Source organism: Accipiter gentilis, chromosome 30 (genome assembly GCF_929443795.1).
Source record: "Accipiter gentilis chromosome 30, bAccGen1.1, whole genome shotgun sequence".
In the NCBI taxonomy this organism is placed as follows: Eukaryota; Metazoa; Chordata; class Aves; order Accipitriformes; family Accipitridae; genus Astur; species Astur gentilis.
The window spans coordinates 15,449,889-15,511,180 of record NC_064909.1 but is presented as its reverse complement, the minus strand read 5'-3'; the positions used below and the strand labels follow the sequence as shown (position 1 = coordinate 15,511,180).

Sequence of the window (61,292 nt, the reverse complement as noted above, 5' to 3'; positions counted from 1 at the left end):
TAATAGTATCATAATATTATATATCAGTTTTCATCCCAAAGTGCTTCACATGCTGAGGGGTGAAGCCTAAATAGTAAGATGTGGTAAGTGAAATGGAGCTTTCTGCCTTGCCTACCAGATCCCTCAAAAACACGGGGTGTGAGAGGACCCTTTTTGCTGGTCTTGCACCGAGCCTGGGTTTGGTCCCCTGAATCCCATTGAAGCCCCCCAGGCTTGGACCCGCTGCCCGGTTTGCCCTGCTGGGTAGGGCTGTTCCATGCTGCTCTGTTCCTGAGGCTGGTCCTCGGTGGGCTCCCTGCCTCTGATGCTCTTGCTGCAGCTGATTGCCTTGCCGAGCTGCAAAAAGCAGTTTGCATCCTTCCCCTTTCCCTGTTCTCATTAAAGATGAGTTGCGTGGGGGTGGCTCTCCCTGCAGCCCAGCCGTGGGGTGTCAGCCGTGGGGTGTCCCTTGTTGAGGCTGGGTCAGGTGGTTACTAATGGTCTGTGCTGGGCACCACTTGTGAGGACGGATGAAGTGGGATCTGTGCTGTCGCCTTCCTGACAGCTATGTCCCCAACCTCGCTGGGTGGGTGCCCTCTCCCACTTCTCCAGGGCCACGTTCGACTTCGGTCTCTTGCTGCTCCTCCTGAATCAGCCCCTGCAAACAGGAGGAGTGTTTGTGCTATGCCGGCAATTTGGAGATGGGGATAAGCACAATTAAATCTCTCAAGCTCCATCTCCAAACATTGCATTTGGGGCTGTGCAGGGTGAATATCACAGGCACAGTTGCATCTCCTCCCAGATGCCTTCTGGCTCCATCTCCATCCCTGCCCTGCCTGTTGGAAAGGCTGGGAGCCTGGAAAGGGAGGCCAGCAACACCCTGTGCCATGATGCCACCTTCCCCCTTCCCAGCAGGGAGGGGGGAAAGTCAAAGCGTTGCAACGGGGAGGAAACCCCCCTGGGCAGCGGCAGATGATGGTCGGTCGCAGGCTGCAGGGCGTGCGAGGGACTGCACAGTCCCACCATAGCACAGAGAAACGTGTTTGAGGTTTATTCCCTGCAGCCTACTGTTACCTGTGGCAGCGTTGCAGCCCTCCAAGGATTTGGGGTTGTGATGGAGCAAGATGTTGTCCCTTTCCTGGCAGAAATCCGTCCTCTGTGAATGCCACCTGGGCTAGAAATGGGATGATGGCTGCAGCCCTCGCTTTCCCAAGGGGTCAGGATGGGGAGCGTGAGGTCTCTTGCACAGAGGACAGTTGGTGTTGGCCAAGCTGCTTGTGTAAACCTGTGTTTGTAAGGAGCCTCCTACAGAGGTGAGGCTTCCAAGCAGGGCTGGGTGAAGCTTGACAGCCTGGAAGCTATCCGTGTGCCAGTGTTTCGGGTCAAAACTACTAGGTTGTGGACATTCATGTGAATGAGCAATTGCTTAGAGACTTCAGACCCCTGCTTTTTCTCAAAAATGACCAAGGGAAGCCCTGACAAGTCCAGCTGGGATCTCCCATGTGTCTTCCCACCTGTGCTGGCTTTGGAGAGCGAGCAGAGCAGTGGCACTTCAGGGCACTGCATGCTGCAGGAGAGCAGGGAGCATGAAGTACCAATGGTCAAAATGTGCAGATGTGTTTTGACAGGCCGTCAGCCCTCACAGCAGAGCTGCCTTTCATGGGAAAGCTCCCCTGCGACACCTCTGCTACCTGCCAAGGTCTGCTCTGCTCGGGTGTGTGTGGCCGAGCCCCCAGCAGTGCAGGGGCTGCTTTTGCATGGGGAGCCAGGGTTAATGTGCCTGGACTCGTTTTAAAGTGTTAAAACTCCAAAGAAAACCCAGGTGAGAAGGATTACTGGTAGTTGTGTGCACAAGGGAATAGCAAGGTGGCTTTTCCCCCTCCCTTGTCTCTGTTTCAGAGGTGCAGGTAAGGCTTCTCACCAGCCCTCTGCTCTCCCGTAAGACTCTGGGTCATTAATTTCTTAAGAAAGCTGTGCCCTGGCCCCTGCCTCCTCTCCTCAGGTGATGCTGGTGGGGGCTGGTGTCTACTGGGTGCTCTTCACCACCCAGCTGGTGCGAGGAGGGAGGTTCATTTTGATCCATGGCTGATGGGATTTCTCCAAGCTATGTAAAGAGACTCTGCATTTCATTTCAGCTGTCCAGCAATAGAATATATTTAACTTTAAAAAAAAAAAAATCCACAGTATCAAAACACAGCAAGTCACAATCCAATACTCAGTGATATAAATAGGCATACAAATGGTCCTCTGTTACCCCTTAGTTTGGGCTCCGACATGAAAATGAAAGGTGGGTTCACCATCGGGGTGCAAATGGTACCCGTTGCCTCCTTCGTAGGGTGGAAAAACCCAATACACCCAAGCAGAGCCAAACCCAAGGAAAGCATGGACTCGACCCAGAGATGGACAACTTATCCCCCTCCCAGGCTATAAAGCAGCGCCTGTGTCTGTATGTGTGCAGTAGGTGGAAAGGGAGGTGTGCGGGGCCAGGGTGGGATTGCTTGCTGGGTATTTGGGGGAGAGCTGCCATCACCTCCAGGCAGTGCCAGTGGAGGCGAGCCCTTGTTTTGATCCCAAGCCCCAATGTGCCGCTCCGTTTGACCTGCCTGCTGGAAGATGGATTGAGCTACTCTTGCCTTGTCGGTCCTAGAGCCTACGTGAATTCTTCACATCCCACTGCACTGTTTCAGTGGAGGGGATGGGGGGGTGTCACTTCCCTCTGGTCAGTGGGTGGGTGCAAGAGAAGCAGGACTGAATTTTAGCCTGGCTCTAGTTATGCATATGGATGACAAGAGGAGGAAGGATGGATTGTGAGTGGTATGGGCTCCCGTGGGATTCACTGTAACTAACCCTGGTTCAGCTGGTGGCACTGTCACCTGAGGTTTTACAGCATGCTGGTCCCACGGGACGATGGAACTGCCGAGTGCCAGTTTGGAAAATAAATTGCAGTGCTGCCTGAAAGTGCATTATGTGTGTGAGCATGAAGAGAAGTCAGCTAGAAATTACAGGGAGGTGTTGTCATGCCATGGTTAACAAGCGCGTGGGAGAAGGCATTGCTTTTGACTGGGAGGAATATCAGATCTAGCCAAGCTTATAGCTCTTCTTGTATCTGGGCTTTAAATCTCAATGAACTCCTGGTGGCCTCTTGTAGAGGATGCGGTTTGGTTGAACAGTAATAAAATACACTCTGGCTGGGATGTATGCATGTATGTGAACTGCAGGGTCATCCCAAAACAAGTAGGAGGCAAGGCAAAGGTGGAATAAAACAGCCCTCTGAAGAAGAATGAGACCGTGACTCCGGTTTCTTGTCCATGGAGCTCAGCACAATACCCGCTGTGTCATGGCGAGATTACGACAAGGGGCGATTTCCAGCAGAACGGAAAGATCTTTAATAAAATGTGTGACAGTCAATGCACGTAGGGAGGAACATGCAGTTTTGTGTCTCGAAGCACAGGATGCGGCACAGATGGAGGCACCTCGCATGTCTAACGCTCCCTACAACATCGCTGAGTGCCGGAGCCATTTCGGGCACAAAGCCCCGCTGACCTTTCCGGCTGTGATCGCCGGACACGTGTGCCACGGCTGAGAGCAATGCCAACCCCCTTGGCAAGGGGGGTCAGGTGGGCAAAGGGCCGGGAGGGTGGGGGCCATCTGCTATAGCACCTTTTCCACAGTAAGTGTGGATTTGGCAACACCAATGAACTTTGGAAAAAAAAAAAAAAATGTTAACGTGCTCTGCATTGAAATGGTTGGGCTGACCCAGGATTAAATTGGCTTACGACTAGCCACAAATTTCAAAAAAGACATTTAGTTTGGTTCCTACCTGGAATTGCTCTCCACTGAGTAGTAAATCAGCTGTTCAGCCCGGCTGGGTCCACGTACCAAGGAACTATTTCATTAAAGCCCTTTTTTTGAGAAACCTGGTTTTTCACAATCAGGAAAAAGCAGCAGAAAATACCGTGTCGCCGGCAGATGGGGGTGAAGCAACTGCATTTATTCTTTGTTACCCACTACCACTCTTTAGCTGTAAAACTTGCATCTAAAACACCTATATTTATAAAGCAGATGATGATATCGGGATAGCCCGGTGTCATGCGCCTTCGACCAGGTCAAGCGTTCGCTGGCTGCGACCTCAAGCTGCGCCGGCAACGAGGCAGGGGTCGGTTTGCAGCGGCGGTGCGGTACGGCACGGCGGGCGCTAGCGGGATGGTGCGGCACGGCTCCCGCAAGCGGGGGGCAAGTTACCCAGCCCCAGTGTTGGCAGGCGTCCCGGAGGAGGTGGCCTCCCTCTGTGGCACTCCAGAAAGAGGTGTAAATGCGCTGGGTGATTTATTTGGCCCTAAAGAGAAAGACAAGCATTGCTGATGGGGGGGGGAAGCTCCAAATTAGCACTCATACCTGTGTCTTTGCTATGCAGGTCTTCTTACCAGTGGGTGAATTTTGGGCACTGTGCACATACCTCCAGCTTGCTGCCAGCTTCCCCACCGCCAGATCCCCAGGAGCCTCTCGAGGGGATGGGCTCTGCCTGGTCTGTCCCTGGCACAAAGCTCTGGTCTCTTACAAGAGGAGGAAAAACAAGTTGCGGGAGCAAGGTGTGGTATTAGAGGGGACTGAGCGGACCCCCCCCCTTGTGACCACTAAGGCTTGAAATCCCATCAGCTCAGCTTCTGAGCTCATTGCAGCATGTGTCTCCCCACTATTTGCCACAGGGAGACCCGAAACCAGGCTCAGGGACTTGCCACTGTCGGAGAGCATGCTGCTGTTCCCACCTGGGCTGGGGGGAGCTCGGAGGTGTTGGTTTTAATCGGGACTATTGGAAAAAGCAGTTTTTTATCATCGCTGTCACTGCAGTGGAGCAGCTTTGGGGAAAATGCAATTTGGCGTTTGGTCCCCAGTAGCAAGGTGAATCAATACAGTTGCTCCTGTCCTAAAGCAGAGAGTGGGAATTTGTCTGGTGCTAATTAAAATCAGTTAAGCAAATCCCCACAACAGGCAGAAATAAGGCCTTTTGTCCTGGCTGCCCATCTGACAGATTTCAGAGCCTCTGAAGTGGTGTGCTGGCTGCTTTCTTGGCTTCAGCAATTTGATAGAAAGGTCAAAAATAAAATTTTTTTATAGAGCAAAACCTGAAAGTAAACTATAAATCCCGTACTTCTCCTGCACAGTGCCAAGCTCCCTCATGCAATAAATGCCACCAGCACACAGACTTTACAGAAGCGATGCTGTCTGGAGACTTGCAGCAGCCCCAGGGAGGGCAGCATTTCCATTCAGGCCCTTCCCCAAGTCATTCAATTCTCCCGTCCTCACTAGAGCACAGGGACAGCCAGCACCAAACATGGCCTGAAAGGCCAGCAAAACCCTGGTGATGCTGGTGAGGAGCCAATCTTGCTATTTTTTGCTCCTGAGGGAGCTTTTGTACAGGTGCGGGATCTCTGGGATGGGGCATCTGCTGCTGGTCTGGCATCCAATGCCACAGGAGACAGGATTTCTGGCAGCTTAATGCCCAGTGAAAATGTCAGCTTGTTTAACCCTCCCCAGACTGAGACTTCCTGTGCTGCCTGTCCACTAAATGTTTAAATCCATCTTCTAAAAGTGAATCCATCTTCTCAGGCACCAGAACAAGTTGTTCTTGAGCCACGCTTGGCTGTTCCTGTTTCACAGCTTCTGCACCCAAAGGCTTTGCCTGGTTTCTTTTCAACACCTCTACCAGCTGACCTCGTGAAACCCGTTAGCCGTGTCTGCAGAGGCTCCCACACATCCATCCTGAGACCACGACACAACTAACTCAATGCTCAGGCAGCGTTGGGAGTTTGCACTTGAACCAGCCGTTCTGTTTTGGCAAATGTGAGGGCCAACTGTTGCTCTTGGTCGCGCTTGCTGCAGCTGAGCTAGCAAGTTGTTTGGGTGGCCTGATGACTAGTTATAAACCTCGAAAAAGAGTTCCCACCAATCATAGCAGCAGGTTGTGAAGCTGTTTTCCAGCTGTGCTGCTGATTCTGTCTTTGCTCAGGTTTAGGATCCTATTTACCCAGGTGGGAAATGAAGGAGCAGAGCTTCTCTGTCTCGCAGTAAATGCTGAAGCTCAATTCTGTAGCATCCGTACAGTCCTGCAAGCCACAGGGCTGCAGATGCTACAGTACGGGTCACTGCGGGGCCGCCCTCTTAACTGGTGCTTTTGGTAGGAATGGTCAAAGATTGTTGAAAATGTTGAACATCACGAGCAAAAATCCTTTTGGTGATTGCTGTGGCAACGGTTATCTTGAGGAGTTCATCCCTTGGCTTTAACACAGATGTCAGATGGCTCTTGGGTTTCATCTTTCTGCCACTGACCTACTAGGAGTTGATTTTTTTCAAAATGCTGCTGTCTTGCAAGCCTCTGCTTGGCAAAGCAAACGCCTCACTGTGGCGCAGCGCCGTGGCAGGATAACTGTGCTGCTTTTCTGCTTGAGCACTTCCAGCCCTGGGTTAACAAGAAGCACCAACTGGTGCTTGTCTTCCAAAGAAACCCACGTCACTGCTGTGTTGTGCGGCTTGTGTCTCTTTAAAAGTTGATGCTTTTTTCACCTATCTTCCTCTAAAATTACAAATGAGAAGCTTTCCTGTCTGCACCATGTTACAAGATCTTTGCTTTCTGTGGAGCAGCCCAAAAAGCTGAGCTCAGCACCCCCATTTGGATACAGAGTAGGTGCCAAATACCTGTTTCTGGCCAGCCAGCATAGCAGTATGAGCCACTGCTTAGGGTGCGAGGCAAGAGGAATGCAGCCTGAGATATTCCTATGGTTCTGCCATGGGTTTGCTTTGGAGTCTGGTAATTTAACCTTACTGCATACTGCTGTTTCTCAGCTGTACAGCAGGGATAGCGATGTCTATCATCTGCAGATGCAGGGTGTTACTGTTAATATTTGGCCAGGAGCTGTGAAATATTGCTTTAAACTTGACCTGAAGGGTCTTCCACAAATCCATTTCATGTTGATTTGTTTCCTCTCCTCTTGCTAACTGTGTGCCAAAGAGCCAGTTTAAACATGTCTCCTATAGGCACTGAAGGACATGTGCTCAGTGGGGCTTGTGCAGTTTTGCAGGCGTTTAGCTGAGCGTGCTGGCTCAGGCACACCATCCTCAAACACCAGGTAGTACTTGCACATGTACAAAGGGAATGGGTGCAAAATACACCGCCCCTGATGAAGTCTGGCTTGGTAAAATATACAATGAGTTGTTTGTGGTACAAATTTGCATCCTGATTATATGGGTTCCAATTGCTCTCTGATTAAGGCTGTTGAGATCAGACAAAGTGCTCGAGCCAGCAGTCTCCTGGCTCACTGTGAAGGCTGGTGGTCCCGAGGCTCCTGACTCTCTGCCCCTTTCTCCTGTTCTGGCAGCCCAAAGCTTCTTATAGCACGCACAGTTGTCAAAGGGTGGGGTGAAGAAAGTTTGTCGTCAGTTCTGATGCCTGCGCTGGATAAATGTGCGTGGTTTGGATGGGTCCTGTCCCACCATGAGTTAGCTGGGACTGTGGATTATGCTTTATTCTTAGCCCTGGAAAAGGATTTCCTGAGCTGGGAGAGCAGAGAGGTATTGGGGCCTGCTTTCCACAGGCTGTGGGCTTACAGCGAAGCGTGGGCATTGGGCAGGTAGGAAATTTTCAGGGAGAAAATGTCCTGCATTAAAGCCAGCGGGTCTCCAGCCATCAGGAGAGCACCTGGGGCTATGGGGAGGCTAAGCCATGTTTCCTGCTGGTGTAAACACTAAAGGAGTTTCCTACCCCACCAGCTCCCTGGGGGGATCACCAAGAAGTGTCCTGTCCAATGCAGGGCTCTCCTCCACCCCTGGTGGGCAGCTGTCCTGCTCAGTGCACCCCTGCGATGCCTCTGAGGGTTAAACATACAGCGCATGGACAACAGCCTGGTGGTCTGCACTTTCTGCCTGCAGGTGATCAGACGAGGAGACACACGTGCTCAGGGGCACTTGCTGCTGTTTGACATCTCAGCTCTCAAGTGTTTTAACTGACAGGATCTGCTCTGCGTGGAAAATGAAAGCTTGCCTTAAAAGCAAACCATTGTGCTAGGAGAGGCCAGGAGCTTGTAGGGCAGCAAGGTTTGCTGCTGTCCCCTTGTCCACCGCCTCCCTCTGCAGGAGCAATGGGCTGGAAGCAGATTTTGGCTCTCCCACACTCGGGTGGGTCCCAGTTTTGGCAGCGGGTTTGCGTGAAGCTCCTGTCCCTGGGAGGACCCTCCCTGGCCAAGAGCAGCAGCCTGGTTTTGTCCTCTATCGGCAGGGCTCCTCCTGTCACCTTTTTGGAGTGGAAAAGCAGCCAGGTGTTGCCACCAGGTCCCCCCGGCTGAGCTCCTCTCACTCTGCTGAAACACCAGTCAGGATCGGAGGGGTCACTCCGCCTGGATGCCCAGTTTAGCTCTGCACATCGTGTGTTCAAACCACGAAAACGCAACCCTACCCCATTTGGCTATGGGCCTTCCAACCACGACCGCTACCGAGCACCTGGTTAGCACCAGGTCGTGATACTTGAGCTTTGGACACTTACCCTGGGGAAGCGGAGCAGGGACACTGCTTCAGCCAGGAGCACACGCCGCGCTGTAAGGGGATCCATTTCCAAAGCACGGAGACACTGCCAGCAAGTCCCTTTCAGGGGGAGGGGAGGAAAAGTATCTTTTTTTTTTTTTTTTTTTTGGCTCCCCCAGTATTGTTTTACACTAGAAGCCTTTGGCAGCACGTGGCTGCACCCACCACCCTAGAGGCAAGGCTCTGTGGGGCACCGGTCTCTTGCTAAATAAAGTCTCCCGAGGGGCCGGCAGGAGGTCTGGTCTTCACATGGTGCCAGTGGATGGAAGCAGGGGACAGCCCCAGTCAGTTCAGCAGTACAATACAATTTACAGCAAGCACGTTTCTCAAGACATCTGCAAGGACAGAGCTTCGTTGAGCATCATATATACGCAGACAGTAGAGGAGGCTGGGCTGAGTCCTCCGCTACCATGAAGCAGTCAATGATGGACTTTCAGGGTAGGGAGAAAGTACCACTGGTTTGCTTTTACATACTGTACATATATCTATTAATAGCTCCTTGGCATTTGATGTTCGCCGCCGTTTTCCTTTAACAGTGAGCGTAAAAAGGAGGCAAAACGTCTTCAGCTACTTCCTCCTGGGAGGAGAGAGAAAGCAGCATCTCTCCTGCTCCCCCCGGCTCAGCTGCCTGCCCAGGTGCCACCTTCGCCAGGGGTGTCTTCTCCTCCCACCACCTTCCTCCTCCTCCTCATCGGCCGCCCACCACGTGCTGGCCAGGGCCAGTCCTAACCCACGCCGTGCTCGCCCCATCTCCGCTGCTCAATGGGATCAGTGCAAGTCTCCGTCGGCTGCTCTGCACCTCCGCTCCGCTGGATGGGCAGGTGAACCGGGTTCAGACAGAAGGAAACAAAAGAAAAGTAAGAAGAAGAAAGACAAAGTGTAATGAAAAGGTCCGTGGCCCACAGCTGCCAAAGGGAATCTCTCGCCGTGTTTCTCTGACCATACTTGTCCCAGCCACTACAGCTGCTGTGGGATCCCCTGTTCCTTGTAGCCTGTGAGGAGGGAGGGGAAGGGAACATGATTAGTGTTAATTCCTAACGAGGACCCTCGGCGAGGCTCAGGTGAGCCGTGAGCCTGGTTTACTGGGAATGGCAAACCATGTGGGAGAATAGGGGGGGAATGCCAGGCTGCCCCGGGGCAGGCGCAGCCCGGCAAGCCGCCCTGCCTTGCTTTAGCCAACACCTGCCCGGTGCAACCACCGTCCCTGGCACAGCGATGCGGCTGCCGGCGGCCAGCCTTGCCGCTGCAGTTGCCTGCCTGCCACTGGCCCTGGCGTGGGCAGAGGCACATCTGCTTGAAGAGGTTATAAAGGCACAGTAGGTACTGGTGGCCACCAATTCCAGTACAGCCCAATAACCTAAAACCTTTACAGAGTGTGTTTTTTGTATGCCCTTATATACTGCTCCAGAGACACCGCTCTTCCCAAGCGCTGACCTGGCAGCTTGCTGGCCGTGCATCCGACGCACTCTCATCTCTACTTGCGATCTACAGCTGAACCTTGTCCTTCCAGAGGACTGCCAGGTAGGGGGAGGCTGGTTTCCTCTATCCACCTTTTAGTTCCACGCTGGCCTTTGCTAACAGCTCTCCAGCAACAACCAATTTGCGCTGCGGTTTGCAGAGTTGAGCAAACATATCTTGGAGGAGAAGGGGGACGCCTTTAATCACAGGCTGGCACGTCAGAGTTCAAACACAGACCTCGGGATGCCTCTGTGGGCCCTTTCCCTGACTATATTCTCACTGCCTTGTTATGCACTTGCTTTGCTCCAGTCCAGCAGAATTACAGGTGCTTTTGTCAGGGCACAGCAGCCGTCCAGTGGCACTGGAGAAAATAGAGCCTTCCAGCAGCAAAACCAATTGCACTGGGAAACTGCTTCGATCCCTCCTCCTCCACCCCTTATTCTCTTTCCCCGGCCATGGGGTCTAATGCACGTCCCGGCCAAGGCAGCAAAGCCCTTGAGGGGGGGGTCTCTGTGTTGGCTCATGCACGGCCCCAGCGGACACCAGAGCCCCGCTGCATTGCAGCCACATGGATGCTGCAAGGGCTAAAGCAGCCTGTCCCGCTGCTCATCACAGCTTCTCCAGGGCCGGGGGCCTCACTTTGTTGCCTATCCTGTATGTAGTGGTTGAGGGGAGGCTGCAAATCCCATAGAGGAGGGCTCCTTCCCCCGGGGGGCCAGGGCAGGGAAGGGCAATAGGAGAGCACCCGCTGCTCTTGTGCCGACACAGGATAATGAGAAAAATATTCGGGGGTTTTAACACTTTCCTAGGTGGTTGCAATGACTGCACCAGAAGCTTTACCTGCTTTCTTTTTAAGAGAAGCTGGGATCATTATTATGATAGTATCAATGCAAAAGATCTCTTTTTTAAAGAAGCAAACAAACTGTCCTTACCTGAGCTGCCTGTGAGAACAAAGATCTTTCAACTAGAAACCTTCTAAAAATCTGGAGGTTTTTTTATTTTGCTTAAATAATGTAAGTAGCTTGTCATCTTTATGTTTTTGAATTTCAAATGAGTCTGGAATTTTGCATCTCAGAAGAATGCTTAACTCGTCAAACACTTTTCCATTGATGCTTCTTAATATTTCTTTCCAACTCCTATGTCAGGCTTTTGTAAGTCCTTTAAAGAAAGCTGAACACAAAATACCAGTAGGTGCCACAAGCCCTATCTTTAAAGGACTTCTTGCTGAACTAAGAATTGGCTCTGGCAAATAAATTTTGCTATACTCTGGAAAATCCATGCATGCCCCCAGCCTTGGCAGTCTGAGTCTCCTGCTGCTAAATGAGCACAAGGAATAGAGGAGATTAACGACACTTATCAGCACTGCACTGCATTGCTGCCCGTCATGTGCAGCTGAATAGAAAGACTCTCACCTTTTTCAAACAGCTTTTTCTAGGAGGAAAAATTATGATTTCTTATACATTTATGTGCTAAGTGTGAGTTGGCTCTGAAGGCAAGATGAGCTGGTTGGAAACCTGTAATATGGGCTTGTCTATAGTATCAATTTAATTTGCTTAGGGAGCACAGTAAAAAAAAAAAACCTACAAAAAACGAAACAAAAAAAACCAACCACATGGACCAAAGAGTTGGGGCATGCCATGAATCGTTAGCTACAGTAAGCAAGCTAGGTTATGCTTACAGTAACTTGCTTGCATAGCCATGCCTTTTATTAAGGTATACTAGAAATCCTTTCAGTCCTGCTGTGAGTTTTGAAGCTGGCTAGAAGACCGTTACAGTGGCCAAGCCTGTATCTCTTTATGTGACCAAAGTGAGCCAGAAGATGACTTGACCTATGCTAAACTTATTTATTAAACTACTTCAGACTTAACTTGTTAAATAGTTTATATATGAAAATAGTTATTGTATTTCTTGCATAGGAATAGCTATTCTGTATGAAGCAGCTTTATGTTAGTAGATCTGCAATACAGTTAAGGTGCAGTTCTGTAAAGCAGACAGCTCTGGGATCAAGATTAAGTTGGTCTGAGTATCTGCGCACAAAATCACTGATTTAATCAAGTTTGCTTGAAATTGCACTTCTTCTGTAAACCATTGCAAGTAAGATTCGGGCAAAAATAAACCAGTCTGTGCACTGGCTGTCTTACTGGGACTGGGTTCCCACTGAGGGTGGCCTCAGGACGCTCTCGAGGCTGAAATGGGCTCGAGGGTGCCCTTGGGGCAGCCCAAGAGGCATTTCAAGGTTGGGTGGAGAACGTGTCCCCACGGCTGTGTGGCCACAGGACAGACAGAGAGACAGGTGGACACAGGCACGTACAGGTACATGGCTGGACTTGGGCTGGGAACAGGCAGCACTGACCAAAGCGAATCCCAAATGGTTTGCCCCAGCTGAGCGCTCGCTGCTCTCCATGGGGAGCTGCCACGGCGGGGGAGGAGGAGAAGGAAGAACAGAAACAGACTTACCTTGTGAAACTTTGATGGTGAACAAATGGAGGCAAAGGAACATGAAAGAAAGAGAGAGGGAGAAATGTAACTGTAGACAATATATCTGAAACACGTGGAGAACCAGAAAAGAACAAATAAATTGGGGCTGCAGAGTAAACGGAGAACAGCTGCTCTACCATCAGACATTCACACCAGGGCTAAACATTATTTAAAATCCTTGTACTTGATGTGGATCATTTCATTTGGGGCTCTTGTTTAAAGACGATACGGGAATCCTCACGTGCTTTCCAGCTCACCTGCCTTGAGCCGGACAGGCTGGATGAACTAACACCTCTGAGCGATGCTCCCACAAACACTTTCCTCTGTGACATTGCATTTCACAGGTTTGACCAAAGGGGAACTGCTGAAGGAAATCAGCAAACAAGACATCACAGCGTACTGGATGGCACGTGGCATGCCATTCACGGTCCAAGAGCTGGGAAAACTACACCTGACGGCTTTTTGGCAGTTTTGCTGCTGAGTTTGCTTGTGCCCAGAGATAACTCACAATGGCAACATGCCTCAGCCTGGCTGGATGCTGCAGACCCTGGTGGTATTTAACACTCCTACAATATTTTAGAGAACTTACCCTACCACAGCATTTGGTAGAAAACTGCAAAAAAGGGTATTTTAACTACTTTCCTCAGGCATAGTTTGGGGGATGGCTCTATTTAGATTAAAAAAAACCCAAAACATAATAGGTCTAAGCCAGCAATATGTCCTCAGAATTTCCTTCATGTCATGAAGGGTTACCAGCTGGTTTAGGATGTTGTTCTCTTCCAAGTCTCAAGTGCTTTCTGCTCCCTTTCCTTCCCAGGGCAGCTGCGTTACCTGCCCTAGCAGGGACCTTGCAGAGAACAGAGGCTCAGTGATGCTTTCCAAAGTCCCTCGGAGCCCTAGCGTACAGTAACCATGCAATCATCTGCTGCTGCTGCTTCTGGCAAGGTCTGAGCACTGTAATTAGCAAAGGATTGACAAGTGGACAGCATGATTACAGGTAATTCCTTACTCCTGGCTGGCAATCAGTCCCTGAGAGTCAGCTGCCCACTACAGAAGCAGGGGTTGCAGCAGGAGTCCCTGTTCTGTGACACCACAAGCAATGGCACCTTTGCTCGTTCATAGGCGCAGCCATGCAAGTCGTTAATTCAGGGGCCAGAGGCTGAGCAAGGGCTTCCTTCAGAACCCAGGCTTGACTTCTTGGCTGAGTTCATTAGAGACAAAACAATGCCTGGACAAACAGTCCCTGACTTCTGTCCCCTATGCCACCTCAGTCTGACATTACTATATTGATTTCTGTGGTATTTCTGTCAAGAAATGGCACAAAACCTTTTCTAATGAGCTCTGAGCAGCTAGGGAGTTCCTGGAAAGGCCGTTCCCCTTTGTTCATTCTGCACAATACAGCTAATGAAGACGTGGGCTGCGTGGGCTGGGGACAAGGTGTGCCTTTAGCAGAGGGAAACTTGCCCAGAAAGCCTTAGGAGGCTTATTTTCCAGTTGGCCTTGGCCAGCTAATTAGCTCTCTTTTGCCTCAGCTCCATGCCTCGTCCCCACAGCTGTGATGAGGGGTTTGAGGAGAGCACGGTGCGGCAGTGCTGCCCAGCCACCGCTAGTGGCAAGGGGAGAGTCCAGTTTGGGTTTGTTTGGGGTTTTTTTGCAAAAGAATTAAGTGCTTCCTTTTAGTCTACCTTTGCCTTCAGGCAGCAGGTAAAGCAAAGGACGGTTCCCAAAGCCATATGGCTGCTTAAAGAAGATATCTGTGGCATTTAATGGGGCCAGCTGGCAATTCATTTAAATTAGCAGAGAAAATGCCCCATGCCATTGTGCTGCCAAAAGTAATTAAGTGTGACAGCAAAACTGCATTCAATTAATCCTCCTTCTGGGATATATGCTGCTAAAGGGCACCTTACAGGAGATGAGAGCTGGACAGGACCCCCTGAGGTCAGTCAGTCTCTTGCTGTGTCCCACCTTGTTCCTTACAGACGTGGGTCTACTCGCTCTCGGGGTCTTCCAGTGACAGAGAGGGCAGATCCTGCCATGCCACCTCTTCAGCATTTTGACCTTACTGGAGGGAAAATGTCTCCTGATTTCCACACAGATCTTTCCTGCTGTTATTTAAGCCTGTCTTAGGCTAAATAGCCTGCTGAACTTCTTCATTGCCTGCTGTCTCACAGTCCCCTGGACTCTCTCCAGGTTGTCCACGTGAAGTACACCCTCCAAAGCTGGACACAAGCCTCGCCGCAGCTTTACGTGTGCCGAGAAAGGCGAGGGCACCAGTTAATGTCCTACAGGCTCTGCTCCTACCTGCCTGGGAAGTGATTGTTCCCTCCACAGCAATATACTCGTGTGCAGCTTCTGACTCACTGCAGCCACCACATCCTTCTCCGAAAAACAAGTTGTTCCCTAGCGCGTATTTATGCAGTTGATTAATCCTTCCTTAGTGTCTTGGACTTGTCTCCACTGAGTAGCATTTATTCTTTTCAGACCATTTCTTCGATTTGCTTGAATCTGGATGCTGCCCTCACTGTGCCTGCCATCCTTGCAGCCGCTGGTGGTGTGGGGCTGGTAAGACCCTTCTGTCCATCATCAAGCTATGAATGAAAATACTGAACAGAGCTGGATTCAGGAAGGACCTTTCAACACACCTCCCCTTCTATCTTTCCGGTTCAGGAAAATGCATTTAGAGAACAGTTCTCAAGTGCATTTTCACCCAGGCCACGTCTCCCTGGCTTGCTGGTAGGAACGCTGTGCGAGACAGTGTCAGCGCCTGAAAGTCAGGAGGGACGGCTGACTGCCGCTGCCACTCACAAAACAAATCCCTCTGCCACGGAAGGGAATCAAGCCAGTCTGACATAACTCGCTCTGGAGAAACCCAGGTTGACTTTGTTTCTTTTTATTTTCTAAATGCATGCAAGTCATTCGTTTGATTACTTCTTCCAGGAATTGAAGTATACCTGACCAGCCTATAATTCTTCTCCTTTTCCCTTCATTAAAGACAGTATGACATCAGCCCAAAGCTCTCCCCTTGGAGCAGCCTCCCCCTTTTAATGGCTGAGAATTAGCAGTAGAAGATGAAAAACTGCAACATGCCTCCCTAACCCCCACCCAGCTCCCTACCAGCTAATACAGAGGCCGGCCTTGATCCAGGGAGCGAGGCACTCACCCCTCAGGGAAAGCCAGAGCGGTGTCGCCAAATCCCAGCTGTTTCCCACCCTTCTCCTCACTGCTAGCCCCCATCAGGTTCAACACCACCCGCTGTGCCCTGCCTCTAGCCCATCGAAATCGTATGGCACCCTCACAGGGACGCGTGGAATTGGCCATTTCAAGGCAAGGAAGACTAGAGGTGAGCAGTAGTTTCATATTTTTTTAACTGTTTCCCACCCACATGTGGATTCAAGTTGCAACGGTGTACAATTTCTGTCCAGTGCATCAAATTGTTTGCTTGTATGCAAACAAAACCCAGCCAAAGCAAACTGTTTCTTGGCAGTGTTTTTAAATTAAATGTCTTGTATTTGAAACATTGTTTCCTTTCGAAGTTTGGGTTTTGGTTTATTTTTTTTTTACATGAAAGCAAAACATGAAAAAACAAACCATTTTGGGACTGACAGAGCTGTTTTATCCAGCTGGGAGCAATTGATCACTTCTGTTCTTTGTTTTGATTGAAAAATGAGTTTGTTCTTTTATTCCGCATGAACCAGGGGCTGCTTTATTTAGCCATTATTTTCTCTGCATGGTAAGTAAACTTAAAACCCAGCAATTTAATGAGACAGCAAGAAACTGCCAAGGGCTGCAACTTGTCAGATGATACATAGCTGGTTAACATAAGACACGTTGACTCTTCTTACCCTTCCCTACTGCCACCAGAGGGGCCGGGATGAAATACTGTTGCTGGGGTCGGGGACCTCTTGGCCCGAGCATCCCCAGCACACGCTGCTCACCCACCCTCTGCCTCCCAAACTGGTGGGGTCCAGCCAGGTGCAGGGAACAGCTTTGGGGCGATATTTCCAAGCTGTATGGTTTCTCCCAGCAACCAAACTGGAAAACCAGTAAGACCCTCCTGAGCCCCAGCCCCTCTACCCAGAGGACGTACAAGAACAGGACTGTGGAGAAAAGCAAGTCACGGTTTCAGCTGTAGCTCTTTAGCTGGACAGGTGCTTTTCTGCCGCTCCCCACTGCAGAACTGGGTCCTGCCAGACAGCGAACCGTACACAGAGGCTGTCCAGCAGAGCAATGGCAGAAGAGCATATGATTATGAACACATAATTATGGGATTACACACAAATCGGGCAGGTTCTTAAAGACACGTCACAGATGTACACCAATTTACAATTTATCCTCAGAAATAGCTTGGGCTACCCCTGCTCTGCGGGTACATCTGAGAGGAAACTTGGCAGGTGGTTCGCAAGGAAAAATGAAGGGCAGCTCTGCTTTGTCCTGAGGAAAGCCTTTTGCCTTGCTTATGTTCAGGTTTTTAATATCCATCATTTGCTCTGGGTGGGGATTGCCTTTAACTCAGCCTGTAAATTGAACCTGGCTCAGAAATTAGCAGGTGGTTTGCTGAGGGGGTTTAAACTCTGGGTTTGGCAGCTGAAGATGTGCACTGTTTTCCTGCTGTTTTTTTCAGTTTCATCCATTTCATCTTTAGGCAGGTACCTGGCAATTTCCTGAGGTCTTCTCTCCTCCTCGGTCATGCAGCTACAGATGTCATCAGCAGAGATGACAAAGTGGAGCCCCTTCAAACCAAAGAGCCAAAGCTGCTGGTAAGATGTCCTCTGGGAGAAGTGCTTGCTTTGGGAACTGTCTGCCCTGCCAGCCTGAAGGATCTCAGACCTGTTTGGTTTGGGGCAATGCCCACCAGCCTCTGCCAGCCTTTGGAAAGAGAGTGGGGTCTTGCAGACGTAATCAGCACCCTGAGATGTGGGCTGCTTCTGGCTTTGGAGGCGAGGCTGTCACCTTAATTCTCTGTGATATGATACAACTTTTACACCAGTAAAAGTCTTTAGCAGAAAAAGTTACAGAGCCTGTATTCGAGATTGGCGACTGGGTGATCTAAATTATGCATGTTTAAAAAAGGTTTCCTCTCTTCTTCCCCTAATGTTTTGGAGTGTCCTTAAAGGGTGCAGGGGAGATCCTTCTAGGAGTAGCTAAACAGTCCTGCACAGCCTAAGAACTTGGTGTGAAACATGAAAAAAAGCCTTTGGGTAAATATATCCTGGGGAGGAAGGAGAGGGTCCAGGAGAGTCCCCGGGGCTCTCCTGGGGACAGCTGGCCCTGCATGCTCCCTGGGAGCAGAACCAGCCTCGCAGGGAGGTCTTGCTAACCGGAGAGATGCAGCTGGAGTCATGAGGGAGAAAGGGCTGTCTCCTTCAAACATGCACGCAGATGCGGCCAGGGCAGAAGGGACTCCAGGCAGCAGAGTTCACAGTGCTGGGGGCCTCACCCCTTCCCTCACTTTTCATTTTATAAAGGGGAAAGGAAGATCCTAACCCATGTGGTGGGATGGGAGCCTCTTCCAGATGTGTCACAGGTCCTCTCCCAACTGCCTCCCAGCATCTCCTCTGCCTACTGCATTTCTCATGGACTTGCAGAGCCCATCCTGTGGCTTTTCTTCCCTATAATGCAGTCTGATGGCTTGCAGGGTTGTTAGCTGGCACCCAGCAACATGGTCACTGAGGGGAGAAGTCGGGGAGGTGAGTGCACTGTACTTACTTGCAAGAATGACCATGTCCATCCCCCAAAATATACTCATAATCCAGCCAACCATCACGATCGCCGTCAGGATCTGAATCAGAGCAGCAGCAATGTTCAGCCAGAAGACGCAACACATGTGCCTGTCAGGGAGGTCAGTCCGGGCTCCGCACAGCACGGTAAAAGCCGATACAAAAGTTCCTAGGGAGAGAGCAGCAACAAAACACCCAGTGAAAGCCACGGCTTCGTGCCAAATTCCTTCCCTTAGACCCACTTCGCATAGCATCCCACTCCTTGTGCTCCCACTGCAGTGCTGAAAAGCTGGAAACACTTTACGGGACAAATGGAGGTACAGCCACATCTCACTCGAACATACTACTGTCTCCCATTGAATTATACCGATACATATACTTGAAAACCAGGACAGAAGAAACACTCTTTGGGTTTTGGCTCCTTTCTCCCCACCCAACAGTAACCACTTATGCACTGTTGGCAGTTTACAAGGGAGTGCTGCGTGTCTCTGGAAATACCAGTCTACCTTTTTTCTGCCTGGTGGCTCTCTCTGGGGGAGAACATTTACTACATAGAAGCTCTAAAAGGGGAAATTGCACTCAGAGTTAGAGCAGGACTGTGTCTAGAAAGCTATATGGGTCTGGCAGTCTGTCACTATTCACAAATACTGCTCTAGAAGGAGCACACACCAAAAAAAAAAAGGGTGCTAAGGTGGCACTGCATTTTTGCACAGTGCTTCCCCCCGTTGTAAGTTGTTACCTGAGAGCATGTTTGAACAAAGCAGAAGCAGCTAAACCAGGGCTGGAGCCAGGTGACCTGGCGTTGCAGCCCTTAGCTCTGTTTGAGACCAACTTACAAAACTTGTAAACACCCTTCAGGCTTCCTAAAACAATTCAGATGAAGGATCTTGTTGATGTATGAAAGTTAAAGCTGGGGAAAAAACCTACACCACAGCAGCCTTTACAAAGATTTTTCCTGAATTTACCACATTGGACAAGCCTGATCATTTATTCACAGCTGATGTCTTGGGCTCATAGTTAGCTGAAACCTACAGCTCGGGGAAGCCTTGTCTGTCCCACAATCAGTCTGCAGAAATATGCAACACAGGCAAAGAGCAGAAGAATCAGTTTCTGACCCCTATAATGTACAAGCTGTTGGCCAAGAGGTTCACTCACCTGATCTAAGTATGTATTTCAACACCTCTTATCATTATGAATTGTCTTTGTTTGTTTGTTTGTTTTTTTATATAAACACAGCATTGCTAAGGTAGGTACAAAGGTGTAATGTGGGTTGTACTGGATAATGTAGTTCTGTGAAATACTTTAATTAATGAATGCCTTGAATTAAAAATCCTGCAGCATGACGTCCAGCGGTTTGTACAGAAATTGCCCTTTTTCCTATCAGCTGATGGAAGCCTGCAAACACCCTGTAAGATGTGAATGAATGAGCTCATCTTCGATGCACGCAAGTGCCTTGTTGAACTCGGGGGAAGGAGGGAGTCCTTTGGTTTGACTGAAGACAGGGAATAAATATTCAATTTACACCCACCAGAGAGAGAGAGGAGAAGGATCTGGTTAGGAACAAAATACCATTTTGACCTGCACTGCCAGGGTGGTGGAAGAGATAATGTCTTTCATTGCTGCCTCTTCTTCAGCAGGTCACGAGGATAACAGGCTGTTAAGATGCCGAAATGCTGGGGAAGGCTGACTACAGCCTATTTTTAATCTCACCATCCTCTGCAGGCTTCAACTCCAGCATCTTCCTAACACTCCACCAGCTCCTAAAACCCCGCTCATCTTCCTGCCGCTGGCTCAATCTGATTTCATACTCCCACCCGCTCCCTTCACCGCATGCTGAAGCCGGGCACGGAGCAGCGGCAGAGTGACACCGTGGCGGAGGGGAGTGGGTGAGCGCTGCTGGGGTGGTGGGAGGCAGCCCCGTGGCAGAGCATCACGGGCAGGGAGAGGGGCTGCCTCTTCTCCCGTGGCAGAAATCCCCCCTGGGCTTCATCCTCTGACTGTTCAGCTTCCGCAGGCAGGGTTTCATCCCCTTATCCACCAAAACAAAAGGGTCTGCACAGAGGAAAAGGGGAAATAATTTTAATCCCAAAGGATGCTGTGTAAGTCTCCCCATTGCTTGTTAAAAGAAAGGCTGTCTTTTGCTCTGTGGCTTTGTCTTCCATGTTTTTTGTGTCCTCCACATGGGATTATGTGAGATCTCTGCCTTACTTCACCTACCTTTTTTTTTTCCTTTAGAGTTTCTCCAAACAGAAGGAAGCCTGGAATATTCTCCCATGCTTCCTGAAACTGTTGTCTGCAAAGGTACACCACAGCACTCTCTCAGATTAAATATGGATTGAGGCAAGATCAGAGACTGAGTGTTTACATTTTCCCATCAGGATGCAAAATCTTGCCAAATGGAAATACACGTCTCTTTTTAAAATGAAAATCTTCCCCTCTCGCCTTACCTTTAACTCTTCCAAGATGTGTTACAAAAAAGGTTGTAAATGAGTAATAATTCTTAAGCTACAGCTTCAAATCCTTCCAGTGAAGCTTTTAAGATTTTTACATCATTAGAGTGAGGTGCTGAATTAGCTAATTAATCCCCTAAACACCACAGTGACTAAGCTAATGTCTAGCCCCATTCAGAAAGGAATAAAGCAAACAAAGCAGTTAAGTGTCCGTCTCTGGACAGGGAACTGATACAGAAACTAGGATTAAAATCTCATGAACCTTGGCTTCTGATTCCCTCTCCAGGCCACCTTCCTACTCAGAGGAGCCAATTCATTTTCCAATGCCAGTGCATTTTCTTTATTAATTATGATTAGCTGATCTTTGGGAGGTTGTTGGCATTTTTAAATGCAAGACTTGAGACATGCCAGCAGACATAAGACGGAAGTATTTTTCCTCTAGTCCACATATGCTTTAAAATGTGAAACAGAAGAAAAAGTCTTAAATGCATTCGCCAAGGTAGATGTTTTCCCCTTAAGAAGCCATCGTAGTTACACATTGCCGAATATGGAAGCATTTGCATCTGGAAGCAGAGAGGTGGAGAGGAGGAGGAAGGCAAGCAAGCTGTATCTGCTGATACTGCCTGGCTGCATCAGAGCTGGGGCACTGAACCATTTCCCTTCCTGACCAAGCACTTGAATACCTATAGCCTAGAAATCATAAACTCAGTATGCAAGCTGCAGCTGGGATGATGTGGCCAAATAAATCACCTGTCCAAAAAGGTCTCAGGCTGTGAGCGTAACCAGCAGATGCAAACTGCTAACTTTGCCAGCAGATGTAAACTAAAAGCCCCTACAGCTATGCCAGCATAACGTAAGTAAATTATTTCAAGCATTTCTTATATCTTCCCAAAGAAAAAATACCCAAAATGCATTCAAATCTGGGATTATTCTAAATCGTGAATTAATACGGCCTCTTTGGGGACAGAGGAGACGTGGTGGAGAGATGTCCCACACTACCTAGCAAGTCTGTCTCTTCAGCCTCATGGTGCATCAGGGCCCATTGCAATCACCTGGCCGAGCCATACACCCCACCTGGCACCCGGGGCCAGCAGGTACCAGGGACTGGGCGGAGGGATGGGTGGGAGCTGAGGTTTGCCCTTCTGGAGCAGCTGGGGAGCAGAGGGTGAAGGCACCGTGTTCAGCGAGGCTGGGAGGCGATGGGAAGCCGAACTTGCTCTTTCAACTCATCTCATCTCACTTGGGGCAGTGTCAGCCAGCCGGGACACTGTGTGCCATTTTCAGCAAGGGAAGAAAGCCTCTGGGAGCCTGTGTTTGCTTTTGCTGTCAGCAGAATTGGGGTATTTTTAGATTACACCAGTAAACATGGAAGGCTTTTTGTTTTCAACAGTTTAACCCACTGAACACAAAGGGGATGTGTTATCTGTAGGACAAAACTGTAAAGGGAGAGACAAAGGAGGGACTTTTGCCCTTTTTCTCCTCTCGGGTCCATTGTCACCCAGGATAAAGTCCCCTCTCCAGTGTATGCGGGTACCCTGGCAGCCATGGCCTTCCCAAAAGAATCACCTACCGGTTCCTGGCCTCACAGAGTACACCGAATTAGTATGAGAGAGGAATACTTTGGGTTTTTTCTCTTGGAGGAGAAACTCACACGCTGGAGAGAGCTCTTCTGGTTTACTACTATTTGGGTCACTCATCCGGGGTGGAGGAAAACACGAGGTCAAGCCCATGGCCTGTCCTGAGTACAGTCTCCTCTGTGCTATCCGAGTACAGCAGTGACTATGTTACGGAATATCTTAAGCTGCATGAGGGAAGTTTTTCTCTCCTGTTTTTGCAAGAAAGCCTGTCCTAGGCATTTCTGCAGGAGCTTCAGCCAGACATAGAGCTTGGCATATTTCACATGAAGGACCTGGCTATGAGAAAACTTCTGATGGCACCTTCCCAGAAACATCAGAAGTGGGAGCCTGGTTGGAGCCAGGGTGCAAACCAGAGCAAGACAAGACACTGATGGCCACAGCGTAAGTGTAAGTAATTTCAGCATACAGATAACTTGTTAGTGGGCTTCCCACTGACTACCAGATATGTGAAACTTCACAACAGAAAGCATCTCTGCTGCAAGAAAATCACATCCGATGAGCTGCCCTGTTACAGGTGGAGGAACAGCAGAAACCCAAATTATTGCAGTCGTGGTCCCTACACTACAAAAGCCTGGTGCTAGGGAGGGGCTGGGAAACACCCCTTCTTCTTCCCACAAGCCTGGAGGTCATTTAAGTTGTTCCCCTATAACACTGGGAGTAAATGAGGTGGTGGGATGGTGCCTCCTTTCCTGCTCTCAAGAGGGAAAACATGGAACCATGTCATGATGCTGGAGCACAGCTGCAGGTAAGCACAAGTGAAGATGGGAAGGAGAGGGGAATGAAGTCTGAGGTGTCTGTAGGAGCAAGGAAGGCTGTTGGATCGATGGTGGGAGATGTAGTTAATGTGTGTGTTTTGTGGGGATGAGATGTACCTGTATAGCTGTATTGTATCAGGGGAGTGCTCTGTGTGGGGACACGTCTGATGTGCCTTTGAATTTTTTAAGTAAAATGATTATTAGCTGTCATTAAACAGTGTTGGCAGGTATATGAGGCAGATGTTGTGGATGTGCTGAAAATTCATGAGATGTGCTGGCTCCTGCTTGCGTGAGTCAGAAAAACTGTGCGAGAAGGGTAATAAGGATTGCACTTTTTTGCTCAGTATTACAGTGAATGTGGTATCCATTGGTTAAGACATCCTTGGGTCCTAAGTCTCCTGAATTTGTTTTTATACTCTAGTTTGAACTGTAAGGAGTTGTTTTGGTTGTGGAGGTCTTTCATCCTTGGTATCAATCCACATGCTAAGCTGTAGCCCTTTGGATTATGATGAGGGAAAGAGAACTACTAAAACTTGCCCAAGAAAGGGCTATAGCAGCATCTGCTGATGCCGAAAACCTTTCCCCACTGCTTATGAGGGTAGAGATGGGCTACACAATAAAATGAAATTGCAAAGCATTAACATTCAGGTTGACTATCTGCTGAAGTTTTCTAAAGCAGAGAATTGTTTGTGTCTTTGCTTGAGAAAACAGACACAAGGTAAAGCCCCCTGGAAGCGTTCTGGCCAGCACAAGTCCTTACCAGTGTCCCCAGTTTCCCCCTCGCTGGAACTCAATAGGGCTTAGGCCATATCAGAGAGAACCTGCCAGTCTAAGTGTATCACCTAAACTCTCTGAGATGAGAGCATTCTCTCCAAGCTTACTGCAGGTGTCTGAACAGAAAAGGCTGGTCCAGAAGAGCACTTGATATACCTGTGTGTGAGCTACCGTGGATCTCGTGGGCAGGGGTCATGCAGCAAATCTCTCTGGTTCGCAGCAAAAGCGGAGGTGCAGAGGCTGGAGGGTGTCCTCCTGAGGAAGCAAACCATTCTCAAGTGCCTGGGCCTGGCTTCATGGCCAGATGTGCTCCTTTGTCAGGAGGCATATTCCCACCTGGTTTCCTCAGAGGCACTCGAAGCAAGCAACGGAAGACTCCAACCCGCTCACCATTCAGGCCCCTCTGAAAGTAGGTGCACACAGCTACGGCTGCACTCCTGGAGCACAGCACCCAGCTGAAGTGTCTGTGACCACCTCGCACCAAGCAGCTTGGGACCGCTGAAGAATTTGTGTTGCTGGTTGGGGGCCAGTGCTTAGTCCGGGTACAGAGGCTGTTATTTACACAGCAATTCTTCACCTGTTAGTGGGTGCTGGACTTGTTTCTCTTGAAATATAAAGAACATAGAGATGGTAAGACTGCAACACAATGCTGCAGCATCAGCAAGGTTTAGGTGTCCCACCCAGGAGAACATGCAATCTGAGTGTCAGTGGCATCCTTCCTCTTGTAGTTCATTTCGGCTATGGAAGTAAGCCAGGACTCGGTGCAATTACCTGGTTTTCTTCTAGAAATAATGGTGCTTTAGACCAACATCTTAAAAGCTTGGGGTTTAGGCTAAAGTTTAATTAAATAGCCATTGGCAAGCTTTCTTCCCTTTCCAGTATCCGTACAGACTAAAGCCTACCCCTGCCAAATACAGTGCAAGGGGGCTAGGGCGGATAGATGGCTTAGTTTGAGGGGGAAGAAAAGCAGGAGCAGTGGACAGCTTAGAAAACAGGAGGCTTGCTTAGTCCCAGGCAGCACCTCTTGGAATTGAAAATCTGAATCCCATGTGCACAGGCCAGGCATAACAAGTGCTGCTGCAAGGGGGGAACATCAATGATTTGCAGACCCCTGGCAGCAAAGTGGTTGCCTGCAAATGCAGGTCTCGGGGACAGCAGTGTGGGCAGGACCTGGGCAAGAACAGTGGGAACTGAAGGGAAGGAGAGGGAGAAGAGAAAGGGAAGGAGGAGAGAGTGGAGGCAGCAAAAGTGACAGAACCTACATGTTGCCATGGAGAGTAGCTCATTAATTTTCCTCTGTGGCCTGCTATTAAAAATGCTTTGTTTAGCTTCTGCCAGCACGTTGTTTTTATTTTCCCCTTCCATATCGGAAGGACGTTCAAAGTGAATTCTGGCTCTGTCCGGTCCTTTTGGCCTCACTATGGACAAAAATATACAGTCGCTTGACAAGTAAGAGCTGGCGCTTGCAATTCTCGTCTCCACAGGATTTGTTCCAACTCCGAAGCCTGCAGAAGGCAGGCTGTATATAGGATTAGCTTCCTGGTTTCCCTACATACATGAAAAATGTCCAGCATGTCCCAAAGCATTCTACGTCCATGACTGATCACAACTGCTTCAGTACATTGCTGTAGCTCCAGCACTGAGCTCTGCATCTGTTTGTTATTAGTAGGTTTGTGTCGTGTGGTCAGAACAGACTTGACAGTGTTTATGTAGCATCTACAGCAGACAGCCCACGTGCAAGTAAGATAGCACTGCCTTTGCACCAAAAATGAGATTTGTTTCATATTTAATGCCGTAGAAAAAGTTAACTCTTCTGAAAATGCAGAGTTTTTTAACACTACCTTCAAAACTTGACGGCAACAAACTTTCACAGACTTCCAAGGCTACAAATACACAGAGAAATCTAAATTATATGGGGGGGGGGGGGGCTGCATGAAGGTGAAGTGACTTACTAAAGCTTTAATTATATGTGGAGCCATCGGCATTATTTTTACTCTGCAGCACCGCAATGTTTTGAACACTTAAAAGCAGCCACCCATAAATAGTGAGATTGCAGTACAGCTTGTTCCACTGCCAGACATTCCACAATCCTTGGGTGAAGTTTTCCAATCCGGTCCTGTGGTTTAATTCTGTTGACTTAATGCTTAAAATTAAGGGTGTGCTTGAAGTATTTGAGATTGGAGAATTTCTGCTGAATGGCGATGCAGGGCCCCACTGCATAATCCACAGTGGTGGAGCAGACCTCAGACTTCTGCCAGGACTTGCTGTTGCTGAATTATTTTTGCAAGGTGTGCCTGCCTGACTCCCAAACTAATTTTTTCCCCTCTTGTATAAAAGATGTGGTCCCAGAACTGCCACTGACATTTTGTATTGTGCTTTATAATAGCATGAACCACTGGCAAGGACTTGTAATTTCCCAGAAGTAAAGGGGGGGAAGGAATATTGCTACACAGAAACCTAGACATAGAAAATGGGAAGGGTGCACTGAACAATACCTACCATCTACAGTCACAGAAAATTAATTGCTTAAGATAAGCCCATCTACACCAGAAGTATCGTATTTTGCCATGCTTCCGAGATAATGTGCCACAAGGAGAAATTCTTTGCCGCTTATCACAGTATCTTAGCTGACATTCAGGTCAACTCTCTGAACACAACAGCAATCTGTTGCTTGTTTCCAGCTTCTTCCTGATGCAATGCTGGTAACTCCTTAACAGACATCTTCCTCCCCAACCTGTTCTGGCTCCTGTTTGGATCACTTGAGAATCCCTAGCTGTCCAAGTAGCACTGTAGTTGTTCACTACACCTGTCCTCCTGACTGTGGTGGTATAGAGAGATGCTTTGCTGAATGTAAATAAGTCATCCTTTGGGCACAGCGAGCAGTCTAGCAGCTTGAGCTCTGCATAGACTAATCTGGCTTGCTTCTTGCCCACAGCTAGATCGGCTTGGTTAAAGCTAATACAGTTCCCCAGTAGTACTCTGCAGTTTGTAAGGTAGATGTTTGCTATAAAGCAGACCGCAGGCTGTCTGCACATTACAGACAGGGAACAAAGAGCCAGGGAAGCTAAATGACACATCCCTTGTTCTGCTGCTAGCCAGGAGCACCACTATGAAAAGACCCGAGACGCTGGAGCCTTGCATCTGTTCAATGCTTACTTTTTTTTCTTTGCTAATGGAATAAGGAGAGAATTTTAATTAATTTGCGTTCTTATTAAGGATGACAGCATTGAGAGAAATAATGTAATTGGCTTCCAATGATAACAACAAACATAAGAAAGAACAAAAGGTATGACCACCGTTTACAGCATAGGGCACTTTGCTATAAGCTCATCTGCCATAAGTGGATGCATTCCTGCTGCTCTGTAACTTTATCAGCAACTTAAAAGCTCTGTTTCATGGAAACAGCTCTACCTGATGGTTTCTCTCTGCTGTCTCCTGCCATGCAGAACTTTCTGTATTTGTACTGTCTACTAGTAAACCAGGTGCTTTTTCCACCTTAGGCTCCCCTCTCCTCCCACAAGCTACCCAGGAACACCAGCTTGGGTGCTTTGCCATGGCTTTCCTAGTCCCAGGCTGCTCTGTACCCACCCGCTGCAGGAGCTTGCGATCCAAGTGGCAGAGGAACCAAGGAGACAGAAACAACCTTCCACTAAAATAGCTCTTCTTTTTAAGACTATGATCCTAATTCAAAATTCTCAAGTACCTCCAGAAATCAATTTTCTGTTTTCTTGATGTACATCCAGAAACAAACTTTGAGCCATTCCATTTTATGCTATTGATACTGAAATAATTTGGATGTGGCTTTTCATCCACGCTTTACAAACCTGGAAGCTTCAAGAGCAGAATGTCTGGAGAAAACCCCTCCTTGTTTCAGAGTGGCCAGGAAACCACCTGTAAGGAAAGATTTTTGGCTTTCTGATACCTCCAGTTCCTAAAGGCCCCTAGAAATAAGAGCTGCCTAATGGTGGAAAAACAATGAGGAAAAGGCTATGGATTCTCAAGAGCTTTCAGAAAGGTTCTTGCCAATTATACATTGATGAACTGAAGTTTACTCTTAATTGTCTGTGCCAGGGAAAGCTCACTCTTGTGCGCAGAGCAGGAGGCGTGCATGCATGATCCTCCAGCCTCAACTTCCACACTACTGCAAGGGCGCTCAGAATGGCATTCGGTATTTTACTGGGTGAAGCCAGATCAAATGCTTCCTTGTTTTCCTGCCTCTGCCCTCCCACAGGTTAATTAAGTGCCATCAGTGCCCATCTCAGGGTGCTCTAATTCAGCAGAAGGCGAGCAGCAGGCTAAGGGCAGCGTGAGGGTCTCTCTCTTGCCCTGTCTGTCTGCATCCAGCCAAGCAGCCACAGTTCAAGGTGAGGTATGCAGCTGCACTGCTTCCTCGTCCGTCTTTCTGATCACTGCCTTGTAACAAATTTAGCCCTTTGAAGCTACCTTACAGCATTTGCTCTGCTCGTGGAAGGATAGATTAACTAATTCTAAGATTCACTGAGCAGTGAATCTGAGCTTGCTGCGATACCCTGGAGTCCTTAACTGTGAAGACAAATCATGTTAATTAGAGACTACCAAGACACAAGACAGAATTAATCTTATTAGAAAGTTAGATGGGGATGCAGAGCAATTAGAGGTTTTGCTACAGATCAAGACAGCCAACATGGAAGTGTAATAAAGTGCGCCAGCCTCCAAAATTACCCCGAAGTACAAGCTATCTTTTAAGTAGTGTAGGAATGTAAAACAAAACTGTGACATAAATGTTCAGAGATCTGCAGTGATATGTGTGCAGAAGACTAACAAAAAGACCTTTTTTTAATCCAGAAAACTCAGTGCATGCATTTTATTAGCCAAAGTGTCTCAAGCAGGGACTTAAAAGGGACATGATAGTTGCACTCTGTAGCCCAGAGGTGTGCTGTGGCACCCCGGAGTCTGGAATATGATTTGGGAGACCAGAATTCAGTCCTGGCTTTACAGCCGCTTGCTAAATAATTCTGAAGCTGTAACTTTATTCTTGTTGTGCTGGAGTAACATTATTAAGGTGTTAACACCACTACTTTCAAGCGTCTTTTCTATTGTCCCTCTTTTCTATCCTCCTTGTCCCAGGATATTTACCATCTTTCATGCAGCTGACATGACAGGCCTATATCCCTGATGTTCTGTTCAACGCTAACGTAAGTCAAAGAGCGACCAGGTCTTGCTTTTAAAGGACAGTTTTCACAAAAGCACTATTCTTAGATGAAAGGTAAAGCACTTTACCTACTAAAGCCACTGCAAAGTTACTGTTTTACTCACGTACATAACATCTGAAATATGTAGGAGATGATGCTTTACACTCTTAAGTTTGGCTTTGGTACCTTCAGGTGATTCAGACAGATAACAAACAAAAATCGTATTTCTTGATAGTTTACCTAATGGAGAATATAAAGCTGTCTTATTCTATTCAGCAAAACCATAGGGAACATTTTCTGCAGCTTAACTCGTATCCATTTTAACTTGAATTTCCCACACTAGCATCCCTGAACAGCAGATTCAAACATGACCGATTCTGTAGAAGAGCAGTGTGGGATGAGGAGGACAAGGATACACAGAGAGCTGGGCTGCAACCAACCCACGCTCTCTTTGGTGAGGAAGGTGGGCGCTGTCATTGTGGAGGTGAAACACATAGCCAGAGTGAGCCTTTACACATGACCTGTTGTCTACACTCTTTCCCTTATGGGGAAGACGGGGAGAAGATCTGGAGTCTTCCAGAGCCTTTTTGGCTCCCCATGGAAAAAACCCAAGCAGACCAAGAAAAGCAACTCTTTGTTGGCAGGGGAGAAACGAGCTGTGGTACCTTATGCCTGACATCACCCCAGTGGAGGCTCCATAAATAGAGCAGGCTGGGGTGACCCATGACTTTACAGATTCTGTGAATATGAGCATCGGCCAAGACAAACTAATTCAGCCCAGCTAGCATAGCTTTCTGAAAGGAAGATTTCTTATTTGGGTGGAGAAAATGCGGATATTATGGAGGCTACTGAACTGAATCGGCATCAGCAGCTGTCCTGGGATATTGTGGTCAAGGACCTGAGCAACCTGCTCTAGTTTAACGAACTTGGAGGAAGGACAAGATGACCTCCCGAAGTCTCTTCTAGCCTCAGCTATTCTGTGATATGTCAGTAACTTTAACTACTCTGTGCAAGGCTTAGCTGATCTATCTCAGGTTTTTTTCCCAGAGCTGTGTCCTTCTGCCACTACACAACTAACAGCTCTTGAACATAGGGCTCTTCACGATTTGTCAATTTATTTTTTAAGAGGTGTTCTGGTTCTTAAACATCAGGTGCAATTACTCTCATAGCAATCAGTACACCTGAGCAGAAAGCAAGTTTGTGAGTTGCTGACCATGCCAAAACAGGTGAACTTCAAGTCAACAGCCCCCCTCACTTTGACACTGCCCCCCTGAGCGCATGCATGCGCCTGTCAAACAGCTCAGCCAGCCTCTGAGGGGAGCTGCCTTTATACCAGGGGGAAATAGCACTTTCTATAGAAAAGAGCTATCAACTTGGACAAAATCATCATTCCTGCAGGGTAGTCCTGTTGTATTGTCTGAAAGCAAAGCCAAGGGAAACACACAGCTTATCTGAGCAGGTCAGAAACATAGGCAAATACTGAGTCCCATTGAGGAGCTGGGTTATCCACAAAGTGTTAATGCCACTTGGCCAGCCAAGACGTGTCCAGCAAGGCCTGGGCCTCTGCACAGCCATGTAAGTGAGCTTGTGGGATTTTACGTGTGGCCTATTCATCGGAATGCCTCCTGCACTCCTCCATCTCTAGGAGTTCTTGCATTCCCAGTTTGCAGGAAATAGCATCCAATTTACACTTATTTCCATTACAGGACAGATTTTCCCTTTACCAAACAATTTCCAATATCTGCCATCTAGTTACTGGTCAGCATTAGATAAAAATGCATATGCATTTGTTTGTAGATATCACAAAGAACTGAGTTCCCAACATCACAATATAGCACGTAATTATTCTGAGTGAAATATGAATAGTAATACCTCTACTATACAATGATTCAAAGACACCATTCTTCAGGAGTTAGAGGAGACATATGTGAAGTGAGATGTACCAGGGAAAGTGTTATACAAGGAGAAACTGGAAATTATTATAGCTTCACCTTGTCCCTTGTTCTTTTTTACAATTCTCATGTTGAATGAGTTACAATAAGGTTAGGGACGACGGTAAAATCATACAACTCCCCCACACAAGACTGCTGGGAGTACTTATCTAAATGTTAAAGGGTGCAGCTGAGATGAGATTCAGACTTCTAAATGTCTGTTCCTGCCTTACCAAGAAGCCATCAGACTGGGGGCAGGGGACCAAGCCTGACAGCTGACACTGACATTGCAACACAAGACTTCACAACCTAACCAAAGATGTTGCTTCTCTGCTTCTGTATGTCCTCCAGTTTGACAAACTGGAATTCACTATGGTCAGTTCTTGCCCAGTTTTCCATGGTGTTTCCTAAACAGGGCTGGGTTTTGGGGGGTACCAGTCACGAAGACAAAAGGGAATCCACATTTGCTACTTGTGTGCCAGCCAAGGCCAGGACCTCCTTGTGGTAGGCAGTGTATGAACCACAGAAGATTCTCCCTGTCCCAAAGAGCTCATACTGTAGTTCTTGAATATCCCCAAAACTACTCCTGCCGTATCTTCTCAGGAACTGGTGCTACATACTATCTCTCTCAAGAGCCTGTGGGGCTCTGGAGCAGCTCAAAAAGCTCCATAACCTCCAACGCACTGAGGACCATCACTTGTACCTTGCATGGCTCCCCTGGTTCAGGACTCCAAAGCAAGCAGTAAGGAAGGCAAAGGCACACATCTCCTTGGAAAGAAGGGGTGGGCATAGAGGAAAAACACTTCTTGAAAGGGCAAGCTTAGCTGAGGGACCATCCATCTAGCCTTTATTCATGCCTGTGTTGGTGTTCTTTTCCTACTGCCAAAAAATACATCTATATTGGGCCCAGATTCATCTCTGACATAAATCCATTGACTGCCACAGAGTTACACCGGGGATTAATTTGGCTCATCAGGCCTAACCTGATCTTGGCAGAAACTCAGAAGTGCAAATAGCAGAAAGAGAATTCTTTCAAATAATAGTAACAGGCCATGGCAAACATTATACGCCTGCTGCTCTGTGTGAGGCTGATGAATTAAATCCAAATGGGAACTTGAACAGGGCTAACATAAAAATGCATCCCTGCAATTTGAGCAGAATTAGAAATTGTAGAAAATCGATCCTATATGCATACACACACTTTCCTAACTTTTTAGCAAGTCTGTTGTGCTGTATGAGGAACAGGCTCTTCCCCATACATCCATACAGCAGCCGGTGTTGCTCTCCTTGCTCCCTAGCTGAGCAGGACCGTGGTGCCCAGTGATCCAGGCAGGGTCTCCAGGCTCACCTTGTGCCCAGAAGCTGTACAGCTGGCAGACTAGTTATCCAGCTCCTGTGTGTGGATGCTTTCCACTCTTAAGACTTTACTTTTGGAGCTGATGAACATCTGTTGCTGTTAGCATTTATATACCCTGCAACATAAAACCCCTACACTTGAATTAAGGACCTGTTGTACTTCCTGTGTGACACAAGGTAACTTGTTGCAACAATTTATTTCTGTAATTAACAAATGTCCCCATCCATGTTAGGAATTTACAGAGGTTAAATCAGTTAATCACTGATTTTTTTTTAATACTCCTTTTTTAAGACTAATGAATAGGTCAGATGCTTTTCTGACACGTAGATATCTGCAGTTCTAACCACCAAAATGACAAAAAGCTATACTTTCTCCTGCCCAAAGTCAATGAGTGGTGGCAGAAAGCAAGCTGTTCACTAACAAACAGTGGTGAGTCCATGCTTTCCCCCCACTCCCGTAAAGCACAGGCTACTGTGTGCTCTCTGAAAGAGTGGACCATTGATACACTGCTATATACCACGATGTTCTCTTCCTACTTAGGAATTCCTTACTCTTCTATGCTAATCACTATAGGTGCCTAAAGTGTGTTTCTACAGTCATTAGAGCTTCCTACACTTAAGCATTAAATAACCCCATATTTCTAGCTAAAAAAAATAATTTTTCTTCCATTTTAGTGATAAAAATGTAGCATTTTTTTCTTCCCTCACATTTTACAAAATTTCTAGTACAGTATTGTACAAAAGCAACAATTTGACACATTAGAGCTATTCTGCTATCTTTTATTGTGCCTGCAATGAAAAAAAAGCATGTATTTTTAGCTGACTATGCTACACAGAACAATCTGATAGCAGAAGCCTGTTATTGTCATTCAAAGGAACATTTGTTTAACCAGATGCAGTCATGAAAAATTACCTTAAATTTTACAATTAGTATTTGCTAGAGAAAAATGTCTGTTCCATGCAAAATCCAAAGATGTTAATGCATTAGGACCACGTCACAAAGCAGCTGCATCTTATTAAACTCTCCTTGGAGACAGATTGGAACAGGACCACCGATACTCTGGGACATCAGAGGCATCCACAGCAAACCACATGTCTCTATCTCAGATCCTAGGGCAATTAGGACAGTGCAATAATCGAAGCAGAAGGGCCTACTGTGGGATGTCAACTCCTTAATGATTACACTGTGCTTTACAAATGGAACCACTGTCCCATGGCAGCTGCTTGCAGGGAAAGGCAATGGCAGGTTGGCACACAGGACAGCGGGAGAGAAGGAAAGTTTAGGTTCAAGAACCACAGATTGAACTCCTTAATGAGAAGTTCCTAAGGGCCATGCAGACTTGACTTAGTTCTCACCCAGAAAGTACTCCTCATGTAGAAAAGGAATTTCTGCACACAGTAAAAGTGCTGGGTGCTTTTGTCTGAGCTGAGCTAAATCAGAATCATGAGTGGGCCTGGGGTGTAGATGGAGCAAACTAGCCTAAATGCATGATTCATGAAGGATCACTAAGCACAAGAGGTCAGGGCTGGGGAGCTCCCCTGGCAGTTCCTACTGTATTCCCCTGCAAGAAACTAGAGGCAGCCAGGACTCTTTAGAAATCTTTACATTTGCCTTTGCAACTTGCTCTGTGTCTTCTCAACCATTGCAGAAGATCCAAGTGTCCTGGGCCCAACACCCAGATCACCCTGCCGTTTCTAGAAAGAGCCTCAAAACCAAACTGTTCCTGCAGAGGTAGAACAAATATTGCTGCTTAAGCCCCCCAGTAACTCTGTCTCTGCTCTTGCAGGGAACTGGGCAAACATGACCAGCTGTCAGGATTGTGTTTAGTCTTTTGGCTGAATGTTTGGAAACTGGGATGATGCTTTGCACAAAGCCCACCATGCCTTACCTGAGAGATGGTATGGGTGGCAGCAGAATGTTTCAAGCCAACGCATGTGCTAGTAGCTATGGGTCACGTGGAACTAGCTCTTCTTTTTGCCCATTTGACAGAAAGCAAGACCAGATTTGGGGTGGGATGAGAGTGGGAAGAGGACTGGACAGAGTAAAACAGCGTGATCAGTTCCCCTCACTACTAATTGAACTAATACCAGTCAAAATACACATAGAAGAAAGGTCAGTCAAAGGCTACTGCAATACAGGGATGCAATTACAACTTGTGGGTTAGAAAGTCCCTAAATCACAGAATACCTTAAGGAAGAAAGGATTATCAGGAGAAGGTGCTGGCACATTTGCTGACACACTGGCTGGCTGTACAAAGCAGGCCCTGTCTGGTGCTGTGGGAAAGTTCAAGCTCATCACTGCTAGATGAGTGGCAAATCATACAAGACAGGCATAGTTTGCACCATTCACGGAATCCATGTGAAAAATCAAATTTCTAGATCTGGGATTAAGACAATACAAGCCTATGGGAGAAGTGCTTTTTATTTTCCAGTGAAGATTAACAGCTGAGCCAAACTGCTCAGCAGGGAGGGAACACGAACATAGTTCTTATCCTTCTCAAACGTCTGGCCCTAAACTACTTATAACCCTTCAATATTTTTTTAACATATACAAATAACTCTGCATATATTTCTCTACCTATCTAGTTTTGAACATACTGCCACTTCTCTCCTAATGTCCATACTGACCAAAAGAAGCACTTCATCTAGCTCTCTTTATCTTAGCATTTCGTAAGTACTAGTGATACCCCAGTGCATGTCTCTAAATATGCATGTTAGCATTCTCTTCCTTCTGTTGCAGAACAAAAGAAGGAAGGCAGAGAAGCTAAAGCATGGACTTTTGAAAACACTGAGGTACCTAATTCCCACTGAAATCAAGGAATTCCAGGCTAAGTCATGCCTGAGGCCGTAGTGAAAGAGCTGTCAGGTTCCTCAGTCAAATTCTGGCTTTCCTAGATTAGCCTCACTGCCCTCCAAGGCTTTTGGCTATAATGAAAGTGAAACATACAGACCGGCATTATGAGTATGTACCAGAAAATGAGGATACTACAGGATATTAAAGAATGTTAGTCTGAAAAGTCTCTTTCCTGTGCTGTCATAGTTCGCATTTCTTCCTGTTAAGCAGTGCTAATGATATGTGCTGGGGGGTTTTTTATGACTTGAGGAAAGCAGAACTTGTCCAACAGCATACTACCAAGTGCTTATGCTGTACAACTATGTGAGGACTTACAGGCTGAAGAGAATCAGCTGCCAGGCAATTAATCTCTTTTTAGTATAGGTTATAAGCCCATATCAGACTCAACAGATGGGAACATGTATCTGTGCCACAGCAGATTCAGTGCAGAGTCTTACCAAAGATTTCCTAAGCTTAAACTTAGCTTACTTTAACCATGGCTTTGCACTGAGTTACCAGTAGATGTTCTCCTCTGCCATCTCTTGATGTGAGGTGGTGTAATCTCCAGCTAGAGCATGGAACAGACACTGTTACTTCAGCTGTAACTGCTTGAGCTGCCACAAACAAGTTTCTGATGGAGTTGTCAATACCCCAGAAGTCAGAAGAAGAGTAAGAAGGGAAACCTTTCTATGTTAGTCATCACAACCAGAGATTACTGCCAGGCATCATCCTGGTTGGCTGGGGTGAAGCAAGGAGAGGTGATAGCCAGTTCTCAAGATGCATCCAAGTTCACCTGTCAGCCCCATTAGTATATATAGCAGCTCTCAATGCTACTGACATGGAGCATGCAAGGACCTCTTCCCTTCTCTCTATCCCATAGATAATGCATAAAGGAAAGGACATGTGAATATCCAGCACGTCCTTCAAGGAAGGGATCTAAATATCACTGCGAGCAGTGTAGCGAGAACATGTGCTCAGGGTGTTCCACAGTCAGCAAAGCTAACAAGATTTTAGGTGGTACCAGAGGAGGGACGCTATGGAAGAGGTTATAATGGCATTACAGAAATCAGTGATGTGCTGTGGCAAGTTGACCTTGGCTGGCTGCCAGACACCCACCCAGCCGCTCTCTCACTCCCCTCCTCCTCCACAGGACAGTGGGAGAAAATAAGATGAAAAAGTTTGTGGGTCAAGATAAAGGCACTTACCAATTACAGCCAAAGGCAAAACAGACTGGACTTGGGGAAAATCAATTTATCGCCAATTAAAATAGGTTTGGATAGTGAGAAACAGGCAAATTAAAACACTACCCTCCTCCTCCTTATTTCCCCCCCTGCCCCCAGGTGCAACTTCATTCTTTCATTCCTCATTCTTCTAGCTCTGCCCCATTCCAAGCAGTGCAGGAAGGATGGGGAATGGGGGGTGGGGGGGGGGGGAGGTGCTGTGGAGTTCACAGCAGTTCCTCTCTGACACTCCTTCCTCCTGAGGCTTTTCCCCTGGTCTGGTGTCGATCATTCCACAGGCTGCAGTCCTTTGGGACAAATCTTCTCTAGCATGGACCCTCCAAAAGCTGCAGTTCCTGTCAGGAGTACCTGTTCCAGCATGGGCTCTCCATGCATGTCTTTCAGCTGTTCTCACAGACATGTCCCCCTTCCTTGCAGCACTATGCTGCTAAAACCTTGCTACCAACACCCAATACACAGTTTGGAAAAGAGCTAGCAAAGAGCTACAGGGAATGGCAATGATAGTAATTACAGAAATTAAAAGTTTTTATGTTGAGGACTCATGAGAAAAACAGGAGGTCTCAGCTTCAAAAATACACAAATTACATGAGACATGGTAGATGTATACGCATTAGGAAACGGCATGGAGGTCAGACCTACTTATGAGTTCTTGTAAGGACAAGACGAGATCCAGAAAGATGTGTGGGCAATGCATGATGTATTTTGAAACTCTTAAAGCAAATGCCTTATTTTGCAAACCAGTTAATGGGTAGCTTTCATCTGACCTAACTTCAGATATCTGCAAGGGAGGTGTCTCACTCTGAGCCAGTTACCCTTTGCAGTCAAAAAAAAAAAAAAAAAAAAAAAAGAAAAGAAAAAGGAGACGGAGGCCCCCAGAGGTGTGATTCACTTAACCTATTTTAGAGATGAGTCACACGCTGGTAGTGCCTAATTCCTCCCCACAGATTATAACAGCAACCAACTCAGATGCACAGGTAGATGAATCCCATCTAATATGCCCAATAAAAAGAACATTTGCCATTTAGCAGAATTATTTTGACTAAATACTACTAATAAAAATTATCTCCTGCTTTGGTGTATTAGCTAGCTAATCAACTCCTTTAGGAGGAGCTTTTGCTACAGGCAGGTTATTGCATTCAACTCTGTTCATTACAGATCTTCCTCTGAAACATCTAGTACTGGATACAGTATGAGGTACAACAGAGCAAGGACTGTGTTCTGCAGGACTCCTATGCCCTCAGTATAGAATACAGCCATGTTATTATAGATACAGAGCAAAGACGGGACCTAAACTATGGTTAATGGTATCCCTGTAATACCAATGCACGTATTTTTAAATGTTATTTTTGCCATTCTTCCCTGTTGAGAAAGAGAAGTAAAGACAAGTTCTTTGTTCCGATCATTACGGTTTATCAAAATGACCTTGGTCATTGCCTGAAGGCTTTGCAATGCTGATGAAATGCTCCTGCAACAGCAGGAAGACATCTAAATTTGATGTTTCTAGCTCCTTTCATATTGCCTTTCTTCTTGAGGGTATCTTTTTTCCAACATGACAGTGTTTGCATGGCTCAGATGAGCCCTGTTGCTAAGAAACAAGTCCCAACTGTGCCTTTAAAACTCTGCTTTTAAACATACAACTCGAGGAAATATTTTTCTTTTCATTACACTGTATTGTGTGTTTTTATTAAGATTTCTTTTAACTCAGATTTGACTGTTGGGATTACATTTCTATCAAAACCTTCTGAGATAGGACCCATTCTTTTCCTGTTGTCTGTACAGTGCCATGGGCACCTACACAGTTGTATAAATTATGTATTTTAAAATAATACATTTTAAGATCACAGTAAGGCCCCATTTTGCACACAATTCTGGTGTAAACAAGAAGGAATACAGTGGAGCCTACTTACTGCAAGTATCTACCAAATACTAAACTACAAAGCACAGTACAAATCAGTGTTCTTTCAAACAGCAGCTCTAGGGTGCATCGGTGCTTGCTTGGCTTTGGGTTTTGGTTTTGCGGTTTTTTGTCATGTACTAAAACATGCTGAAGTCCCACTTGTGTGTACAAGATAGTCTGTAGCTTTCACAGGCGTAAGGCAGATCATAAGATCACATGAGGAAGTAACCAGCACATCTGAACTACACATTGCCTTGTCCACCCTATTTATTGTGTTTTCACTAATGCATGGCACAGATAACACCTTGCTTCCTGATGAGCACAAAGTCCAAGCATGATGGAGGTAGGTCATTAAAAGCAGTTTCCTTGGAAGAGAGTAATGGAAACTAAAGTACGGCTGCATGATTTGAGGCACTGAATCGCAAGAAGTCCATATAGATTCTCTTGCCAGTTCTGCCACCAACTTCCTGGACAATCTTCAGCAGGTTATTTTCTCTGACTTCTCCATTCAGACTGCAAACAGTCTAAATGCATGACATCGTAATCCCTGTCTAAGTGTGTGACATGTCCCCATCCCTGGCAGTGTTCAAGGCCAGGTTGGATGGGGCTTTGAGCAACCTGGTCTAGTGGAAGGTGTCCCTACCCATGGCAGGGGGGTTGGAACTAGATGATCTTTAAGGTCCCTTCCAACCTAAACCAGTCTATGATTCTTTAATTCTTCCTTCATATTTCTGTATCATAACAGGACCTGAGTGTCTGCACTTTACAGTGCTACTGAAATAATAATGTAGTAAAACCCTGCTCAACTACCTACTCAGCACTTCTCACACCGGTAAATAGTGGACTTCTCAGGAAAGTCCTAAATCACAGTCACTGGAATAAGGTCTCGTGTCATTTAAGTATCATTCCTTTTACAAAATACACTAAAGAACATTTACTACTGTAAGATGAAGTGTCATAAATATTTAAAACAAAACCACATTTGTAAGGGAGAAAGGAAAGTAAGTTTTGTGATGCAACAGCCTCAGATTTTTAGCTTTGGTTGCTAGCTCATTTGGGAAATACAATTCTCAGTCGGTGTCCTACTTGGTACTGCAACTTAGGAAGAGTCTTCTCTGGTTTTAAGTGCAATGTAAGAGCTCAGTTCTGCAACTCTTCTTTACAGTAAGTAATACTTATTCAAAGGAGCAACCGCAAGGGGCCAGCTCAATGATACAAGAAGCAGCAAAAATGGTTCTGGAGGCTCAACGCTACATTGCTTTGCATGTCGTGGATTCTCAGTTCTGACAAGTGCGTTTAGCTTGAAATGGGAACATTTTATACTTGTTTTGCACTGGTTCAGATGACTGTTTGTTGCTCCAAGCAATGTGACCTGGATCCCACAGAGCAATGAGAAAGGGGACATTCTCTCTGTCCAGTTCTGCCTTAGCACACAGAGAGTAAATGAGCACTGAAAGAACACCCAGTGGACTGAAAGCACTGATGTGAGAGCAGAACACATACACACATGGTATGGATTTTCAGTGGTACCATGTATACCATATTTTAGCTAATACAGAGAAGAAAAATCTTTTATTCCTTGTGCCAGTAATACAAAGGGTGGACTGTTACCATTTACTCATCACAGCTTCAGTAAAAAGGTTCACTTGCTGAGCAAAAGCGGTTCCTGGGAACTAATGCTCAGTCTAAACTCCATTCCTGGCTCCACCACAGGTCTCTTCTAAGTATCAGCTGCACACAGCACAAGGAGACAGATCCTACTTTTAACTACGTTGCCCTGAATCTACCATCCAAAGTGGGAATACTGAGGCTTAACTCTGATGGAAATGAGAAATTGCATGTTGGCACCTTTGTGCCTGAGTTATTTGGATCAAGATGGGTTGGTGACACGGAATGGCTGATGGCTGAACACAAGAGTCCTCCCCATTCTTCTATCCACACCCATAGCTTGGTTCAAGCTCTGCTTTGCACTTGTACAGCTATCTACACATCTGCAGCATGGGTGTAAAAGAACGCTGGTCTTCTGTGGCAGTATACAATGTAAGGAGCTAGTCTTTAAAAAGATTTAGTATTTGTTTTCTAAAACCCCTGCTAAGCCTTCTCTGGTATTGATCAGTTTGTCGGGTGCAGAGCTAAAGAACAGAGACATGCAGCAAAAAACAGTATCATCCTTGCAATACAGACAGGAAAATGTGGCAATGCTTTCACAATTAAATAGATCAAGAGATAATGTAATGGCCCAATCCATAGCATCCGCACTAACTAATTTGTCTAACTACATCAAAACCAATGTACCTACTCTTTCAGTGGATTACTCGATAACCAGTGTGGTCCAAATGAGTTTGGAAACAGGTCTGATTCGTCACAATCATTTCACAAAGACAGAAAGAAGGTATAGGGAACCATGCCGATCCCACAGCTAGAAAGGGATTTTCTTCTGGCTACACCTCACAAATGTCTCAATGTGTGACCAGTCCTTTCTCACACTCCTAAATCCTTTGTGACCTCCTCCCACTAGGACAGCAACTCCAGAGTGGGTTGCAGGGCAATGAGAGTTGCATGTCCTTACAGCTGCTTTGTGTATGTAGATCCAAGGAGGTCCAGCTGTACTTTTAGGTAGAATTCAATCTCCAGATTCTTGGAACCAGTTTTCAGTGGAAAAGAAACTTAAAGCTTCCTGACTCCAAAACAGTGTTTGCAAGAAGATATGGGGAAAAAACAAACAAACAAATTTTTCATTTACAGGGAATATAAATACATAAACCTTGATCCAAGAGCTTATTTTATCTTAGTATAAAGAACCTGGTCCTGACCACTGTCAGTGAAAGAGGTCTGACTATATGGGCCTCTCCGCATAGTGATTTCTATGGTGTCAAGTTGCCATCTCCTTTCCCCAACACAGCATAGCAAATACAATGTTGGATATTCACACACAAAAAAATCATGTTTATGGAAATCAAATTGTCATGGCAACAGAAGAGGTCTTGCAAGTATTTTAAAAATAGCAAATTCACAAAACCCATTTATGAAATCTAAAATCCATTCTTTTATGAATGCACTTAAAAAAACAGATACAACAAATTGTTTTCTACCTACATAAGGGAGAAATCATTTAAACCCAAGATCTCACCTCACCATATGGGCATATGTAATAGATATATGCATACAAATAAACACATATTTTAAACTTAAAACAGCAAAACTGTTTCAGCTGGACAGTGTTATACTAATGTGATCATTGGGCTTATTTTATTTCAGGTAAAATATTTTCATATAAATATTATGATTTGTCCTTTGTAAAATAACTCAACTATTTAACATAGTAAACTTGTAACAATGGCTCCTTATAATCTAGTTTATTAATCTTCATTAAAATCTCAGTTCTTCAAGGGCTTGTAACACTTACCTAAAAATGTACACTTTCTTTAAAACATTCTTATTTAGTTCAATTGAAATTTTTTCTAACATGACCTCAATATTAATCTGACCATTTAGCCTTTGCATCCTTTACAAACTTGCATGTGTTATAACTGTAACAAAATTATTATCCACAGACTCAGAGCACTAGTAAGTTTTGTGTGGCTATTCATCTATGCTTGTGGCAAACTGAGAGCTCAGTCTAGATAAATGACAAGCTGGTGAGATGCTGGATAATTATACATTTAAATACATTTAAATTCCTATTCCCAAAGACAGCAGCCTTAGTCCCCTGCACAGTTCCTTGTATAAGCATTATTACTGAAGTTAGAAATGCAGTACAGGTTGAACCCCTGCAGTGAACGCAATTATGTTTCCAAGAGTTCCTCTGTTGATCGTATTCACTCTTTCCTCTAGCAAGATTTGACCATGATCCACTCTGGGCATATCCTTTGGGTATGCTTATAGTGGAACTTTTAATTTAAGTTGGTGTATTACCAATCAGCTTTCACCAACCATCTCATTTATATTTACTAGTCTGGATATTTCATGATTATATGCTCAAAGACACGAGTGTCCATGATTTTGTCTAGTCTGGCAGAGTTGTACATCAGTTAGCAACGTATCTACTTTTTTAATTTAAAAGCTCAGTATCATATGGTCATCCTCCAGTGCTGAGAAATCATCAGTCAGGTTCTCCAAAACTGAGACTGTAAAAAAAAGCCATTCATTTTCTACCCCCATCATGCCCCGCCCTCCCCCCTTTTTTTTTTTTCTTTTTTTTTTTTTTGAGACAGGATCATAACTTCAAATCCTGCTCCAAAGCCAAGAGAGTTATACTTTTTCTTTTCTTGGAAGCAGAGATTCTCACCTAATCAGGAACCTCAGGGTACAGGGTTCTAAGGAAACACCAAATATTGCGAGTCAGGATTGCATTGCTAGGCCTTTTGAGGGGCTGTCAAGTAGTTAGAAACTGTTTGGCCTGTAACTCCCTTGGAATGGGAAAACTGAACTTTGAACTGCCTTTATAACAGGACTACATTGCTGGAGGAAGGAGGGTGAGAGCAGCTTCTAAGTGGTAAGACAGAGAGAAAACAATCTGTGGAAATGAGTATTTTAAATCAAATATCCAAGTTCTGCCTACTTATTTTTTCTTTGACTCTATACACAATGAAACCCAGTAAGTTTATTACATCAGAAATCAACATGTGAAACATAACTAGGTAGAATGGCATGTGATTTTTCTCAAGCTCTTACAATATTTTCATTTTGGGGCTCCTAGTTAACACAAATGCTCAAAAACCCTGGGAAGAGTGGGAAGAGGGATTAACTCCTTCACTTAACGAAAAAGCTCCCAATCTTCAGCAGAACCAGGGAAACCCAGGTTTCACATTCCTGGAATCTCTAAAGCAAGCTCGGTCAACACAAACTTTTCTTTCTCATGAGAGGCTGGGCCCGTGCTGATGTCATGTCCTGGGTCTGACTTGTATTCAGCCAAGTCTACGGCTGCTGTACGATGCTGGCTCCAGCTCTCTGCTAAGGAATACTGCTGCCACACCAGCTTCTTTATGTGTGTATCATACCACAACTGCTCCAGTTCACAGACCAGCAACTGAAAGGCAATTGAGCTCCAACTGCAGTTTCAAATGAGATGTTGGACTGTGAACTGGAGTAGCTGCAGCAGAGGTGGGCATTCCCTTCTGTTCCCCTTGCTGCTGGAGCAGTAACTTCCAGCAGAAGTTGTGTAAGGCACAGATAATGTTTTTAACTGTCAGTAAGGTTTGCCAGATGAGAGAACCTTTATGTTAGTAACATCCCAAGTCCTGGCCATAGGTACAACACTCTAAACTGGTTTACCGTCTTCCAGATACGGGCTGGAAGGCACATCTTATTGAAGAGCGGCTGAGGAGTCTGAGTTTGTCTAGTTTGGAGAAAAAGAGGCTGATGGGTAACCCCATTGCTCTCTACAGCTTCCTGAGGAGGGGAAGAAGAAAGGGAGGTGCTGATCTCTTCTTCTCCCTGGTATCCAGTCACAGGACAGGTGGGAATGGTTCAAAGATGTGCCAGGGGAGGTTTGGACTAGATATTAGGTAACATTTCTAGGGTGGTCAAACACCGGAACAGCCTTTGTAGAGAGGTGGTTGATGCCCCAGGCCTGTTGGTATTTAAGAGGCATTTGGACAATGCCCTTAATAACATGCTTTAACTTTCAGTCAGCTCTGAAGTGGTCAGGCAGTTGGACTAGATGACTGTTGTAGGTCCCTTCCAACTGAAATAGTCTATTCTGTTCTATCTTTATTGACCAGCATTTTTGCGCAGTGCTACAACTGAGTACATATGCATCCACTGTAGTGGTGCAACTGTGTAACTTTAAAGTTGTAAAGTTCTAAAATGAAGACAAGTCCAAAGACAGAAGAAAAAATGTTATATGTCAGATTGACTTTGTATCTCATAGAAAAGAAGCAAGCTCTTTTCCTTTTCTCCTTTCCAGGTTACCTCTGAATGAAAGTTTTCATAAATTAATTGCAAACTCCAGTCCCTTTTACAAACTTAGGGACTATTTTAGAATCCCTTTACCATCCAATCACTTGTTTCTCCACAAAATTCAAAATTGTATACAGATTCTAAAATTCACCTTTCTGCTTTATGCCAGCTGCTGCCACCTACGGGTGTGTTTGTGTTCCGGGTGCTGCAGCGCAATTCCATGGGTAAGAAAGAGACTGAGGAACCTGGTTTCTGCTTGCTGCTCCTCCCTTGGCTATCCTGAACAGCTCCACAACTCTCAATGCTCTTTTCATGCTGGAACAGAGATAAAATGGCAGGGAACTGCTGCAGGCAATGGTGCTTTATCGGAGTTTGTAAATCTCTCCAACACCCACTGATCGAAGCAGAAGAACAATTCGCCTCCATCCTGCAATCCAGACTGGCCAAAATTCACCCTCAAAAGCATTCTCCTCATCCAAGTTACTTCCGTCTTCAAATCCTTTCACTCCTTTTCTCCCTTGCTGCAAGAAGTTCCAGTTCTTTGGCCTTCTCACCAAATCTCTGTGAATGTACTTTTCTCCTTCTGGGCTTGATTCTCTATTTTTCTCCTCATCACACCCTTCGTCTGGAACAGCTTTCCAGGCTCTTTAAAATTCAGTTGGTTTACTTGGCCATTTAACAGCTCTTCTCTGCTGTCTGCTCCCACCTTCACTCTTAATCTTCAAGTACATCTGTCCAAATTGCATTAAATGACAAACGAGACTGCGAGATGCTGAGCAAACGCTGTCTCCTTACGTGTTTGTTAAGTAATGAATACCTCCACAGAGCTGCTTCAATGACAGCAGTGAACAAAAACGTCACTGGCCATTTCTTTTGTCTTCTATTTTGATGGAAACAGAAGGCATGAGGGAGGGAAGAGAAACTTGTTTGCATTTAAGTTGGTCTAGCACTGACAGCAATTCAAAAGCAGCAGCACTAGGTTAGTGCACAGCTTGACAGTGAAATGAACCAAAAAGTCGTTATAAACACAAGTAGAGCTCAACAGCTGACTTTTACCAACTGCAAGGACTGGAGAGCAAAACCTGACCAAAGGACACAAACAGTACTAAATATTTGGACTGTGACAGAGACTGTACTCAAGAACAAGGCGTTGCTGTGCTTTTGCCGTGTATGCCCATAACTGCGTTTATAAAGCAAGGGCCACAAAAGGGTGATGAGTAAGAAGGCATGTACATGTATGACTATTATGGCTAAGTGGATAAACGGAAGGAAAAGATCCAGTGTAAAACACGTGAAATGAAACGGAGAAAGAAGAAAAATATATTAAGTATTCAGGCAAGTATGGGCTAATAAAATACAGCTGCAAAGCGGAAAGCAGCTTTCTTCTAAAATATAGCAGGGCATGCCACTGGACACTGGATTAAAACTGAGGGTCCATGCCAGATCCCTCAGCAGAGAAAAAAACCTATTGTTTTTTTGCTGATCAGATACACAGGCTGGAGTTGTCTCAACCATGGGTCTACAAACTCAAAATAATTTGGCATTTATTCTGATCACAAATTATCTGTGATTAGTTTTCCAAGCTTGTTTGTCATTCTAGATGGTCCAGACACTTGAGGGCACAAAAATATTCCAGACTACCCTGTGCTGGCAAGATCATTAAGTGACTATTCAATATGATCAGCCAAGTAAGTTATATAAGATATTTAGATTTCTCACTTAAATCTCTGTTTAAACAATAAAAAAAGGAAATCAATGGCCTTCTCCATACTGACAAGAACAGGACCTGCAGGAGTAGAAACCTGCAGATTCAGTTGTTCTTGTGCCCAACTTCACCTCACCATGAGGAATATATACAGCACAGCTGATACCACTGCTACCAGCAATGGAGCAGTAACCTGGATGCACACATTTTATCACAGGTCTCCTTTCCTACCTTGCACAAGCAGATGAAGAAATTACCATAAAGAACTTCTTGATCTTTTCAGTGGAAAATACAAACCCCAACAGAGTGAAGTCTACTGACAATAGGTTTGTTTTGTTTAATTATGCTCTCATGAACAAATAGCTTGTTTCTGCAGACTACCAGTAGTCTATACATCACAGGCTGAAAGGCAATGTTAGCTAAAGAGTTCCAGCAGTAAAGTTCACAAACACAAATTCATACAAACACTTGAAAAACCTTTGTTATACACAAATGAGCTTGTAAATCACCCAGATTCATTGATTTACATGTCCATAGGAAAAAAAAAAAAGATTTAAAAGGATCGTAAATGCCAAAGCAAGTTTGAGATTTTAATGCACAGATGTCTGAAAGCCCCGATTTCTTTTCTGCAATATTTGTCCTACTATAGATAAGAAAATGTGTTTTTCCTTGAAATTCTTTGTTTCAATAATGAAGGCAATGGATATTTGCTTGAGGCATCTATTTACCACTCCAACAACAAAAAAATGGGTATTGATAATTTTATGCAGATCTCATCCCTGCAACTTTCCTTAGTGTTGTGTTCTGTACTTCTATTCAGCTCTTTGGAGAACTCATTCTGCTGAAGAGAGCCGTGGCTTCTAATGAGAGCCTTCTGCAGATGCTTGGCTTCTATAAATCGAGTATTAAAGCCATGTTTACATGGCTGAAGGTCTAGCCCTTGAACTCTAACAAGGCTGAAGCAGAATAAACAGATGGTAGAAGACTCGTGATATGGAGCTGACACACCCAGGGACAGGCGAGCTATATACCACAGAAGAAAAAAGTTCAGTGGTCTGGGAATCACCCCTTCTTTCCCCAGCTGTCTGTGAGACGCTGTCACTCATGATGTCCTCCACGGCTATTTCATGGCACATGGGTGGCTGCTCTCCTACCTTGCACTAACATAATTTTATGCTACGTATTTCAATTACTCCCTGCATAAAAATAGTATACATGTATAATTCAGGCTGTGATCCAAAAGTCCACCCCCTTCCTGACAGAAGGGATTAATCTTGGAGAATACCTCATACTTTCAGATAATTCCACTCACTTCTCACATTTCCCTCAAGTTCTCCCCCTTCGTTTCCCCCCTCCCACACACGTGATGTCGAGGGAAGGAAAAACGGGTAGGAAGGAGGGCAAGATTCCCATGTATCAGCTCAGGGAATGACAAGGAGCCAGATCTTCTCCCACGCTGACTGGCACGCGGCAGCTCCAAGAGAACACTGTCTGCCAGCTAAAGGGCATGGCCAGCCCCTTCTCTCAATTGCCATCTGCAGCACGTACCGGCTGGAGGTGCACACTGCTCAATCCTGCGGGAACTGAAAAAGAGAGCATACACCACCATTTATCTCTGCTGGCGTCATCATCTTCCATTCTCCAGAGCTCATCACAGCATGATTTGGCACAGAGGCCACAGAGCCTGCTCCAGAAGCCCTAAGCCAAACTAGAGGTTACAGTGTCTGTGGCAGAGGGTGCCTGTGGTAGAGCTGGGATGCTGGTAGACAACAGCATGATGACTTTTGCTACAGCACTCGCTGAGAACACCAGCTCCCTCTTCTCCCTTTCATACTACCTGCTCCTTTTATGAACTTGTGCTAGCGAGACCTTTGTTATAGCTCAGCCCTGCAGCCCTATCAGATGCAGATAAGGAAGACTGCATCGGACCATGGAAAATTCTGATCCGGGATGTCTCCAAGTGGTTGCATCTATCATAGTGAATGGAAGCAGTGTGTAATTTCAAGGCTGTTCTGCAAAGCAGATTACAAGTAGATGGGTTGATCAAGCTTTTTTAGGTTGTATTTGATCTGAATTTTAAGTTTTGGCAAGGCAAAAGTTAACATATCCCCTGGGTATGAAAAATTTCCAAGGCGTCTTTTGTAACATACATGCAAAGAGGAATTAATACCCAGTTTACAACGCATCTTAAAACCTGCAGTTCTGGGTTACTACATAAAAACCTGAAAATTAACCAACTGAAAAAAATAAACTGACTATAAACAAAGAGAAAGTGTTACTTCTCCTGTCCAAATACAGTACTACTGCAAAACATAAAGCAAAAAGGAAAAATAAACTGGATGTTTAAAATTCTCAGATTTCACCTTCATAGATGACTTCTGTAACCTAGAAATGATAATTTAACTCAAAAAAAGTAGAGGCTTTCAGATGCTGAGAGACTGAGTATTTGATAGCCTGCATTGGAGCACAGATTCTATTTGGATATCACTAGTTTGAGGTACTGGGCACTAATGAACACCTCAAATGCACTGGTCTCCAAGCAGTGGAACACTTGGTTTATTCGGTTTCCCCTTTTCTTGTCTATTCCAGTGGCTTCTGACACTTCATTGCAATCGTACTGCAGAGCCTACACATGAATGATAACCATGTGCAAAACAGATGAGGAATGAATTCAGGGGCTGAAAAATAGAGAACTTCCATTACCACCTAAACACAATCACACTCTCCACCTAAACAGGCAAAATATACAGCAAGCCTGTGAAACATCATTTTAACCTGTTATAAATCTGGACTACAGGAACTGATGGGAATTTTGCCATTTACTTCACTGGGAATAGACTTACATACTAGATTTGAATACCTCACACCACTGGAAATATTATTTATTTTACAAGTGTTGCTCAGCTCATTGAGATGGCTGAAGTGTGACAATGACACAAGATCTCTTTTTACTGTGACTATTCCTGCCAGTAGATTTGTGTTCCTCCTGTTTCCCCTTGTGTGTGGGCTATGTGATATACGACAGGATATAGCTGAGATTGTAAATAGCTATATTCTAGTCAGGTATATTATCTCAGAGTAAATTTTCTATCAAAATGAGTACAATATTAGCAGTTTCATTAAGAGAATGGTTCATTTACGTATGGACTAAGTGCTATGCTTTGCATACAGAGTTTGGGATGCATCTCCAAAACAATGCTTTTCCCCAGTTTGTGAGAACACCACATGGAAGGATTTCTTTTAAGTTGTAGTTTGTTTGTTTTGCTACTTTTGCAACAGAAGATCGGGACGAACAGTGGTATAGGCAGCCAGAAAGTGCCACTGAAATCAGTGCATCAAATGGAAAACAAGTTTAAAAAAAAAAATCTCCGCCTGCTAAAAAATACAAAAATAGAATTAAAACCATTTTGGGCTGGTCCAGCCAGTTGGTGATAACACAACCAACATGGCTGCAAAGTCCAGATTCAACTCTCAAGTTTTCAAACCAGCATGGACTGGGAGCCCTGTACACCCACCTTCAGAAAGGAAGCGCTATCTGCTGTCATTCTTTACTGACACCTTCTGTGTGAGGGAAGGCACACCACTGCCTGCCTCCAGCAGCCATGCAGCAGCAGCCAGAGAAGAGCGCCGGGCAGATAACCACACCTCAAGCCAATTCTGGCATGAGGATGGCTTATGGGGACCTACCATCCTAGGATGAAGAAAGAACACTGAGGGTTTTCTAGTGTGCTGTGCAAAGCAGCACAGTGTGAAGTATAAGATCCTTCAAATGAGGAAAAAAAGGGCACGGTAAGTCAGGTTTTTTTCTCATACATCTACAGTGAAGATGTAGCATCTTCCAATGCCAATGGAAACCCACATCTTCACTTTGAAAGCTCTGGCTTTGAACACCTCTCTCTGAAGACAGTGGGGAACTAAGTGCTAAATAACAATAACCTAAAACCCCATGAAAGCACTCAACTGGAGAGCTGCTGTTTGATTCATCATGCCAGGTTCTTCAGGTGGCTGCACACAAGGGCTGTGAAAACAACACACCTGAGCACACAGCATTACATGTGGAAGCACATATACCAATGCCATTCTTTCCACAGGAGAATTCTAAGGTATTTCAAAAGATGGAAGTTTTCCTCTGGAATACATCTGTAGGTTCAGAGCAAAGACACTGGAATAGCAATGGTTTGTATACGTTGCACACAGTATACCACTCAGACTTAGGTAATACTTTAATGAGAAGAACTTTAAGAATTTCAGATTCATTAAAGAATTAAGCCACCTGAAACACATGAAGCAGTTAAGGGCAGGGCGCTAGCTCTTTAAAAGCAGGGCAAGCATGGAGATAATCCTATACCACAAGCAAGGCTCTTGCAGTGGCTATAGTAGCAGAAGTTGTGGCTAGAAATGGACTATGAGAGACTCAAGGTATGGGCTAATGGTTTTTGTTTTGTTTGGGGTTTTTTTTTAAATGTGACTGTTTTGCTTGCAGCTAGGATACTTGTATTTAGCCTTGTGTCCCGGGTGCCTTTGTAGTGTTCAAACTCTAGGCTCCAGTTGCAGTAAGCAAGTATTTTCTAATTAAAAAGGAGGAAAGGGAAACGCAGAAGGGATTACAGCCACAGCTTAGGGATGCGTTACCCGAGTCGCTCACTAGGGACTTCATGTTGAGAAACTGTGAATCCCCAGTTTCTCTGGACATCGGTTCCTAAGAGTAGTGGTACAGGATCAGCATTTTTCAGGGGTCTCCTTAGGAAACTTGGAAAGAGGGGCTCCGAAAGCTCGTCTTTGCTGGCGAGCGACGTGGCCGCTCTGGTCTCTGTCCTCTGACTAAAATTACAGTTCGCAAGAGCCCGAACAACTGTAGCCCGTTCCCGAAATCGCAGGATTCCCAGCTCCGGGCCATGCCCTGCCTGAAGGGAAGGGAAGTGTGGGAAAGCGCGGGGGATGCTCAACCCCCGAGGCCGGAGACCGGCCTCTGCCCCGCTCAGTCACCCAGCTGAAGCCCCACGGGGGTCGGACGGGTGCCCTTCGCCCCGGTCACCGGTCCCTGCCTGCTGCCCGAGGAAAACATGACACGCACACACACACACACCGCCGCTGCCTCTCCCCGAGTCGCACGACGACGGCGGAGCCCGCGCCGCCCGCCTCCCCTCCGCGCTGCAGCGGACGCTGCCCCGAGGGACGGGGCGGCCGCCGGACCGACGGCTCTCCGCCCGGCCGCTTCTTCCCCGGGGACCCCTCGGCGGAGGCGCCGCCCCGACCCCCGCCGTAAAACTTTCCGCCGGGGCGGAGGGGCTCGCTGCCTCCCTTTCCTCCCTCCCCTCCTGCGGCGCCGTCGGTGGAAAGTTGTTGCCGCCGCGGCGGGGTCCGCCGCCGGCAGACCCCCGCCCCGGCTGCACGACGGCGGCGGCGGCGGCCGCCCTCCCGCCGCGCCCGGGGCTGTGGAGCTCCTTACCCAGCCCCGGCACGAAGGTGTTGAGGAAGAGGCAGATGACAGCCACGGGGAACGGCATGTAGGGGATGGCGGCGCGTAGGGGGCCCTTCTTCTCCCGGACCTGCACCACCACCCCGCTGGAAGGGGCAGAGCCCCGGCTGGGCTCCCCGGCCGCCGCGCTCTCGCCGTCTTTGGGGAAGGGATCCATGGCCGGCGCGGCCGAGGCTGGCGGTGCCCCGGCGGGCTACCCAGCTGCCGCCGCCGCCGCGCGCTCCCGCCGCCGCGCGGCCCCGCCTGCGCGCGCGCGCGCTCGCTCGCTCTCTCGCTCCCTCGCCTGGGTGCCCCCCGCGGCGGACCCCTCCCCTCCCGCCCCGCCGTTCCCGCCCCGCCGGCCGCGCTTCAGTCAGCCGCGTCCCCTCCCTTTCTCCCTTCCCTCCCTCCTCGGGCTCTCCGCTAACCGGGTCGGGCTTACCCGCCTCGGCTTACTCCGCGGTCGGTCACCGGCGGCGGTTGGAAATGCCCCCGCCCGGTCGCCCGCCTGCCTGAGGCGATTGGAGACCAAGGGCCGCGCTGCCTCCGCCGGCTCGCGCCCTTTCTGTCAGGACTGCCCGCGCGCCCGGCCCCTCACACACAGCTTCCCTCTCACACACACACACACACACCCCGCCCCGGGCCCGCCGGCCTGGGCGCCGACACCGAATTTGCCCGATTCCTCCGAAAATCGGCGGGGAAAGCGGGCTGGGGCTGTAGCCAGGCTGCTGCCTGCCCGTCCGCTTCCCGGGCGCGGCCCTGTGGCGGGCGCGCTGAGGTGAACACCCCTCGGCAGGCTGTTGCTCGCCCGGACCCGCCCGGGAGGTGAGGAGGGGGCGAGGAACTGTTCGTTCAGTTTAACCTTTGGGAAGGGGAAAAGCCATTTCAGTACGAGAGAGCATAGAAGCGGTGAAAAATAATGCCCTGTGCGGTTTTAAAAATAGCTGTGCTCTGAAGGTGTAAGAAAAGGTGTAAATTAAGCCCACGCTCGTTTGTTGTTTGAAAAACCCTGCTGTAAGGGGGAAGACAAGGAAAAGGGAGGAGAGTCATGAGAATTAGAAGGAAAGGAAAAGAAAAATAAACCCCTGAAAAGCTAATCGCCGTTTGGGACAGTGTGAAAATGTATCTTAATTCACATCGGTACCACTAGATGAAATATCCTTTCGTAGGGCTGGTAATTATTGTTCAGCACACAGTTTAATGGATGAAATGGTAATAGAACTTGAACATGTCTGTAGTTAAAAATGATGATGAGGCTGGTCATTGCAGATAGGGTTCAGCAGAGAAAACAGGGAAAATATTAAAGACATTAATCCTGATATAAAATGTACGTGTGACACATACAGGATTTTTGCATAAGAGATAGAAGGTAGCCTGTGTCTTACTGTGCATTTCAGAGCTGTATTTTTGCTGAGGAATTTAGACCCCAATGGAAAATCTTGAAGTACTATATATATGCCACAGGAATGCCACCTGACAAACACATGATTCAACAGTTTAATTGATTTCAGTACAAATTAGTACAATGAAGTTAGTGCAATGAAAATGTTAGTTAAACTAAATGACACAGATGCAGAATCCTGTTCCAAGATTATATTTTTTTCATTTTTCTAACAACTGGGTTCTGAACCATAAAAACAATAGACATCCCATGTAAAATCTCTTACTTTTAACAGGTTTTCTTTGCTTATCTTCTGAGTGCCTTTCATCCAAAAAATCTCCTGACTTCTTTTTGATTAAACACACAGTTTAGACGTGTTTCTGGAGCATATTGGCCAACCTGGCTTGGCTATTTTTTTTTATGGTGACATTTATTTCTATCAAAATAGTTCATGACAGCCTATTATATCCCCTAGACATAAAGCTGTTGGAGGGCTGCATCTTTCTCTTGGAAAGATCTGATGTAACTGACATAGAATTCTGTCTTTCTCTGCTGGTTGATCAAACTACAGTCAGATGAGAAATCTTTATGGTATGAATACTGACTAATTAGAGCCTGTACAAAGTAGAATCCACAGTTGGAAGCACTATCCATAACTTGCAGTGATATAATTCTCTATAGACTCAACCAGATGATGAACTGATAAAGGTTCTGGAAATTGTGTGTGGGTGAGCCCACATTACCTACACTAAAAGTAAGCAAAAGGCTATTGTGAGACTAGCCCAAATAGAGAATCAAAGATTAAGGTTAATTACAACAATATTTTGTCAGAAATACTTAATAACAGGTTGTGCTTTTATGGAACATTTCCTTGGAAGATCTCAATGCATTTGACAAATGTGAGTTAATTCATTTACTACTTTAAGATTAGTTGGCAATGTGCAAGGCTTACTCTACCCGCTATTAAAAGGCAGCCACTTCTAGACTGAACTGCATCATTAATTCTGTGCTGCCAGTGTTCATGGAAGTTCTCCGGCGCCTAAGGCAAAAGTTATGACTGACTCAGAGTATATTAAAGATACCATTGTGTAACAACTTGTGACATTTCCAAGCTTCTCTAAACAAGGGAATTGGTGGCAACATTACTCTGCCATGATTGTTCCACACTCCTCAAGTGGTACGTGATAACCATGCAAACCATCTTGTACTGAGCACCTGTGTGCTGCATGCTTTACCGTTACACAGGAGACAAGATGCTATGTGCTGGAGAGCTTAAGTGAGGACAGACAGTTGTAAATGAAAAAGTATGCTGGGACCTAGGTAAAAACATGTGACCCAGGGCTTTTTTTTTTTTTTTTTTTTGGGAAAATAAATATTATAATTTATAAAAAGCAGTAATAATTTTTTGTGAGTATTAAGAATACTAAGAGTTGTTCAGATTTGATCTTTGAAATATTAATTTCACTTCTCAGCATGAAAACAGCTCACAGAACCTATATACATAACATTATTTGCAGTTGAGACAAAAAATGGTTAAAAACAGAACAAACCTGAGTTCAAAGTAGTGTTTCAGGACTCCCCTGGCATGCCAGTGTATTGACACACAGGACTGGGGATGCATCTTCCCCAAGCCTTTTCCAGACTTCTCTCCGTAGTAGTGCTGCAGGAGACAAGCCCTGTAAAACAGAAGACAAGCATTGCAGCGGTGCCTCAAGAGCGGACACTTATTAATCTTAAGAAGTTGAGATACCTTAACCTCCTGGATGTCTGGTGAAAAAGAGGCATTGTAGTTGGCAACAAGGCTGCAGAACCTGCTGCAGATGAGTGGGCCTTCCACACTGTTGTAGCTCTTAAAACCAAAGAAGTCTGGCTTCTGACTTCCTCTAGTCTTGAAAAGAGTACCTATAGTTGCCAGATCCTTGATAAGCAAGCATGAACAGACAACCTGTTTGTGAAATAGCCTTGTCTCAGTGCTGTCAAGACAAGCTGGGCTTTCTGACTGACAGAAGCTGGTGGTATTCTTGTGAAGCCTCTGTGGTTAGTTATACTGCATGTGGACAGTGCTGTGGGAAGTATGTGCTGAAGCTTTGTTTGGTATCATGAGAGTTTTATACGAGTCAGGCCTGGAGGAGTCCCAACACATGGCTCGTGGCCACCAAATTCCCAGTCAGAAGAGGCTGATGAGAGCCAGAGAAGGCATTTATGTTATGGTTACTAGCAGACTTTCAAGGAGCTGTGATACGAGATTTTATAATGGGAGATTTTTCCCTTTATTGGGTTTCCACAGTGGATAAGCAAGCTGTATTTCAAACATTTTGCAGGTATGGGCATTTTTAGTTTTATACGAAAGGGTAAGGGAAGTGTTGTCAGGCCAAAGGGAATTTCCAAGATCAGCTGGTGGTATGACTTTGCCTTGCTGTTGTAGAATAACTATTTCTTCTTTCCCTGCTTCTACTAGTATTGAAGTTGTTCTTATGCAGTCAATGAAGAATTAGAGATTCTGCAAAATGAAAGGATGGTGCTCCTGTGTTACAGTATTCTGAGGACCGGGCACACTGCAGTTTGCCTCTGACTTTGGAAAGGGAGAAAATCTGCAAATTGAATTCCTATGACATACCTACAGTAACCAGGGGTCCATCTCTTTGAAATACACCCCACTCCTGAGCTCGGATCCTTTCCAAATCAGTCTTAAGTACCATACAAGCATGTTATGAGAGATACAAAAATAGACCCGAAAACAAATCGAATTAGAAGTGTTATTAATGAAGACAATAAGGAGCCAAGCAGGGCTGCTGCTCACTAACACTCCCTTGGGGGCAGGAGGAGCCCTGCAGTCTGCACTCCAGTATACCACTGTAAATCCAGCATTGCTCCAATATTGTGATGGAAAGCAGAGTTTGGTTGAAGGAGTCCAGCTTTCTCCTAACAGAAGAGATCAATTAATTCCATTCATGTGCAGGAGATCAGAGTTACTGGATCACAGATGTGACAATGTCATTAATAAATCCATTGTATCAGCTGAAATTGGGGCTGGGGAGCCCAGTTTCTTCACAGAGACAAATGTACCTCTGCACAGAGGAACAGTTTATTTGTTAAGTACTATTTGTAGCCCACGTAGACTCTGTTCTAACGGGACTGTCATGGCACTGAGACTTCATAAATTGTTTCCATCTGACAGATCTCAGACAGTGACATGAGGCTGGGTTCAACTCAGTGGGCTCTTCCCAGTGCAAATGAGAGCTACACTTATTGCTGACACAGTACATGGGTATATCCTGCACACACAAGACTCCAGATTACAGAATCCAGAGGGACATAAAAAAAAAAAAAAAAAAAAAAGCTGAAGTGGATTCTGTGTGCCCAGTCTGGCAGAAATCCTGCAGTGATTCCAGTGGGAGCAATAGTAGCCTCATTTATTAATTCATCTTCTGTTACATGAATTTGTCAAAATAACAGGAAATCTACCCCTTTCCGTAATAAACTTCTATTAGCCTAAGACTTTTAATGGTGACATTTGCAGCTGTGTCCTGCTATGTCTTGAGAGTATGTGATGCTACCAAGATCACCAAGGAATGCTTTGGAATCCAGCACAAATCTGTTCCCCTGGCTCCTGCCTTCCTTTCCAAGCTTCAGTTAAAGCATCCCTTCATCTTTACAGCCTGTGCACAACCAGTTGCAGTCATTTCTAGGAAGCATGAGGAATCTCATCACTGACAGTCCTCATGTTTTAATGCATGTAGCTGTTTTCCTTTCTTCCCAGCTCATAGTGTTCATGCAGTTGTTCTTCCTCCAAACAGCTTTGGACTGTTGTACATAGATGCCATGTGTCTGTGTCAGGCTCTCTAACATCCCCTAACCTTGCCCAATGTGAGCTGGATAGCTCAGAGGGAGAAAATCCACAGTAAGTAAATCCTCCCAATACAGAAACTGGGAAAAGATAGTCGGGAAAATCTGTCCCTATAGTAACAATGAAAAGATAGGTGAGAAAAGAGGACAGGCACTAGAGAAACATAGTAGACATACTGGGGTGGCCCAAAGAAATTCGGAAAGCACAAACTTCTTTCCCCCACCACCCCTACCCCCCACCCCCCCATTCCAAGTCACACACACATGCCCTGAAAGTAGAGCAGATACCCCAGCCACAGTGGCTGCAACTTCTTGTGTAAGGAGCCCAAACACAATGGCATCCATTAAATATGCGATGATGCTGAAAGGCGTGTGGTTCTTCTCTGCTTTGTTTCACTTTTGAAGTCCAGTGCCAGCCATGAGGGCTTCTCCCACATAACCATATCAGACTTGTCTAGCACTGTCTTGCTGGTAGAAGACATTTTCCATAACAAGTTAAATGTCAGTTGTCTTGGAGTTTGAGAAGAGAGGTGACTTTAAGCTAAAGCAGCTAGTTCAGGGTCTGTACTTTAAATTCTGTAGTCTCAGTCTTCCGACATTCCAGGTTTTCCAAGAAAAGCGAGATATGAATGGAAATCTGGAGCTCAATCCCTTCATGACTGCATCCCAGCTTTAGGTTTGTCTCCAGTTCAGTTGCTTGTTGCTGTCTTAGACTAGTATGGCTTAGGCTTAGGCTTATTATCAGTCTGCATCTGTCTAAATGATTTGGCAGCACCTCTAGCACAATCTCTAAAGGTTCAGAGATCATTCTAGAATTTACCTGTGACTGTTACAGGTTAACAAAGATATTAACCTGTAGTGAAACCTGCAGCAGTGTCAGGCAGCTGCATCTTGTAAGATAAAGCAAGCAACCTGACTAGAATCAATTTCTACCCTACTTGTCCACTAACACCAGCTGCTTGTCAAATGGAAGTCCTTCACTCTGAATTGATAATCCTGTTGATAATTCTCTGCCACTGAAATGATGTTCTTTGTCTTCGTCTTTCTTATACCCTGTCATGAAGTCTTCTGGTGGGAATGGACCTGAATGACAAAATTTAGAAGCAGATTATTAATTCACCTCCAAACTTGCCCCAAAACCTGTAGGGAAGAAAAGGAGTAACTTAGTTTGGTCCTTGCTCTATTAATTTCTTACTAACTGTATTTTTTCTCACTTCTGTCATTTAAGCAAAAATACTTATGGAAAATATCAGGAAGGCTATAGATTTACACTATTACACCAGCAGCTGCCAGTGTCACATGTGGTGATCTTGCAGCACTGGCTATTTTCTTTGCCAGTGATTATTTTTTAAGAGTCTTGAAAGTCTCTATCCCCATTTGAGCTTATGGAGATTCTCTTTAACTGTTGAAAAGTTCATTTTTCTTCTTTCTCTTAATGTAACTCATTTCCCCCTTTTACTGCCCCCTTCTCTGTGAAACTTTCTTCCTTGCAACACAGCTGTTGCGACCCACTCAGAAGAGGAGGGTGAGTGACTCAGATTCGCAAATCCCCAGTGGCGTGGACTAAGGTAAGACAACTCTCAAGGTCCATATGCAAACATTTATTACATTCCCACAATGATTAATATATGTCTTAAACTAGGATTTCTGATAATTGGTTAGGTATAAAACAAATTATGGCAAGCGGTGAGGTACACCTTGCGTTACTTAAAAGAGAAGGGGAGGTAAAGAGATCAGCGGTCCTGGTTCCAGCGTTGGTCCAGCCAATGGGGGGTTTCTGGTTCATAAGAGCGCTCTTCTTCTGTGACATTACACGCACACAGTGGCACCTATCTTCCCCCTTTATGTCTGCCATATCAGTATGATCCACCCTCCTGTTATGGTGGCAGCTTCATTTCAGTTTCTCCCCCTACCCCCAGGTGATGTGTAGAATGATTTGAGTTGGGAGATGAGTGATGTAGTCACATATGTTTAGCGTGATCTCCATAATCTTCATTAGCATATGCAGGGTGTCAACCTTAATATGCATTCTGCTGATAATGAGGCAAAGGTCATTCATCAGATGTGATGGTGCCAAAAACAGATAGTTAACAAGCTTCACCAGAGCAGAACCGTCCTGTCTTCACAGGGCTTCTTCCTCTAGCTGCATCCTAGGTATTCCTCCTGAATGGCTATCCTTATCAGTCCATTGAGCACAAGGCCTGCATTATTCAGTTCAGGGTACTTGCAAGTGTTTGAGACTCCTTAGAAATGCTCGGAGGGCTTTTGCCCCCCTCCCCCCTTATCTTTACCAAGTTTTGTGTCTTGCCATTGTTCATGCTTCCCTCAGGCTGCTTCTTTCAATCTTTTTTTCTGGGAGTTACAAGCTGTCTCCTACAATAGCATAGGCCACTTTGTTATTCATCTAGTATTTTCGTGCACTTTCACCATGTTCTTTGATTTAAGTGGTCTTCTCCTCTCCAGCATGAACTAATTATTGATCACAGGCATTATATGATGCTCCTGTGCATTCACTTCTTCTAAGTGTGGGCAGGACAAAGTTTCTAGGAGTTAACTCTTATGACATTTAGTATCCTGGATTATTCAGTCCTCTTATGCCATGGTTCAGTAGATTGTTTACTGTGTTTGGAAATGCCCAAGGCTTGCTGTTTTAAACTGTGTTTTCCAGGCCCATTCCTACACCTCACAAATGTAGTCTCCTTTTTTTCCCTTTTCCCACTGGTCACAATCTCCTTGCCCAACCAGTCCCGATGTCTCCATGTAATGATCCATTTTTTCCTCATTCTGCCTTGTCTCATAGCTTCCAGTACCAGCCTTACTCAAACACTGCCAGGTTCTTACTGTCTGCCAAGACGAGACCCTGTTCCTTCTCCCCTTCAAAAACTTTTATCATCCTCGCAGTGTGATAGTTTGCAGAAGGAGGACACAGAACAGACAGGCACATTTTTGTCATTTCTTTTGCCATATTCTGGTCCATCTACCACAGTCTAGAACTGCCACAAGTCCAGTCCACTGCATTTAAGGCATTTTGCCCAAAACAATCCAGTTTATCTAACATAGCCATGCAAGTTCTCTGTTGCAGTCAGTGGAGAGGCAGATCCTCAGATCTTCCAGGAATTATCAAGTCTGCTTAAGCTGAGCATCTATTTCCCTGGTTAAGACTGGGAGGAACCAATAGGAAATACTAGGTGTCTTCATCCATTTAGCATCCTTTCTGCTACTCCCTTTTTGGAGGACAAACATTTGATGGTTAAGTACATTTCACGCAAAGTAGAACCAAGTATCTGTGTGTTTGATTTCCTGGGTGAGTATATTCTGCCAGAGACTATTGTTTTAAAGCTGAATACTCTCACCACCACGTAAGATGAAATTTGTCATGCTCCGATCATGGCTTCTTTGAGGGACCTAGGCAGAGTTCAGAAGCCTAAAATAAACCACAGAGGAACTGCAGATATACCAGTCTCCATAGAGGAGCACTAATAAGAAGCAACAGGCAACTAAAATTATGTAATAATGAAATACCCTGTCTGTGTAGTGAAGCAGCTCTAAATTTAGGTTCCTGAAAGATTAAGCAATCCCTAAAGGTAAGCGGGAATGGGTTACTGTGCAGATCTTAATGGGTTTAGGGTATCTGAGCTACAACTAAAAGCAATATTTGGACAGACCAGATTCCTTTCTTTGTACACTTGGATTGACCCCCTCAAAGTCATTATTCTTGGACATGTTTTCTAGTATGAGTGTGAGAGGAGACAGAAGCCTTTTGTGTACAGGCTGTTTCTCTTGGATGATGTCTGAGGGAGTCAAATTATGATCTGTGACTTGAGAACAACATCAGTCTATCAGGTAAACTACTGCAAAGCCATCATGCTCTGCCTTAAATTACTCCTCAGATCAAATTTCTTGCCACTTATATAATACTTATTTCTCAATAAAGGCTGGTTCAGACAGGATTAAATGTTATGTATTATAAGACAGCCTTTTTGGAAAGCTGTGAAATAGAAAAACATATGCGGCTCCCCTTTCTTGAGATTTGTGATGCTTGAATTGTGATGCTGACAGAGGCTGGTTTGCCAGCATACATAAATTTTGATCCTGGAGAAAGGTACCTGTCTATTTGACAGCTGTGAGGAATGAAATCCTCTGTTTACCAACACAAGAACACTGGAAGTACATACTCTTCTGATATTGTTCTACCCTTTATCTGGAGGGACCAGTTTTAAAAGTGAGTAAGAAGTTCTAAAGTATGAGCTATTCAGTCCTTGTTCCTCTGCTATGGTTGCCCATAGCTTTGTAGTCTCAGATGGAAATCAGCAGCTACTCTGACATAGGTTACATCTGAACAGTTGTAAGCCATAAGCACTGCTGGCTAGCTCAGGGATTTCCAGTGGGATGGGGAGTTTTATGCATGGAGTATAAGAAGTTTTATATTCTCTTAAACACAGATGCCTGGGCTCTGATCCATGTTGAAGGCACTTGTGCAGCGCTTTGTGGGACAGCAGTAGGTCTCTGGTCTGTTCTAAGGCATAGATATTGTCACCAGGAGTTTAACCATTTCAACCAGACTTGCTGAGAACAGATGAAGGGTTTTGCCTGAGGAATGCTTTCTCAAGATCACTGATGGGCTGTGAAATGTAAGGATCTCAGGGAAGGGACTTAAGATGTAACCCAATGGACTTCAAGCTTTCCAGCAGGGATGGGACTCAGTGGGCAATCACCCTGCGAGCTACAGGAGAGTCTCTCTTTGGTGTGTAAA

At 45.9% G+C, this 61,292-nt stretch overlaps 1 protein-coding gene across 7 annotated transcripts; it reads right to left on the bottom strand.

Moving 5' to 3' along the window:
• Positions 1–2,117: 2,117 nt before the first annotated feature.
• Positions 2,118–51,541, bottom strand: STUM (stum, mechanosensory transduction mediator homolog). 7 transcript variants are annotated; one of them, XR_007510117.1, is made up of 4 exons: positions 51,304–51,541; positions 18,184–18,372; positions 8,513–9,359; positions 4,226–4,315 (listed from the first exon to the last, which is right to left on the bottom strand). XR_007510117.1 is itself a non-coding variant. In XM_049833652.1 (3 exons), exons 1-3 carry the CDS (start codon positions 51,488–51,490, stop codon positions 4,218–4,220), a joined length of 474 nt encoding a protein of 157 aa, XP_049689609.1. In that variant the 5' UTR covers positions 51,491–51,541; the 3' UTR covers positions 2,118–4,217. The 7 variants fall into 7 exon arrangements, 6 of the variants coding, with proteins under 6 accessions (XP_049689609.1, XP_049689612.1, XP_049689610.1 ...); XM_049833652.1 differs by lacking the exon at positions 8,513–9,359 and having other exon boundaries at positions 2,118–4,315; XM_049833655.1 differs by lacking the exon at positions 4,226–4,315 and having other exon boundaries at positions 8,294–9,542.
• Positions 51,542–61,292: the final 9,751 nt, after the last annotated feature.

Excerpts from the sequence above, each read along its gene's own strand:
- STUM (XM_049833651.1), bottom strand. The coding sequence starts at position 51,490 with ATGGATCCCTTCCCCAAAGACGGCGAGAGCGCGGCGGCCGGGGAGCCC. Across the intron at positions 18,373-51,303 it reads CACCTTCGTGCCGGGGCTGG|GAACTTTTGTATCGGCTTTT; the intron begins GTAAGGAGCTCC and ends CTCTCTCCCTAG. Across the intron at positions 12,475-18,192 it reads GGACATGGTCATTCTTGCAA|TTTCACAAGGTAAGTCTGTT; the intron begins GTAAGTACAGTG and ends TCACCATCAAAG.